This window comes from Sceloporus occidentalis, unplaced genomic scaffold (assembly GCF_023333645.1).
Source record: "Sceloporus occidentalis isolate IW3139 unplaced genomic scaffold, rSceOcc1.0.p SCAF_24, whole genome shotgun sequence".
Taxonomy (NCBI): Eukaryota; Metazoa; Chordata; class Lepidosauria; order Squamata; family Phrynosomatidae; genus Sceloporus; species Sceloporus occidentalis.
In genome coordinates, this window is record NW_028317004.1 from 2,072,055 (window position 1) to 2,144,143 (window position 72,089).

Sequence of the window (72,089 nt, forward strand, 5' to 3'; positions counted from 1 at the left end):
ACTGCGTATGTTCATGAAGCGTATGGATGTACTCTTCATGCTACATTGCTATCAGCTGAGCAACAAGGTGAAAAATAAGAAAACCTTTGTTATGCTTTAGAATCCTATAATGGTGCTCTTGGAAATTACACTATTCTGCAGCACTAAATGCAGCATTAGGAGCACAAAATGCCCAAGCTTTTCTCAAGAAAGTAATTTTTTTATTCTAGAAAATGATGCCTCATATATAATTGTTCAGGGGATACTTAATTGTCATGTGACACATGCAATACTATGGTATAAGAAACCTGCTGCTTGTAAAATCCCTGAGCTGGATATCAGAAACTCATCTGAAGGTGCTTTGTATCTAATGATGAGAGCGCATTTGTCGATTGGTGATCACCCCCAGGTATATCACCCACAGAGATAACAAGATTTGTAGATCTATATCAGGAACAAGAAGGCGAGGCTGTGCATGGAATTGTGGATCTCTACTCTACTGGTGACCATCCATGGACTTCAAGCTTATTTCATGGCATTGAACGTCACAACTGCATATACGGCAATTTAAATATGCATTGGGTAGGCATATGGTTGATCTAAGACTAGACCAAGAAATGATCAATGTCTAAGTCTTTACATCAGGGAAAACAGGTAGACCAGATGGGCTGAATGGTTCTTATCTGCTGATCAGATTCTATGTTCTAATTTGGTTAACATCTGCAAAAGAGAGTCTTCACCTTTAATGACATAAAATATCCTTCAGGGAACCCACAAAGTACCAGGATCCATTTATCTGTGACATTGTCGGCTGTGGACTTCCAGTAATTCAGTTTGTTTAGTAAAAAAAAAACACGCACCGAGCCCTTGAGGTTTCGTGTTGGGTGTAAGTATCGATGATTTTACTAACTTGCTAATTAACTCAGTTTTTCCTTGCCAGTGATAGCCAACAATATTTAGCACATACATCTGACCTTCTCATCTTGTTTGGTTACTTACTTTACTTTTATTGCAAAAGATTCTAGTATGTTTTCAAACATACTATCACAAACAAAACATCCGAATTCTATCCCACCCATACCTTGGCTGTAGTCTTTCTTCAAAGCTCCTCTCACACAGTGCTATTGCTACAGGATCATGCAAAATAGACACCAGAATATATTCTATGAGACAAATCATTGTTTGGTTTAACAACAGAGATGGTGGCAGATGGTGGAAATATCAGATGTGAGTATTCTGAGTATTTGTCAAGGTATTTATCTCAGATTCTCTGGCCACAGGCTCATTATACCTTTATATATATCAGAGGCGTCCTTGTTGATGGTACGCAATCCTGTTTACTTTTATGATAACAAAGCTGAGAACGCTTTTGTTAAAATCTGCTCTCCGTATAGATAGTCAACATGTTTAGGCAGGTTTTTTGACCGCCAGCCCATTTTATTTTTCAATGAAAAAATTATGTTATTAAACTCACAATGAGACAATATCAATTATGCTCAGGGCTGCAAGAACATAACGGTACCGGTCACATACATTGTAGTACAAACATCCCTACATTCAATGAAGTCAAATTTACCATAAGGCAAGTTAAGTTAACCTTTACATTTCCTGACAACGTGTATAATGCATGTTTTGATGGATTAAGAAGATACCTGGGAAGTAGGTGACTGGGGAACCCATGCACCAAGGAATTAAATATTACCATAAATGTAACAACTGTAACGCAAGGGACATTATGTGCCTCTATGTTCACTTATTTTTGTGAAGAAACCCTACCAGGTACGGTGGATTTTCTCAAATCTGTGTGATAGTTAATGTGTAATAACTGAAAAGCAGATGCTGCAGAGATTTTGTTTTGGTGTTAGCGTGATATCGCCATCGATGAGTTCAAGCTTTCACCATTCTCTTAATGTATTGCTGTTTCAGATTCTTTCCCTTCCTGTATTTTTCTTTTCATGGCAATCGAGTTTTTACAAGCCGAGCCACCATTGTTTTGTTACTGCTCACCCATCCTCCACTGACAAAACACACTCCACCACAAATGCGAATGTTTGTGAATTAGCCAAGGGACCAATGGGGAAAATGATTCTCTTCCATCCACACACACACACACACACACACACACACACACTGCTAATGTATTTGCTTGACAAAGAGCTGATGAATGTCACAGCCCTGGGATTATTTAATATTCACACTTATACCTTTATTTTCCTTTTCTGTAATTGTTCTTTGCTGGCTTCTATATTATGTAATTTTTTCAGTAGGCAAGAATAGTTTACGTTGTGTGGTGGGACTTGCGTTGTAGAAATAAACAGCGTTGTGTGCTTCATGTTGAGTGTGTCCTGTGTATTGTGCACACAACCCACTAACATTGTTAGAGCTTATGGTTCTAGTGTGCTTCGGAAACGCTAGGAGAAAGAAACACGTCATGTTCTCTCGATTGTAAGAGAGAGATCAAATCCTGGACTCTGTGTGGTTTCTGTAGAAAGCTTTATTGTCTGTGATGTGAGATGCCTATTAATGGGCCAAGGAAAATATACATGTTATGGTGGAAATGCCAGAAAGGATTCATAATCAATATTAAAAAAGCAAACAACAGGCCCAGACCAAGAGAGACAAACAAAAGGCGGAACAATATCAAACCCACAAATGTATTTTCAGGAAAGGTTTGACCCCTAAACGTTCACAGTCTCCCAGAGATTTAGGGGCTCCTGGAGAGCGGTTCCTCCCATTGTTTCATAATGTTTTGTTCAGTTCTGTGCTTTTGAGTTATTTTTGTGAACCCAGTGTGATTTACAAACCTCCATAAGGAGGGTAGCTTTTGTCTTAATGACAGCACAGCATTCTTCCGTGACGGTGGGGTCAGACCCAGAGCTATTGGAGGTCATTGAACGGTAAGAAGGGGGGTATTTTACAATTGCAGATGATCAGCTGCCTCATATGCTGATGGTATATAAACTAATAAATAAAAAGAATAATATATAAGGGTAAGAAATTATTGGTATAACACTGGTACCCCTGAAGGCTCTTTATGATCCTGTCTTTCTTCTGAAATCATTCCAAATCAGAGTTTTAGAAGATTATATGGTTGTTTTTACTATTTGTGAAATACACATAGCTTAGGGCAAGGTGGGGCCAGGTGCTTTCCTTAGATTTCCATACGAAGGGAGAAGAGGAGGAAATGCAAAGATTCCCAAAACATCTGCACAAGGAAGCAGGACATGGATGTGTCCCAACATCTGGGTGTTTACAAGGAGATGTCAAAATCCTGACTCCCGGGGGCGGAGTCTGCCAAGGCAATAAAAGGGCTGCCAGCGAATGGTTGAGACAGTGCTGAGCACGGAGGAGGGGAGGAGGGTGTTTACAGAGAGAGACCGGCGCAGGTGTACGGAGACACGGGGACACGGGGACGTCTCACAGCACCGGTAACGCTCCTATGTGCCGGTCATGACAGCTTCTCATCTGGGACACACAGTCGGGCGGATACACCCGGCATAGAACGCTCCCACCGCACAGGGCATGCACGGGAGACAGCCCTAACAGAACCCATCGAACCCAACAACGGGTGAGTACCGGCCGGCATACATCCGTCACACATAAGTGTATACCACACAGTGCTGACAACTCCGTTTATCCATCCATCATTACAGACCCACTGCTTGGAATACAGCTGTTTTATTAAACGCTCTGCTATCCATGATTTACTATTCATTTGAACCATCTCGTTTTATTTATTATTATTCTGTCCTACACAAGGGATTTTGCAAACTTTGGTTTTTTTAACCGTCATACTGAATTTATGTTGTTTTTTTGGTTTGTTTGCGAGAATTTTCACAGAGATCTCTCCGGTCATGTTATGGAATGAATGTATCTGTTGTGTTTTGCTATAAATAGTGTTATGCTATAAATAATGTTATCACCTGGTATTTATTATAACCATATGTTTTTGACCTATATGCAGTGCCTATGGAGAGAAATCAAATGGAAAGGGTTAAAAGATGCTATGACAGCTTTATCCCTTACCACTTGCATTAGGCTTTATATGTAGCCCCCACTGGGTTTTCTACGATTAATTTCTTCAGTCATCCAGTGGCTATGAAAAAAATGGACCACAACCCTCTAATGCGGTTGCATAAATAGGGCATCATTTAATTTCCGAGGCCATTTAAGGCAGAGGAGTTGGCATGATGACCAGACTAGACTTTGCCTGAGAATCCGTGTCATTGTCTTTGTTAACAGGTGACAAAAAGAGGATTAGCTCTGTTGTAACAACACAATCATATACACTTCTGTATTAAGATGTACCACCCCGATATATGGACATTATATGTTCAAGCTCCCACCATGTCACCCCTTTTTCTACCATGCCCTGTCGCCACAGTCAGCGAGCCAGTTGCAATAATTATAGTGGGGGAGGTATTTTGCTAAATTACTTGTGATGTCCCTACACTGACACCTCGTATTCAAGTTCCTGGAAGTTCCTGTACCAGTATGTCAGCAGTTTACTAAAGTGCCGGAGTCTGCCGGCAACAAATGAAAGAAGAGGGATATAGACAAGGTACTCTAGGTTTCTTCTTGTGATCATATACCCTCGGGTATAGTTTTTAACACCATTTTCCTGGCTCAGTAAGATTTGTTAGGTACTTGGTAAACTTATAATGATTTTGTATTTTTTTCCCCTCCTTCTACAGGTGTGGCAGATACGTTTTTAGTTTTTTGATTTCCATTGACTACCAAGATGGCAGAAGGTGCACGTCTGCGAAGCAGTGCTGAGAAAATCCCAGAAGAACAGGGGCAGGATCCTGGCTCTGGATCCAGTTCTGGAGGAGGAGTTGGTCTGAAGAAGGAGATTGGGTTGGTCAGCGCCTGTGGAATTATTGTGGGTAAGACTCTGAGCACTGTCATTTTTTATATTCAATTTTTGAAGTTTTTTATGTTTAATGTGCTGAATGCCATCCCTCACATGTTCCTTAATAAATAGCACAGGCGTTACGCAAAATTAACTAAGCTCTCACCTTCATAGTACGTTCCATTAAGGATCTGCTCTTGTTGCAGCATATTGCCACGCATACCAGGAATGTAATACACCATTTATACCACTACATTGATATTAACCTGCGAAAATCTACCTTGCATACCATGCCATGTTTCATTTGTTCAACATCTTTCCTCCGGGTCTGGCTTATCTGGAGGCATAGCCTTGTTTGAAGCTCAGTGACGCTACATGATGCACAAAACAAAGGATACCCCCGTGACCCAGATCTTTACATTTTATAGTTACATAGATTTTAATTTGCCCTCTTCTTATAATTCAGATATGTAGTCATTAGTCATGGATTGTGCCATAGTTTCTATGCAGTTCCACTAAACTATCAGTCTTAGCTACAGATTGTGACTGCCAGACTCCCACCCCCCCCAACTGCTGCTCCCTATTTCCTTTAAAAAAGTAGCTTTTCGTCTCCTATAGATTTTTTTTTAAGTTAATTTTATACAAATATTATTTCATATTATTTCATTCTCTTTGTGGTCCATGTTATTTATGTCTATGCTACTTCTACCACTGGTGCTTTGGGGTATTAATGGAATGCAATTAACTACAGGCAGCCACTACTAGGTGCCAACTTGGTATATTGAGGAGCCCATCAAAGATCAATATGAAACAGCATAAATGTTTGGCAACCGGCAGTAAAATATTAGGAGCCATGGTTACCTGGCTCCTGGGGTTTGTTCAGCGCTCGTGTTTGTGTTGAAATCTGAAGGGAGGGTGTTATTTTAGTGCGTGTGTAGTTGAATGGGAGAAATAGAGTTGTATGTTTAAGTGTGTGTGAAATGTTTCCATGGCTCCTTTGGCTGTGATTCATTAGTCTTTTAATGGTGCGTACACATCATATATCTGTTGTAGTCTGTTTCTCGGACAGGCAGCAAAGAAATATTACCAGTGCCTCTATTGTGTGGGCTCTATGTTGGCATGTGAAATGTTAATGTGTATGTGGGATTGTGTCACTGTGTCAAATGTTTTCAGGTTGGTATGTGGTTGTATGTTGAATTGTAACAGGTGAGATGTTACCAGGGTGGTACGTAAGGCAGTGTGATATTTGTGTATAGTTCCTGTATTGGTGGAAGCGATGTTGCCTTTTTAGAATGTTACTGTGAGATAGTACTTTGTCTGTATGACTTGTGTAATATGTGTGCTCCTGTAAGAGCTGTCTGTTCTTATATTGTGTGTGTAGTATAATGTCTAAATATTCAGTTTAGAATGTATCGGGCTGAGTGCATGTATAATAATATAAAGCATGGACATGCATGCCTCTGATCCCCCCCCAGATTACAGTTACCGGCCGTGCAAGGAATTCTAATCCGGCTGTATCCAACGTAAGATTAGAGCAGGCGGTCGCGATACTAATTCTACTGCATATGAAGGGGATTTAAAATGCTTCCAAAAGTGTGCATAAAATGATTTGCCATGTAGTCTTAACAGTGTAATCACCTTGATATACGGAACATACTATAATATTGATCCTTTGGGCTTGTTACAGTGTTATCCGGCTGCCCTTCACTTCTGCAGTATGGTAGTTAGTAGAGCATGAGGTACTGTAGTAAAGTGTATAGCTGTTGCTACACTGTACATGCTTGGTGGTGACTGGAAAGCATGGTGTAGAGAGCGTGAGTACGGTCTGTGATGTTCTGCTAAGTGCAAAGTACCCTCGCCCAGCGATAGCGAACAGGACTCAAAGTACACGATAAACATGGCGGTAAATGGAATGTGGGCAGGTTGTAGACCTGAAAGACCTGAATATAACATTCTGTGAAACATGCTTGCTATGGTTTCATGGCAAATTCCGAAACCACCCATTGCTAAATTATATACGACCTACCTCAGAACAAGAATGCAACTCTATCTTAGAGGTTTTTGTGGTCTTTATATCAGTTGTTACAGAAGGAAAGGGGTTGGTGGGACAGATACTGCAGGAACCAGGGTGAGGGGAAAGAAAGACACGTGTGTTTGAGGTCATGTGACCACACATATTAGGAAAGTGCAAAAGCCAAAGTGCTGAGTGTGCTCCCTACAATGGTTCTGTCAGCACGGTTACCACGTGAACAGCACAAAGTTGATGAGGGACGGCGGTGATGTGGTGTACAAAGGCCATTCTGTGATGTCAGTGAACCTTCATTCACCAAGTATAGCGATTAGAGAGAAATGTGCTGAGGGTGCAGTAAGACATGTACAATTTTAAATATATAATAATATATACAGCTAGAACCATATCGCGATGTACTACATCACTATCGCCTTCCAATCAACAGAATGTCCATTCCCAGACGAAGGGCTGAGTAACATGTAGTTTATAAATTGACCAGAGCTCTCCTTAACTATTGTTAAGTGATTGACTGTCAGTTATGTCCTCTTTACTGATTGTACAGCACTGCAGAATATGATGACACTTTAGAAATCGATTAAAAATAATAGATACACAGCCAGGTATGAGACACATTAGTAGCGTGATGGACCAGCTTCGTCAAATGCCTACTTATACATTTGCATTCAGATTATCACTGACATTGCTTCATAATTGAGAGATATATTAATTCTCTAATACAGTCATGCGTGTGTATTCTATCCTGAACCAGTGCAGTTGAGCTGCCTTATTTATTTTGCACGTGTGGTCTTTAACATCTAATGTAAGTGTAATGTACATGTAGGCACAGTTTAGTAAGTACTACCTGATTGTTACACTTCCTTGTATAGCAGCAATCGCCTAGCCATGTTAGTTTTACTGCAGGTAGGTGCTTTGCATGATGCACTCCCATCTCTACTGGGAAATGAGCACAAGTAGCCTGAAATCGTAAATGGTAAATTCTCGTGCAGAAAAAAACCCCCAGCAGAACATCACAGGGAACAGAATAACTCCTGTTATTCTATTTTTTCCCCCTTTTCTATATTTCTTCCTCCCCCCTCCAACCAACTTTATTTTTTTCTCAGCCCCCCCTCCCCCTCCATTTTCTTTCTGTGAATAATAGATGAGAGCTGTGACGTGTGCCTGCTATTTATAGAAAGATAGGGCAGTGATGCTGGCGACGTGGTAATGCTGCATGCGGATCGTTAAGTGATACAGAGAAAGGATGCTGTGAGATCTTGTTTCATATTGAATGTCCCTGTGACTCCCAACATATACAAATGGGGGGATATAGATTGTGAACATGGATACATTTCTATGCAAATTCCAGTAAAATTCCCTCTGTCTCTCTGCTTAACAATAATGCAATAACTAAGCTCTTCACTAGACTCTAATAAAAAGTTTGGATCTCAAACCGTGATAAGGTTTTCACAGGTAATGAAATCCAAGCACAAGATATAGAGGACAAAGGTTGGCAGAGTGCTAAGTCAGGCATATCCAGAGGGCAACAGCCTTATACCTAGGGCAAAGTCACCCTTTGTAATTAATGCTTTTTAACTCCTTGAATGCTAGGAAGATCAACATCATCACCACACTATAGTACTTTACATATCACATGTTACTTATTGCGGGTGGGAGGAAAGCGGGAAGGCGATATTGGTTGCAGACACTGGCGTCAAACCTGCTGGAGCCGTCAGAGCCTGAATGTTAGTGTTGTCCTGGCATTATAAGAGTCGCCTCCGACATGTAGATAAGGCAGCCTGTTATTACTATCCCCCCCCCCTCAGAATTCATGATATCTGGCCAAGATAATCCACCACATTGTATTTTTTTAATAAAAGAAAATGCCTGTAAAAAGGAATTTGACATGGCTGCTCACCGTCATCTTTCTGAATGTACATCATCCCCATCCCCCATGACAACAGTAGGAAAGCCTTATCTGTGAAAACCTACTCTCAGAGCCTTACTGAACCCTCCCTGTAAGTGCAGAATCTGAGCCCTCTCCCCTGCTTTGCCGTATTACCTACATCACCGTAACAGCCGTATGTTACTCATGACCCGGCTCATTTGCACAAATATATGATTAACAAATACTGTATGGTGCTGCTGGGGAAGACATGAGAAAAAAATATATATATTGATGTATAAGTATACTACTGACTGGGAACCACAACTCATGTAAATGTATCTGCAAACTCCCACTTAAGTGAATAAGCCCCTGCAATGGTCTTGTTGACCGTGTGAGCTAGTGACCTTGGTACTTCCCTCTCAAATCTTCATTTACCTTTCTCCTTCAGCAGGAGGAACAGGATTTAGCCTTTTTTGCCATCTGAGAAACCATATTTTGTATTTCTTCCTTCACAGTTAGAGTAAGACATTGTTTCCTTCCTTTCCTGTTGAGAAGCAGGATTTCGTCTCCTTCCTCCAGCAGAGAGAGTAAGAGCTCTCTTCCTACTCGCACATTAGTACCTTTTTTCCTTCTGTCCTACCCCGAGATTGTGCAGGAAGAAGACGTAAATAAATTAGCGGAATCCTGTTTTTTACATTTTATAGATATTTGTGCAGACCACCTAAGGTATCTATTTCCGTGCATGGACCTTACAGTCTACTTGGTATAGGTTCAAACTGGGACTTGCAGTCCTGTGCTCTAGTTGAAAGGTTCAGTCTCATGATGGCTAGAGCTGTGAGGCAGTAAATTCTTATCACAAGACTCGGTCTGGGTTTAGGTGTTATAAAGTGCTCAACTCTTAATAGGATTCATACTGTTCTCTAGAGCGCAATGTGGGGGATCATTAGTTTTTGCTTCAATGTGCCTGAAGAAGCAAGCTAAGTGAGTTTGAGAGAATCCATGCTAACCTACAAGCTATATGTAATATTTAAAATATTGAATAAAAACATGTTTCATTTGAAAATGCGGCAGATTGTTAACTCTTTTCCGCCTTACACCAGAATTAGTAATTGATCAAAGCAGTACCTTATGTAACTGCTATATATGAAAGATAGGCCATGACAAAACAGCTTAATTTTCTTGGGAACCATGAGCTGAAACCACCATGAATCCTAGTTTATTTTCACTGTCATGAGTGACATCCCTGGAGTCTGTTTGCACACAGGACAACCAAGGGTTATTCATTGAAGTGGGACTTGGCAGGAAAAATACAATTATAAATAGCCAACTTGGTTATTTCATGGAGGGTGAACCCCAATCAACTTCTCAAGTGTGTAACTTCACCAAACATAAACTGGTTTAATTATATAACCTTTTCTTTTTCTCCCAGGTAACATTATTGGATCTGGTATATTCGTGTCTCCTAAAGGAGTGTTGGAAAATGCTGGTTCCGTTGGAATGGCGCTCGTCGTGTGGATTGTCACAGGAATAATCACTGCTGTTGGGGCTCTTTGTTATGCTGAGCTTGGGGTCACCATTCCAAAATCCGGTGGAGATTACTCATATGTCAAGGACATATTTGGTGGACTTGCAGGGTGAGTATGACATTCATTATGCCCTTATTGTGGTCTCAACCAAAGAGTTGAGACTTTATTGTGGTTGGTAGCTGTAACTGACCAAATTATAGTCACTGGGACGTTTTGACCCACTTTAAAGACTGCTGTTTTTGTTGTAGGTTCCTCCGACTGTGGATTGCAGTACTGGTTATTTATCCTACCAACCAGGCGGTCATCGCACTCACCTTCTCAAACTATGTCCTGCAGCCTCTCTTCCCAACCTGCTTTGCACCTGAGTCTGGGCTTCGTCTGTTGGCAGCTGTCTGTCTCTGTAAGTACCCACCAGAGTTAGAAATGCAGATGCGTAAAGTCTGACCGCCTTAGTGAAGCACATAGTGTGATAAACATTTTTAGAGCTGATATCTCAGGATGGGTCAGAAGAGTCTGCTTTAAATACCAAAGAAATATTTACTTTTTAACTTTGGCTTGCTAGAAAATAATTCCTAAAACTATTTTACCCTCTCATATATTTGATGGTTGACCGTATGGACCAAGGTTGAAGAAGGTGTTTGATGAGGACATGTGATAAACCCTCAGGACTGACACTATGTTAGACATCAGAAAATCACTCTGTACAAACGGAACAGATTATGTTGCTTATATTATGAGATTGGTTGCATTGAGTCATTAGGTTAGGCGGCCATTAGTTAATGAAATCTAACCCTCTTGTAATTTGCCATGGTCTTTAATCAGTTAATATTAAGTGTTTATTGGACCTTGGTTCTGTCCCTGGATCCCGTCAAAGCAGATAGGGGGAAGGGTTGTTTTGCACTGTGCTCTTCGGACACCGTGCCAGGCTGCGGAGAGAAGATCCTGCTCAAACTGGTTCACTAGCAGAAGCTAAGAGAGTGGGAAGGGGGGGGGGGCTGGATTATGCAAGCACAGCTGGACCTGAAATGTCATTATTCAGGCAGTCTGATTACTCAGGGCTGAGTCAGCAAGAACAGAGCAAGAAGGGGAAATGATAGGATAATCCAGTGTTTGCGTGAGAGAGGCTAGAGTGTGTTTAAAGGGACTTGTGTTTGTCTGTGAAAGAAAAAGGTTAGCTCAACCCAGTCTTGGAAGCTGTGCTTAAGTATTCCGTGAAAGGGTTTTTTGTTTTTTTCCCCCTCCTCCTCCCTTCTTGTACCCATTGTACAGCACTGTGGAATATGACGGCACTATATAAATCAATACATAATAACAATAATGTTTTGTTAGGAAATGTGTTTAGCGACAAGCTGCTGACACATCTGGCATTTAGCTGGTCTATGTCTACAGATGGGTGCCCGCTTTGTCTCCTCTCTTCTCATTCTCCGTTCTGGAGGAGGTACCATATCTCTTACTCCTCTGGCTCTCCTTGACCTTAGGGCCACTGATAATCAGAGTGACGTGTAGCAGCTAAACCACAAAGGTTACTATGAGGCATTTCACATATATTTGTGCTACAAACCATTATATCAGTGCATTTATTGTTTGCTAGGCACACTTGACCAATGACACAAATGGGTTGCTGCTGCAGGCACAGAAAAAGCATATTAAACATTTCTGTGTTTTTATGATTAGAGGAAGAATAAAATTAGGTTTATTTTCTTAACACAAGAAAGTACAATTAATGTGTTGTCTTATTGGAACAGCACCTTTAACATGAGAACTAAGCATGTTGAACTGGTGGTAAATGTTTTACTAGCATTAAAGGCTTATGGACTATGGGGGAGGGGGTTCAGTCTGTTCTTTGTCCCCTGATCAATGCTCAGCGCTATACTTTGTGTACATCTTTCCCCATCCCTTGCTTGTACTCTTATCTCCTACGCTATTATCTTAAACTGTGATTTGCCTTTAGTTTTCCTGTTTTCCTCTTTCCCAGCCCTGGTTAAATCTGGTTTTCGTAGCCATGTGACTCGTTTCGCTTCCCTCCCATCTGTTTTCTAGTTTCCTTCTAAGCTTGAAAACAAATTCTCTGCTCTGGCAGGACGCCTTGATCTGTGCTAGGACATTGTATATGCGAATGATGAATAGCCTTCAAATATTGATTTAGGAGGGAATGAGGAGTGTGTGCATCTGCACAGCCAGAGAAGGGATATTATTGTCAGTATGCACAGTCTGCTCTGCACAATATCAGAAAGAAACATGTGAGCATATGTGTGAAGAGTATGCATTAAGGGCAATGTATGTGACAGAGCATTACAACCCTGTCTCCATGACAACAAAGGGGCAACATTTTGCAAGGGCATATGAAACATCACGATATATCATAAACAGCCAACCAAGCGACTTCTCCTGTAAGAAGGGCCAAAGCTGCCCTAAACAGTGTGTCATTGCAGGGTAAATTCACCTGAATTTGCCTTTTATAATTCATACAAAAAGTCAGAAAGTTGAAATACTTCATCATACGTCCAAATACTCGCTGGTTTGGTGAATGAACCAAAGAGAGAGGTGATTTACACAAAGATGCATATTTTGTTTGAGAAGACATGGTGTTTACAAGGACTAGGCAGACCCCAGAACCCAATTCACCGCTGTGCTGGGGCTAACTCGTTATCGTTAACACTGATCTTCATGCAAGCTTTTGTCCAGCCTCTGCACTAAACATTGCATTGCTTTCATCACGAAGGTTCTATGATGTCTCCTAAGCCACATGTGTGAAATGGAATTAGAAGGAACCCCTTTATGCGGGATGAGTTTATTTCCTTTATGCACCATGTTGCTTTTTTCCCATTCTCCGTGCGCTGCGTAAAGCGCTCTTAGTACTTAAATGTGCTCATAGCAATGTGCGTAGCTAGCGATGACTATGTCTGGGGTGGGGATGGGTAAGATTTGTGACCATGGTTTATCAACCCTCTCACACCTCACTGCTCTGCTTACACCCTCCCTGCAAGTGTTATCGCTAGTTTACCGATCTCTTTCTATTCATAAAGCACGTGCTCCTTATCTGGCAATGGGATGATGGAGCATGTTCCTTTTATCATATTTTAACAGGAAAGGATTTTGGGTGTTGGCGTTCTCATGTAGTAACTTGTTTTATACGAGTGATGCTTATGCATTTCTTGGGATAATTACATTGGGCAATCAATTTGGCATAATCAGTGCCAGATGTGCACGTGTATCATAACATATAAAGTGTGTCTGATGAATCTGTTTATTTCTTCATTGCTTATGTTAATACTTGGGATCATGTCCATTTGTGTGCCATTAGGCATAGCGGTCTAAAAAAAAAATAAATAGTTGATTGCAGCCATGAAATTCATGTGAGGGATTTGACGCTGCTGCAGGAAGACCTTGGCCATAGGTGTGGGCTTATTCACCTGTAGGCTCTAGAACATCTAAGATGGGATTTGTTGTGCTAGGACTGACTTTTTTTTTTAAATTTATTATAAATATACCAATATTTAATGGGCAGCAGCACAGATGTGATATCTAATCACCTATCTCTTTCCTACAGTGCTACTGACGTGGGTAAACTGTGCCAGTGTGCGATGGGCCACGCGTGTGCAAGACATTTTCACTGCTGGGAAGCTGCTAGCACTTGGATTGATCATCATCATGGGAATAGTTCAGATATGCAAAGGTAAACATCTATAATGGACACAAACCCTCAATCAATAGTGGACCTCACGGGTGCACAGAATATTAAAGTTGCAGTTCCACCTTAACAACTGTATTTGTCACTATTGTAAAAAAAATCATAGATCATGTAAAATATCACTGCCTGTGTAATCTTGCAGGCAACACTTAATTGTCATATAACACAAATATGTTGCTACAGAAAGTGGGTCTTCAGTATTTGTATTCTGCTATGAGGTTCCATTAATGATAACCATTCTACATATTACGTGGTATCCATGATACCAGTCTGCCTGCTCTTTGTTTCAAATGGTATGAAAGTTCAAAAATAAGATTTGTAAATTAGAAAACCAGCAATCCTGTTCATAATAACTTTTGCACTTTTCTTTTGTAACAAATGTTCACATGTTTTTTTGTACATTTGTTTTTAAAGGAGAGTACTTTTGGCTTGAACCTAAGAATGCATTTGAGAATTTTCAAGAGCCAGACATTGGATTGATTGCTCTGGCTTTCCTACAAGGATCCTTTGCATATGGTGGCTGGAACTTCCTGAACTATGTCACAGAGGAGTTGGTCAATCCCTACAAGTAAGATGATCATTGGGTGCAGAACACAATTGGTTCTTAAGTACCAGACTGACCTATTCCTCCTACAAGCTGCTGAATAATTTTGTTACGTCCGTGTCAGCAGTATAGTGGAGTATGTCGTAGGCTGGACCAATATTAGGAGCATAGAAATTGTCAATTAGTTGATAAAACCAAATGTTTAAATCTTTGCTATTAGAATAGATTTCCCTACATCATACCTCTAGATAATATTGTACAACCTGAGGTTTCATGAATTTGGAGTGTAATGAGTTTTGTGTTACTGAGTAATTTCAACCTGTGTAATGAATAATAATAGCATAAGAACACGCTGGCCAGTTTCGTTGCACCTCCAGTGTTCATTGAGTGCAGTAACAATATGGACCTTAGATGAACACATAGTAATACATCTCCCGCCCTCTAAACCGTAGTAAAATATATGAATCTTACATTATAGATTAATGTGACAGCATGTCAGCTTTTTGCTCTGCATGGTACTTGGATAGTAACTGTGCTGTCCATCTTTCTGCAGGAATCTTCCTCGTGCAATATTTATATCTATCCCTCTTGTCACATTTGTCTACGTTTTTGCAAATATTGCCTACGTGACAGCCATGTCCCCTCAGGAGCTGCTTGCATCCAATGCTGTGGCAGTAGTAAGTATTGAGTAGTCCCCCTTTGTAGTGTACTCCCATGCCCATTGTAACCCCCTTTTGTCTCTTTTCGTTGTATTTGTTTTTGTTATGAACCATCTTCCTCCCTTCACATCCTCGCCTCTCTCTTCCCTCAGACATTTGGTGAGAAGTTGCTAGGTGTGATGGCCTGGATCATGCCAATATCTGTGGCTCTCTCAACATTTGGGGGAGTAAATGGTTCTCTCTTTACCTCATCCAGGTCAGTGTGAGGAGTTGTTCATTGTGAGTGTGTATTATAGTGTGAGTGGCATTGTATGACACGGGTTTGGGATATTACTGTTTTGGATGTCTGCTTTAATAATTGGCAACTGAATATTGAAACTTTGGGTATTTTGCATCACCTCACATAGTATTAATCTCTCTCCTTACAGGTTATTCTTTGCTGGTGCCCGAGAAGGTCATCTTCCCAGTTTGCTGGCTATGATCCACATCAAACGCTGCACCCCTATCCCGGCTCTTCTCTTCACGGTAACAACAATCCTCCCATTCAGTCATGCTATCTACTTCACATTCACCAATCTCACCTTCTTCGTATTAATGTATGTTTCCTCTTCTGACATTCGTCCTATTCCTGTCACTATTTTAACGCTCACTCTCCCTCTCCGCAGTGCCTTTCCACTCTGTTGATGCTGGTCACAAGTGACATGTACACTCTGATCAATTATGTTGGCTTCATCAACTACTTATTTTATGGTGTGACCGTAGCTGGACAGATTGTCTTGAGATGGAAGAAGCCAGATATATTAAGGCCAATCAAGGTAAGAGGCGTGGAATGAATAGATGTGGATGCATGAAGCCAGATGGGGAAGGGTAACCATGAAAGAGTGTTATGAAAGGGCAGATAGAATTCTACTATAGAAATAATCTGTGGGGAGTAGACAAGCATTTATTAAGAAATATTACAGATATGTGCACTGGGATTTACTGATCTATGAAAATGAATAACTGCAGTGATTATGCTTCTTGTTAATCTGTCAATATCTTCCAGGTGAACCTCATCTTCCCAGTAATCTACCTCCTATTCTGGGCCTTCTTGCTTGTGTTCAGTTTATGGTCTGAACCTGTGGTGTGTGGAATCGGTCTAGCCATTATGCTCACTGGAGTACCGGTCTATTTCTTGGGGGTCCACTGGCAGAACAAGCCACAGTGCTTCAACAACTTTGTTGGTTAGTACTTCATATCCAACTCAAACTGATTCTGTGTATTCTACATTAAAGAGGGCTGTAATCATTCTGGGGGTTTCTCCGCCTCTTTACGCTCTTAGCTTAACTTGACGCTTTCTGTCTGTTTACCTTCGCAGATGCAATGACACGTGCTGGCCAAAAGCTGTGTGTAGTAGTCTACCCTCAAGTAGAGACTGAGGATGTTAGTGAGGAAACGAAGGAACAGAGAACACCCATTTACACGAAAGGTTCTGAAGCAGGAGATGATGGAGCACACAACTGATCCAACCCTTCCTCCCTACATTGAGCATTTCTCTCCACTCATACTGCCCTTTTTACACACAGTCAGGACTACAGTGTGCAGCCCTTCAGAAACACCTGGAAAGCAGTGTGTACATGCACACATCTATGTGTATTTGTGACTCTGTTCATGTGCGTGCAACCTTCAAATGCAGTGTTGGCTATTACACAATCGTTTCTCCTGTTTCTGTTGTCCTCAGGTAATATTTGGTCCCCAGGGTCAGTGCTGTATAATTGTCTATTTTACAATGGGTGTGTTTTTTTTAAACTCTTCTGTGTAATGTGAAAAGATCGTTGACACCCAGTGCCATTATTTAATGTACTAGCTCCCTCAGGTGACAGACGGAAGGAATTGCATATTAAATAGACATTCTGAACAGCTCCTTGCTCTGCCAATCTGCCTGTGTGACCTATGGATTCATGATCTGGCAAGAAAACTGACCATGTTTCGTCTACTGCATCTCATGTGGCTTCTCTGCTACATGAACTGCCAATAACTTATACGGAATTTGCACTGCTTAAAGAAGGACTTCCACCTGACAATCAAGAGCCCTGTACTGGACTGAGACTCCCTCTTCAAATGCAGGCCACGTGTGGAAGATAGGACTTCCTTGCACGTCTTGCTGCTTGAGTATGATGACGGCACACTCCAATGTGGTCTCAGGTCTTTCCCCAACGACTGTCACAGAACACGTATCAGGTTTCTCAATCCGTACTCCAAAACTGCGGTTACCAATAGCCCTCTGGGACAATTAAGACTCATGTCTACTGCTCACACTCCACGATTTCTGGGTATTTGTTTTCCAGAGTTTGTTTTCAATTCTCCAGAATTCTTTACATTTTATATATATTTTTATTTCAAATTTCATCTCTGAATGTAATAAACTGGATTTTGTGCCTTTTTGTTGAGATGATGGTGTATATGCTTGTGTCCAATTTGCCATATAAGCAGGGATGGGCAAAATTAGATTACAATTGAAGGTAAAGTAATAGTCTGGTTCACATGTCATTTCCCTGCAAAGGGATTTGGTCTGGACAGCCAAGTGCCAGATGTTGTTTAATGTTGACAATACAAAGTTATGCATTTGTTTGGGGGGGAAAGTGCAGATTATACCTTAATTGGGGGTTATTTTATGGAAATGATTAAATAAGAATCGGATAATGACCAGATAGCGATGACATGTTCATAAATCGGGGTGTACAAAGAAAATATACAGGGATCAAACTGGTTATAGGCACATTATTAGTTTTTGCTTGTTGATCCAGTGATCTTGAAGTGAAGATCACATTTTCCCCCTTTTTGCAGCATAATTTTCTTCAATTGAAATCTCTTCAATTTTTCTTTCTGCCTACGTGCAGATCAACAATTCAGTTGAACTTTGATGGGTTCCCTGCCCACCATTTTTTTTCTTCATTCTTTTAATCTACATTACTATGTAACAGGTTGTCTTGGACCAAACATCATTGTAGGTGATTCATTGCAACCATTTATAATGTCACTGTTTCATATATCAGTGTCAAATTGGGTTGCAAAATTGATGAATGCTTATATTTAAAAAAAAAAAATAAAAAAATCAACAATTGGGTCTGCTCCTCAAGTAAGAGGTGTATAATGGTGCAAAAGTCTGGGAGTTTGCTGCCTTGTCCATAGTCTACTTATGACAAGCACCATGCCCACCATGACCTCTTAATACTTTCCTTAGTCCCTGGCCTTATTTTATATCTAGCTTAGCCTTTTGCCTTTCCCATGGTTGCTTAAACTCCTTTACTGTATTAACATCTACCAGTTCTGGAAGGCAATTCCATGCATCCACTACTCTTCCAGTAAAGTATGATTTCCTGATGTTACTTTTAAACCTTTGCCCCTCTATCTTAAGACTGTCCCCTTGTTATGGTAGTATTTCTCCTTTAATATAAACTCTCTTCCTTTATTATGTTGACTCCCTTTATATATTTAAATGTTTCTATCATATCCCCCCTGTCACGTCTTTTTTCCAGGCTATATAGGTTAAGATCCTTTAACTTGTCCTGGTAAGGTTTATCCTGTAATCCATAAACCATTTTAGTAGCCCTTCTCTGAACTTTCTCCAACATATCTATATCCTTCTGGAGATACGGTCTCCAGTACTGTACACAATACTCCAAGTGAGGTCTCACCACTGATCTGTACAACGGCACTTCCCTCTTTCTACTGCTAATACCTCTCGCTATACAACCAAGCATTCTGCTAGCATTACCTGCTGCTCTACTGCATTGTCTGCCTACCTTTAAATCCTCACAAATAATTGCCCCTGATTCCATTTCCACACACATTGAGATTAGGACAGTATCAAATATTCTATACTCTGCCCTTGGGTTTTTATGCCCTAGATGCATTACTTAGCATTTATCCACATTAGACTTCACAGCCACAGCTCTGACCATTTTTCCAGTTTACCTAAATCATTTGGCATTTGGCTTATACCTCCAGGAACATCAACCCATATATACCCCATTGACCACAACCCTCTGTTGTCTGTCACTCAGCCACTGCCTATTCCATTCAACAATATTGGGACCTAAACTCAAAATTTGCAATTTATTGGGCCAGTGATGTGCGGAAATCATCCTCCCTTACTGAAAAGCGATCTAATGTCCAGGTGTGTCCACATTTTGGGACCCAATCTCATCATCACGTTGTGAGACAAGTGAAATGTATGGATTCTTTAGAATGCCAGGGCCCTGGAGCAATTGGTGCAGAGCCCCTCAGAAGGCCAGGAACCTTGAGAAATTGCTCTTCCGTTAATCTGGACAAAGTTTATTCATCAGAATATCGTAAGCACCAGCATTAACTCAGACCCTTTGGCAGCCACAGAGGTTCCATATACTGTGCCTGGCACCATGGCACGTAGATCGATAATGCCGACCAAACAATTACAATGATTGACAAAAAAACAAGCTGTAGGGACTTTTATTAAAAGAATTTGCTTTATATTTGTACGTGCACAGAGAATGTTATTACACAAGATAAAGAGCTGATTGTGTGAGTACGCATAAAATGTTATCATACAAAACAGATTAAAGTCTGGCTGCTATCGCAAACCAGATTACGTGCTGGATTGTACGCTCTTGAAGATGTTTTAAAATATTTTTATCACTTGCACACAAAAGCACTAACAATTACTGGAATTAAATCAACTTTAGCAAAGGGGTATTTAGCAAAATATTCAATATGACAGAATAAAAGTTTGAAGAATTCTAGGGGCTGCATTCTATCAGCTTTATGAAGATTTAATATAACAGAATTACATTTTAAGTATTTTAAGGGCTGCATTCTATCAGCTTTATAAAAATAATTCCTGTATTTCTTTATAATTTCCTCTCTTTTATATTCTTCGGAGTAATTTTAAGATAAAACCATTGTTTACAAATATGATCATCGTGTCAATGCTACATGTATTAACTGGTGTGACTAGTGTAACAAAGCAGTATTAACATGTTCTCATTTCTTCTAATTTTCTTCATTGGATTTATATTCATTCCCTTTCAGTTATGAGCCTAAGATTAGTGGTGTCTGGGTGCAGTATTTCTTCAGCACCCCTCTAACTAAACCATCCGTGCATACTAACACACAAACTCTCTTTAACATCTACTCAAACTAACACCATACACGTAAACATACATACACAATCTCACTCCAGACAAAACTTTACACTGACACACACACACACTCGTGATAACACCATACACTAAAACAAACACTCTATTGCCATACAGTAATAGGTATTTACTCTAAAGCCAAACATATACACTTTCTAACACCACACATTAAAACACACACTCTAACGTATACGTTTACACATACACTCTTTAATAGCATACACTAACATGCTCTCTCTATCACCATATACCACACACTCTCTGTGATCATCACTGCAGCTTGCACAGCTCTCCTAAATTGGGTAAATTCACCATCTTTCTGCACAGCGTGTCAATAAATTATGGGATTGCCACTGAGCTATGTAAAGTTTGATTTGCGCCATTTGATCGGTTGGAATCTTGAGTGAGGAAATGATGCAGAGGGGCAAGTAGTGTCACCAGAAACCTTAGCAGGGTCTGTACTGCACGGACATATCCTTACCATGGTGTCACAAGAGATGCTGGCCATACTAGTGTTGGCTGTGACCATTTTGTTTCGGGGTTTAACAATACATCCATAGGTACTTAAACGCCAATAAAAGTATTTACTAGACTTGTGCAGTCGTATCCGGAAGAACATGAAAACGAACACAAATGTTGCATTTGTGTTGTTCAAACTTCATAGCATAGCAGGGGTTAACCGAAATCTGTAGGATCATGTCTGGAGTTAAAGGTCCGTATAAAGACCAATAGAGTCGCCCAGGCCAAGTTGCTCAGATGTGTACCTTGCCCTGCCCTTTGTCAGGGGGCTAAAATCCCTGTTCCTCTCAAGCCAAGTTGCTCAGAGCGGTTGTCTCAGACTCAGACAACTATTGGTTGCAGCTTCATTGGTTGATGCCAGAGGAGTCCCCTGCTAGAAAACCGGCAGAAAACAAAGAACGTATATGAATATTCGCCCGAAAAAAATATTTTTTTTCCCGAAGATGAAAACTTGGTCGGCGCCCAAGTCTAGTATTTACCATTAACTATAGTAAATACTAGACTTGGGCGCCGACCAAGTCTTCGTCTTCGGGAAAAAAAAAATTTTTTTCGGGCGAATATTCATATACGTTCTTTGTTTTCTGCCGGCATTATAAACATTTATCAGACAGCACATTCAAAGAGAGTATCCCACGACTTTAATTCATATTATAGCTGAATGTCCCTTTTTTCATGTAACCCCTCTTGCAAATGCATTGAGGGATTCTACCTCTTTCCCAGTCCCTCAGCTACTTGGCTCCTCATCACCAGTCTTGAGCTCTGGTTCAGCAAGAGTTCTAGAGGAAATCTAAAGAGACTCCTGTGTGCAGAAAGTGTTCCCATTGAACACAAAGGGGGATAAATGACTTTATTTGTTTAATAGGCTGAATAATTCATGTACTTACAAAGCACATTAACATGTATTACTTGTGTCCCTTTAATTCAGCACTGCCCTTAAAAATAAAACCAGCAATTGTAAGTGGTATTATTTCTGATTACACTTCCCCTGTTAAGGATACATTTCTTTTTTTCCTTTTAACAAATTCTTCTTCTCATTTGCTGTAAATTGATGAAATCATATAAATAATGCTTTCGGAAAGAGTTAATTGTAAAAAAATAATAATCTTATTACCTTGAATAATGGTTGCAAAAGTTATTAGCAGCATATGCAATTAGTATCCACTTGTATGTCCATGGCCCCACAGGGCCAGCGGGTGCCTAGTTTATCCTGCTGTGTGACCTGCTGCTATAACTAGTAATAGCATGTGCTCCTCCAACCATGATCACAGTACTTTCCCCAACACATGTTCTTTCTTGTGCTGATATCGTCCACACACATAGCAATTCTCTTACACTATTGCACCACTATTAGTTTACGTATGTTGCCACAGTATCGTTAGTATTTTGCACCTGGTGCACCATGGCATGAAATGGTTAATATCTTGTTTGTGCAGTTACCCCCTGCATGGGAGCCGTTACTGGGTGCTGTTTGGGCCGGGTGTTGATAGCTGATAAACTCATAGCAGTGCCTGGATTGCACCAGCCCCGTTGGGAAATCTGTTGTCTTCCTGATGAGAGGTGGGGGGGCGGAATCTATGAGCTATAGGGAGGGGAAACACAGTGATATAGGAGCTGACCACCTCTCTCATGCACTGGTCCTTGAGTCATCAGGTGTGACCCCAAGCACTTTCTGGGTGCCGTGATCAAAGGGGCACACAGCAGAAAAAAAGAATCATCACCTTTAAGCCGAAAACAGTTCTCGGAGACAGGTAACACCCATTCACTAATTTACCCCATTTGCTTTGCACGCACAATTTACCAAGTCATTCAATGCATATTGTAAGTATGCGTGCGTTAAACAAATTGATCCATGGTTCATTTGTATTTAAAAATTACGGGTTCTCTCCTGAACCTTTGTTAAGGTTAAGCAGAATATAAATGGTCCTTCATAGCCGCAATGTTATAAGGTTACTTGGTCGTGTAAAATATATCTTTTAACACCAGAATTGGTAAGAATATTCTCTTGCACGACTAGAAATTGCTTTTCTCTTAAACTAAGACGGCACCAAATTTAAGGATGTATATATCCCCAAATGATTCATTGCTGTTGTATGTCCATCAAAGTTATGGTGTCACTGGGATACGTATCGTATGATAACTGTTTTAGTTCGGTAGTGTAGGTGTACTGCTTTTGACTAGACAAGAAATTTCATACTTAAAATGGTATGTTAGTCCAATAAAAAAAGGTATTATTTCACACTACAATGGTCATTTCTATTTCATAGGCGTAGAATTATCAAGAAAGACGCTAGTGGCAGCGACTGGTGTTCAAGGATGCATTTAGTTAAATATCTTCTACAAAACGTATTTCTGGTTACCTCTGATGATCCATATATCATAGAGTACTTCTATGGTCAGACGTGATACTACAGAAGTACACCATTTCAAGTTCATTTACTCTATTCTTCAAATAAGACAGATGTTCTCTAAATATGAGGGAAATACAATACCTCCTTCAGTTACCTGTTTGCTTTAATGTTTATGTGACACATGATTGTATACACCAGGACCCAATGAAGGCTTTCAGTGGGACATATATTATAGAAAGACAGACTGCGCACACAGACAGACATAATGGGGAGCATGGAGAAATCATTCAAAAGAACAGAAACATGATAAGGAAGTGTGTCGTGGGAACAAAGACCATAACTTAAAGTTGTGTGCACTTGGTGGGTGGAAAGAATGGCGTAATAGAACAAGAACATTCTAGCTGGGGAAGAGGAACACCATAATGTTATATTATCATTGACTTGATCCAAGGAGAGATCTGACTGCCACTCTGGGGTCAAGGAGGATTTTTTTCCCCTAGCTTGTGCAAAATTGGAAAGAGCCACAATTGGGTTTTTACAACTATGTAACTATATGTAACTTATAAAGATAAAATATGATGAGATATTATTATTTTTGGTTTATAAAATAAAGAAACAATTCTTTCCACAAAGTTATATGATGGCAAACTAACCATTGATGCCAAATGTAACCAAAATATTCATATACTGAGAGTCTAGCTTGCTGTGAGCAGAGGCTGAAATGTTGGGAAATCTGTAATGTGGTGAAATATTGGCCACCTACCCCAAAATGAGCTTTCCTAGTACAACGTGCGAGATTTCACCAGAATGATAAATAGTGCATGCAAAACAACTGTTGCAAACTATTGCAAACAGTTGCATGTACCAAAGTGCCATGTTGTGGCTGATATATATATATATATATATATTTGAATGTAATATTATATTACAGGTTTTCTTACCTGTAGCTAGTGGCATATTTAGGCCCTAATGCTGTAGAGTTAGAGGGATAAGAGGCCATTATCCTACAGTATCCTTCGCCTGACTACGGTGATGCATTCTGGTTGGGCTGCCATTGGCCTGACCCAGAACTGTGTCCCATCTACCCTTCAGCCCTTACCCCGACAGTGATCATCCTCTCTGCTCAGCGTTGGGAAGAAAATGTGGAGCTAGGTAAGGCATATAGAAGATATCTTATTTGATACCTGAGTTGGCCCCTTAAGAATAGGAGAGCCACTGGCATTGTGGCAAATTACCATACTCCACTCTATACTGCACTGAAATTGTATCTCAATGTAGAACCAGCACCAGCTGTGTATAGCAAATGTGGGAATTGTTACAGGAAGACTTGTTTTACCTTTTTTTCGCCTATTTTCATGTAGTAGATTTGTTTTTGGTAAGGCCTTTGTGCAGCGCTCCCTGTATACATCATTGCTTGCATGAACATTGAACATGGGGGTTTAACCTATATTCTGTTGTTTTCAGGTCCTATGGTGCCAGTGTGAACATAGGATCCTTGACAATCAGTGAAAGTCAGAAGATAAATTGTCCTATAAACCTGAAAAGACAATGTCTCAAAGCAGTTACTATGAGTGCGATAAGCGTGGTCACAGTTCAGGATATCCTTCTCGTTTGGGGGGGAACCAAACAGAGATTGTGGGGGGCAATCTCTGTGACCATGAGACCTCAGTGGATTTGTCAACCTACATTGAGACAGGAGAAGAACTCTTATCTGATCTATTTCCACTGAAACAGGAAAGACTGAAAGGGACATACTCATACCTGCCCCCTGAAGGGATGTCCTCAACAGCACTGTATGGATATCCACCCAGCATGGCCCCTGAGCGCAGGTTGGGGGGATATGAAACCGGAGTTATTGTGAAGGAAGAGACACGAGGACTTCACAGAGGTGTGTGTAACACTCTACAGTTTCAAGCAGCACAGTGTGCACAGTCAGCAGCGCACCTTCCTCCCCCTCTGGAGGGGGTACACCCTGCATTACGGGTGATCAAGGTGAGATAGCCTCCATACTCAATGTTTGTCTCCCAATCTTTTGTTCTTTACGTCTTCACTATACACTCTACTACAACCACACCATTTTATGATATCCACAATGGTGTAACATAGGTCCCTCCAGTGAAATGAAACCACAGGCCTTTTGTTTAAAGAATATATAGTATGCTGCTGACATGGCTGCTAATACATTCTATAATTATTTATTGCCAGTCATTAACAAGAAAGGCTTCAACGGGATATTGCAAAACATACCCATGCTGGCTCACCCAGGGTTCTACCTCTCCTGATCCTAATGTCAGTTTCGAGGCAGCTCTTTCGGGCAGGGTTAGCTGCATTAGAGACTGTCTAGCCAATATTACATCACAGATATTACACTCGTAGAAATAAGAGCTGTCTCAGAGGCCAAATAATAAGCTGAGATACCTGGCACATCTATGGCAAACAGCCAGACGTGGCACTTATCAAATCAGGGGTGTAGCCCGGTCTTGGGGCGTCTCATGGCTTCTTGGTGCAGAAGTAGGCCTTTTGAAACCGCCCTATTCTGCTGTTAATTATAATTACTATAATATCTTATTAGTGAGCAAACACAAGGTGTTTGGTGATGTGCTACTGGCTCATATTTTAAGCAAAATTGTTTTGCTCTATAATATAAGTGCAATTTTTAATATAACTTTCACAATGAAGCCATTTTTGTGTTACACAAAACACAAAATGTGTCAAAGTCACACATGTGTTCCATGACATTGCCATTTTAAATATTTAGCAGATATGGGACACAGTCATCAAAGTCTGGAGGAAGGCCCAGAACGTTGTGTTTAGTCACACTGGTACATGGAGCTTGGCAAAGAAAATCTGTCTTACACCAGAAATGATGGCAATATAATAGTTTCAATGGCACAACAGGTTCCATTATTGTTATACTGTGAAAGAAAACCTGTCTCTCAATCATCTTCTTCTTTCCCTTTACTATTAAAGAGGAAATATTGCCATTGATTAATACATTTATAGAGGTATGAGCTGTTACTGATAGCTCTAGATTACTCAGTACTATATATATATATATATATATATATATATATATATATATATAGTTTTGCACATGGCAGATGTTTTGTCCACGGAAGCCACAGCCATGCCATAGAGGCTGTAAGTCACTATGATAAAGATCCTCTAGCAAAAGAAGAATCTCATCTGATCATGGAAGCCTCAGCTACAATGAATACTCATTTCTTCCTTAATTGATATTTTTACTTTCACATAATAATGCATTCATGTTGTATTAAAGTTGTGGACAGCAGATAATGCGTACTCACTACACGTAAATTATAGCACAAATATCACGTTTACGTATCCAAAAACAATACACTTTAAAACGTATCCATTGAATAAAGTACCATCAATTTGGTGGACACTTTATTAACACAACCTTTTTCAAATGTGCCTCAAAAATAATATGTGATATATAGAATGTGGTAGGTGTCAGTTGTATGACTTTTTACATGCCTCATTGCACATATTCTCATTTCTCATTTTAATACTCATCCCATGAATTTTCCTTTTTTATGCACCTTATTTTCAGGGCTCTTTCTCGGGGATGATGTCTTCTCCTCCTTTAAAGGACCCAAACTCTAAAGGGAAGAAATGCATTAGTAAGGACAGCCTTGAGTACCGCCTGCGCCGTGAGAGGAATAACATTGCTGTGCGCAAGAGCCGAGACAAAGCCAAACGCAGGAACCTAGAAACTCAGCAGCGTGCGTTGGAATTCATGGCTGAGAATGAGAAACTGCGTAACCGTGTCCAGCAGCTGAGTCAGGAGCTAGATGCCTTGAGGGGTGTCTTTAGACAAATTCCTGAATCCGCCAGCCTAAGCAAGGGCTCTGGGGGATGCAGCTGAGCGCTAGAATTAGGAAGCAAAGAGTCAAACAGGACTGAGTTTTAATTTTGGGTGGCCCCAAAACAAAGGATTTGGTGAAAGTTGTTAATTGCCCTATCAGGTTTAGAGTGGCTGTCGTCAAAAATAAACTTGACATTATTCAGTAGACTATACGAAACTAAATACATGTTACGCTAACGTGTTGTAACACAGCATATGGCATAGAAATCGTAATAAAATGCTGCCCTTGCATTCAGTGACTCCTATGCTGATACAGTAATATAACCCATAATACAATTATTTTACCTTTTGGTTTTTTTAGTACACCAACAGGAAAAGGGAGAATAGTTAGATGGCTGCGTGCAGTGCCCAAAAGAAATTATTTTTTTCAAAATGTTCTTTTACAAATATCTTAATGACCACCATACACGACTTTGAGCAGTCTTTTATAGTCTGTTAATTAAAGTTGCACTTTAATTATCTACCATGTGAAACATTAGTAAACTGTAGTCATTTTATTCACATACAAAGGTCTAATCACATGCAAACAACACAAAGGCTTTAAAGAAGCCTTTTCAGTATATAACATTTTTACTAGATTATTTTACTTATTTTTTACTTATTGTTTTATTTTAAAACTAGGAATAGTTTCTGGAAATGGTTTAGGCATTCAACAATATTGTGAATGATGTTCAGAATGCTGTATTTAGTTATGAATTTTATACATAATATTAACAGTGGGAAGAAAAGAACCACTAATGCTGAGTTTTTTTTGAGAGTGATAGCCACGCTAAACAGTTCATGCACAGGACATAGTTTTAAGGGCAAATTACTATATATGTTAACAGAATACAAGAAACAAGCATGTATGCAGTAAGTGGAGGATACTCCACTATAATGAATTTAGGTTAGTAGAACAAATATATTGTTCTGGTGCCAGACAGAACTCCTTAATAAGATTTATAAAGAATGAGAGATTATGTAGTGTGCTTCAGTTCCTATTTTTATATTACAGACATTACTGTTCATTGTATATCATGTCATATTATTCTAGTTCAAAAGATGCCTACTGTTCATTTCAAGCCAAGTATATGAAAATTCAATCCTATTTTACTTAATAATTTTATATTAACACCAGGGCTTTTCCTATGCAGGCATGATTAAATAAAGTAGAAATAAAAGACACAAGAAAGAGACATTTATTGAGAGTCACTGTTTATATCACAGAGATTTGTTTTTAACAAAATAAAATACATCATAAACAATATGCAATCTAATTTGATATGTCAAACACAATACACAATTCGGTCTGTAAATAATTGGTTTTAAGGAAAAGAAAAAGATGTAATAAAGATTAATATGTAATAATGTTGATAGGATGGTCAAATGTGGATAACAAAAACATGGAGGTAGTGGTAAATAGGGTGGCTTTGTTAAGGTAGGATGAACTTTGTTGTAATTGAAGCTGTAGTGGACTATATAGGGTGACCACTATAGCCATTTTTTTTTTTACTGAGATACATGGTGCTAACCAACCCATATAAAGTGTTACCCTGTGGTATGTAGGATGTATGTGAGAATCAGTTAATCAATTAAAAGCAGATGGGATCATATATGAATCATCACGATTTAATAGCAAGTTCCCTTCTGGATTTACACATCTCCAATATTACATGGTAGCACTTATCAGGTGCTAGATATCAAGGTGTGAAATGTATATGTGTCCTGAAAAAACAGCCAATGTGGCAAAGTGAGACCAAGGTTTAGCACCTACCTCTTGATTAAATGGAAAAAAAACACATCATCATCATTAAGAGTTGATGGTCAATAAATATGGGTAAATTGATATAGTGTTACCAATAAGACATCTGAAGGTGTTGTGCATTGCGTTTGGGAGATCTATCTATATATCTATAGTATATTGTATATACCACAGGTGAGGTGAATACAAACTACAATCAGCCCCAGCATATTACTCCATATGCAGTATGTATATGCATATATCTATATATCTATATACAAAAATATGATACATCATTCTATATGTAAGACTGTGTATACATATAGAAATATTAATATATATATATATATATATATATATATATATATATATATAACTGTAATATTTCTATATTTATACACATAGTCTTACATACAGTCATATATATATAGAATGATGTGTACATATATAGGAAAGACAGGAAAAGGCACAAGAAGAAGTGAAACAAGTACGTGCCCTGGGACCTTTCTCTGGATATTTACAGAATATTTATATCTCTCTCTTGCTCACTCGCCACCCCTCTCATCTTGTTACTGGTTCCTTGGTTAGCCTGTTCCCTGGATTTCCTTTCCTTGACGAGATCTCTGCTTTACCTTTTCTGTGTCACATCATCACACATTCACACCTGCCCTCCTTTTCTCTCTTCGCTGTCACTCCTCATCCTCTACTGTTTTCTAAATGTCAAAGGAGATGCTATTATTTCAACATTATTTTTTGCATAAAATTTTGACCACAGAATTACTCCATCATCCTGTTAGCGGGAGGTGTAGATAGAAACGAGGGGGGTGGATAACGATGTTGCTACTGGGCATGTGATGAAGATGTTTGCTATTGTGTGTTTTGCGTGCAGTTCCAAGTACTTGATTTTTTTGGTTTGTTGAAGGAACACTAATGACAGCTTTATCATGTTTTATTTGACATTGATACTGTTTCCATGTAAAACACTGTACAGATACATCTGGCTACAAGAGCACATTAGAATATCTTAGGTGGTGGTACTACTAATAGCACGGTCAGCTGCTGGTTGGTTCCCTCTTGTTTAGTTCATCGATTTCTGGATAAAAACGAGCCCCCTTCATGGAAAAAATAGGGTTTTCATGTTCTAACATAACGCCGATACGTTGACTTACAATGGTAGCACTCATGAGCTCAGTAAGTTAGAGTCGCTCTAAATTACTTGACTAAAACCTTCTTCTACACCCAAAAATGTCTACTATAGCTTGACCATCTTTGTGCAGACTTTGGTCCAAAAGCATGGACTGAAGAACTTAGTTGTCTGGGTGTCCATGCTGAATTAATGACTTCATCAACTGTCCCATATTTGCTTGTTAGACACACCATTAAGAGTTTATTGATTGTTGAGGTAAGTATTGAAATGTCCTTTACGGCATTCAAATGTTTTGCAGGTGCTGATGTCACTTACACTGGAGTCAATTTTGTCCTATAATCCATGATGCATTTCCATTTAGTAGCAGATTACCCTAAACTCACTTATTTTTTATAATTAATTGAAAAGTAACTAAGTTTCATATGATACAAATGTGATGACACCAGTAGGTGTTGTTAGTAGCCAATTTAGTGATGTAATTGTATAAATGAAATCAACAGAAGAGCTTTGCTTCTCTAGCTCAGGGGCAAGGGGTTTTGCTAGACTGCAGCCAGTTCAATGAAAGCCGTAAAGGGCATTTCAATACTTACCTCAGCAATCAATAAACTTTTAATGGTGTGTCTAACAAGCAAATATGGGACAGTTGATGAAGTCATTAATTCAGCATGGACACCCAGACAACTAAGTTCTTCAGTCCATGCTTTTGGACCAAAGTCTGCACAACATAAAAACACATTTTTAAACTTTGCACCAGATCAGTTTTCATGGGCAGCCACATTTTTCAATGACATGACTCTACATAAACTGAAAAGAGTACACCAAGAGTGTCAAAAACCAAGCTGCATAGGTGGCAAGAAGACAGTGAACTATGCCACACACTTCAACTCTATGCATAACAGTGTACCTCTAATTGCGTGAGTGTGTTTCTCTGTATGCTACAATTTCTATCAGTGTCTGAATGTCAATTTTGCCGCTGTCTTGTAATCTGATGGAAGGAACAAGAAATAGATGCGGGGAGATAAAGGGAAAGAGTACATTTTGTCCATATAAGGAAAATGTCTATTTTACTTCTACTCTGCGTGATTTTAGTCTGAGTCAAACCAACAATCCCAACACCACACGTTAAAAATTGCACAACTTGTTTTAAAATGAAATACTATTTTCCAGGCTAAGAAGGGGAGAAGTGGTTTCCAGTTCTGGGTAAAATATGTTTATTGTATTAAACTCCACCAGTCCTGGGGGTAGATTGAATGCAGTATCTGCCTGGTGGGCAATGGCTATGGAATGTGTTTATTCATGTTTTCACAAGAGTAGAACATTTCATCTCCTTGAATCCAAGTGAGTGTCTTCTGCAAAAAAAAACAAAACAGCACTGAGCTAGCCATACACAATGTATTGCTAGTGAGTTGACTCCAAATTGACTCTGCCTTAGAGAGGACAGCTTAACAGTTCTTAAATAAAAAGCTCACTGGACCCTTTATAATAGGCACTGAAGTTGTGAAGATGAAATGTTAACTCTCATGCAAGCTAATGGGTTAATGAATAGAGCCACCTATATATCTCGATATAGATTATTCTCAACATATCAATGAAATTATGAGAGACTGCAAAATCATCAATCCAATGTTATCTCAGACTATTAAGTCTATCCTAAAAAGATTACTACCGGCTTCTAAATATTTTCCCAAGAAAGATAGAATTTTTCAGAATAACCGTCTGGTACTAAATAGTTAGTTTCTTAAATAGTTAGTTTCTTAAAGTACATTTTGAGCAGCATCTATAACATACTGCATTAATAGGTTATTGACTGTAGGCACAAAATGCATTGTCTTTGTGGGGAAAAAATATCTGCCCGTTCCTGTGTTGGGTTTCGGCGAATATAAGTGTACATTGTTCGTGTTAATTTTAATTTTAAAGTCCAAAAGAGCAACGCTATAGGTCGCCAGCAGGGGCCTCCTCTGCCATCAACAAATGAAGTGCAGGTGCTCCTCATTGGTTGATGTCAGACGAGTCCCCTGCTGGCGACCTATAGAGTTGCTCTTTTGGACTGGTCTTCCCGCTCCAGGAGTTAAAGGTCCGTACGAGTGACCAATAGAGTCGCTCGTACAGACGTTTAACTCCTGGCAGCGGAACTTGGGAGGTTCCAGGAATTTAAGGTCTGTGCGAGCGGCTCTATTGGTAGGCGGCAGGGAGCTCCTCTGGCATCAATCAATGAAGGAGCTTCCTGCCGGGGACCAATAGAGTTGCTCATACAGACGAACTCTATTGGTCGCCGGCAGGGAGCTCCGTTTATTGTGTCAAAGTGGTTTCAGTAACTATTGGCATATTTATAAAGATGCTTTTCCTAATATATGTGAGCTTTCTGTGCACAAATAACATATAGGTGGGACAAGACTATAAGTCATTATCTAGTAAGAGATACATTTGCATGTTTGTCTCATTTAATTCACTCATTAAAGGCAATACATTAAACCAACCAATGTCAGGAAAATGTCATGAAAAAAAAAATGATTACACCTGTAATTCTAATTTAGCGAAAACTACATCAAAATGAAGCATTATAGATCTATTGTTAGGATACCTGCACTTTTATTTCAAAAAAACCAATTAAAGGAACACTCCAGTCCTCATTTTCATTTTAATGCATATGATAGTTGTTTTTGTTGTGGCCCCCTTGAAAATGCATGGGGAGTCTGCAGAATCCCTCCATATTTATTTGTCCCTTTCCCCACTCCCCATGCTTTTTCCATGCAGGAGATGTTTTCTGGACGAAAACTTCTCCATGCGCATGATACTTACCACCACTAACCTCCAGCCCAGCAAACACTTTAGGTAAAGGTCTGTGAAGACCCCTGCGTGTAAGCACGGAAACCCCTTGATTTTTATGGGAGTGCATTCCTGCCACTGATTGGCTGTTTGCTGCCAATTTGTTGCAAGAATCGTCAGACCACAGAGTACCCACAGAATATTTTAACCCCTTTGTGATCCGCCGGTTTTTGAAAGTTTGTACCCTTAGTGACTATGGCTGTTTTAACATTTTCTGGGGGCTTTCATCAGATACCATTATTTTGATCATACCATATAATGTATTAAAAAAAAGTACCAAAATTAAAAAAAAAGTTCGATTTGAAAAATGTTTTACTCATCTAAAAAAAGCAAAATACTTGCTAAATAATATTTGTCCTGAGTTTAGAATACTAATGTTTGAATTTATTTTGCAAGTTATAATGCAATAGGTACAAGTAGCGTATTGCCTTTTTAATAACATGTGATAAATGCTCCCTTACATTCTACACTATTTTTTATCATTTTTTTTGAGAAAGGGTTTCTTATGTATATTTATAGCGGGGGGGGGCAGAAAGCGTTTCATATTTTTATATACACTTTTATTAATGTTTACATTTTTTACATTTTCTTTGAACTGGATGGTTCCCCTTATGATGTAACGGTGACATCAGTGGAGTCTTTATTATTTTAAAATTGTATTACATTTGTATTTATTCTTTAACATATATATATATATATACATATATATATATATATATACATATATATATATATATTAGCTGTACATGGCTCCATTGCCCTGCGTGTCACAGTACCTTTTTACTGTCATAGGCTCTGGCCAGCAGAAGTGTGCTGCCATTTTGGGAAAGGCATGCTGCCTTCCGGAGAGCAATCACACCGCGACCTGTTTTCTTTCTAGGTGCTGCTGAATGGATACTGCCTTTCAATATGACAAATGTGATTGTCAAACGATACCCCTACAAAATGTTTTGGTGTTGCCGAATGCCTCAATATGGAAGACGGTGCTTCAACTCAGGGACAATGCATTATCCCGGACTGAGGCTGCCCGGGACTTAAAGTTCCATTGCAGGCAATCGGGGATGTGTGGTCACCCTGAGGGCCTGTGTGGGCCTTGGGCAGGTTCTCTTTTTCTCATATGGTGAGGGTTGCCCTACTTATAACAGAGTCAAATATGTTTCTTTTTATTGGCCAACAATCTGTGTTTTTCTGGGCTTATGTTCTTGAGTGCATAAGTAGCCAAAAAAAGTTCAGATAAAAGTAATTTTTGAGGCATTTAAAATGGAAGGGTATTTAATTAATTACGTGAGTCCACAAATTTGACTTTCTTTAGGTTGCTGGTTAGTGGACAGCAGGCCTGGACTGGCTATCGGGCACACCGAGCATTTGCCCGGTGGGCCGGGCCGCGGCAGGGCTGGATTGACTTAGGGGCTGATGGAGCTGCAACTCCAAGTCCCTACTTCAAAATAGGCTCAGTCAGGACCGGACTGACTGGGCCCCTTAAGCCCGCCGCAACTGCGACTGGGTCCGCCACTCTAAGGGGCCGGGAAGCCCCCACCAGGGCCGGCTTTACGGGAGTGCGGCCGCACAGAGTTTAAATTAAAACATCAGGGGTTTGTTTTTTTTTACTTTATTTAATATCCTCCATGTTAAATAAAGTTTTTTTAACTTTATTTAACATGGAGGAAGTTAAATAAAGTTAAAAAAAAACCCCAGATGTTTTAATTTAAGCCCTGTGCGGCCGCAAACCCCTAAGGCCGGCCCTGGTGGGGGCTTCCCGGCCCCTTAGAGTGGCGGACCCGGTCGCAGTTGCGGCGGGATTAAAGGGCCCTGTGTTAATGCGGCCGTAGAGGCCGAATAGACCCAGTCAGTCCGGTCCTGACTGGGCCTGTTTTAAGGTAGGGGCCTGGAGCTGCAGCTCCATCAGCCCCTAAGTCAATCCGGCCCTGCCGCGGACCCGGTCGCAGTTGCTGCTTGCTCCGGCAACAAGGTAAGTAGGGTGAGGGTAAGTAGGGTGAGGGAGGGGGGTGCAGTGAGAAGGGGCAGAGGGGGGTTAGATAGTGAGAAAGGGGGAGAGGGGATAGATAGTGAGAGGGGGTACATATTGAGAAGTGGGGAAGGGGGTACATAGTGAAAAGGGAGAACATAGTGAGAAGGCGCAGATAAGATGGGGAGAGGGGGTAGTGTGAATGCGTATGGGAATGAATGAATGAATAAATGTGTGGATGAATTGTGTGAATGAGTATGACAATGAATGAATTCATGTGTGGATGAATTGCTTGAATGATTTGTGAGACTGCATTAATGAATGTGTTAATGATTTGTGTGAATGAGTGAGTAAATACAAAGATGGTACATGAAGGGTGGGCTTTAACAAAAAATAAATAAATAAAAATGGGCTGCTCAGGCTTAAATGCCCGGGCCTATTTTTTGTCCCTGTCCAGGCCTGGTGGACAGAGTCACCTTCTAGAAGAAATATTCTATGACATTCAGAATATGCTCTTAAGCAGTGAGTTGTTGCTCAACTTTTGGCCAGAAATTTCAGAACCTTATTTATTGAACTTGTTTGACCAAAGCAAAATTGTGGTAGCATGTATGTTCCTGGTATTTATCCATAGCTTTCTTGAAAGAGCAATGTGTAGAGAAGTTTCTGGTAATGTTAGAACTTGCCTCTAGAAAATGACTGACTGGAATCACAACTGCAATATTTAAATCTCATATTTTTATTAGGTTTAATCCTTTCAGAATAGTTAAGTGGGGCAAGCCTTCCTTCTGTCCTCTGGGTCACACTTGAGTTGGGTAATAAAGGGCGCATGTGAATTGTTTTTCTTTTCCTCTTACGAGGTTGTTAACTAATACGAGCGTGATAGTAATACGTAAAATATATCACAAATCATAAAGTACACAGTAACATAAATTATTTAAGATAGAATTCAATTTGGTTATAACATGGCCCCTATCTCACTCATGTCTATAAAGCGATTTTTTTAGTGTTTTGTCTTTCTTATTCTATGTATGTAAATTCATACTGTTTTTGTGTCTAAATAGCTTAATAAAGATATAACTTTAGAAAATTACCATTACATTAGGGTTTGTAAATGTGAAGTACTACATTTAGCAAATTTAAGTAAATGTGTGGCAGGACATTCCGGATTTGTTTTAAAAAAAAGAGCATTACTTGTCCACAAGATGACACTCTAGCCTAACAAAAGGACAAAAGAGCACATATTCAGCAGTAATTGGTGAAAACCTTGTATATAAACAGGGCCAATTTAGATTGGGGCATAACCCTTGTGCTACTCATTAGGGAGGTGATACCAGGCCAACATCCAGAAGCTGACTTTACTGTCCGCCACTGGAGGAGAAGACTCTGTCGGGGAGATCAACGATCTCCCCTTAAGCGGCTTAAAATCAATCAAGCAAGCATAAGGATCTGAGCAACTTTGACAAGGGTCAAATTGTGATCGCTAGATGACTAGGTCAGAGCTTCTACAAAACTGCAGTTTGTGTGGGGCATGTAAAGGATCAGCTGCTAACGTCTTGGTGCCAGATACCACAGCCCACCTTTAGAGGTCTGGTAGAGTTCATGCATCGACACGTCAGGGCTGTTTTGGCTGCAAAAGGGGGACCTACACAATATTAGGCAGGTAGTCATAATGTTATGGCTGATCTGTGTATATTACAAAAAGAAAACAGTCCCCAACTATAGCCAAAGCATCTAATCTAACTATGCTTCTATAATTCAACTAGTGGGGCATAAACAGCCCATAACTGTAGATACCCTAACTAATATTGCTATATAGGGCAATCATGTAAAAGGAGCGCCCCAAACTCCCTAAGCCCTAACAGAGCACTATTTCACCAACTGGAATACCCAATACTAAGTACACTGCATACACCTAAAAAAACCCCCAAACATACGGCTTCATCAGGGTTATGAATAAAAAACGAGGGAATTTCACACTGCTTTTTAAAGTGGTGGGAGCGACCAACTTCCACCCAATTAGTGAAAACACAGGATGCAATATTATAAATGAAGTACTGTACATTGTTGATAATATTGTACCACAGCCAGATGCAATGAACCAGAGGAGCCCTCTAGTGGTGACTAAATATAAAGACAGACTGAATTAGAATGATGAATGAAGAAGGAATAAACCAAGCAACTAGATACAATATAAGGTAACCTAACCAGACACCAACATTATACCTTAAAATTGTGTAGCTATGTATAAACATATAATTACAATAAATTACATTATCAGTATTTTATATGTTCCATTTTAATACATTTTCTAATTTTATAAATACGATGGATATTTGTTTGATTAATTAAAGTGGACAAAGTATAAATCTGGAATAATTATTTCTGAAGTAACTTAACTTTCAAATTTCCTTTACGAAGTCTTGCATCCAAATAATCAATTGCTATGAAAGAAAGTAATTCAGGGTCATCTGTATTTTACATTTTAACGTTAATGGTTGTATCCGTCAAGCCTTTTACTCAATTTATATGCCTCCGAATTCTGATTCTAAATGGTCGGAAAGTAAGTACATTTTATAGGATAAATTACTGAAGGTACTGAAATTCATAAAATGTTTAATCTGTTTTAATACTAAAAAAAATCTTAAAAGGCTTTACAGTGACTGAGCACATCTTGCAATAATAGAAGCATGATACCGCCAAGGCTTAAAATGGATCAGACTCACATTACGCCCTATTATATGCTCTCATTAACCACATATGGTGTAGCCCTTCGCTTGAAATCTTGCTCAAAACAAATTGAAACAAACAGAATGATAGCTGTCCCAACCTACAAGAATACTTGATGTATTTCCAGAAAAAAATATGAGTGAGAACAAATTCAAGTAGTTTTAGAACAAACTGAACATGTTTGAAAGTAAAGAGTCCAGAAGTGCCTAAAACATATTTGCATGCACACATTCTAACAGACTTACTCCAGCACTATACACATACACACACTGACTCTGACACTAAAGTAAACACACACTGACTCTAGCACCATATGAGACTACAGTAAACACATTCACATACACTACTCCCCCTCTCTCCTCGTGGAGACCTGCCGCTCCGATCCTACATTTTCTATCCTTTAATAAACATGTAAAGGTCTCTATGTTGTGGATAGTGTTTTATACAAATTGTGTGTTTAAGTAATTGGTGGAACAAAAAAATAACACTTGAATTACATTATATATATTATGTATTAGTAGGCACTGTGAGCTTTTAACACAGTAAAAAAAAAAGAATTAGCGGTAACACCATCCTAGGCTACTGCGGTGTTTCAGAAAAGCTACAAGAGGGGATGAGAGAGATGAATAAGAGAAAGGAAATTGTTAAAGTCATTGCTTTAGCAGGCCAGAAGTGGAGTGGGAATGTGCATTTGAAGGTAAAGAACAACAAGAAACAATGTCTCCAAAATACATATTTTGTGTATATATATATATATATATACAGAAAAACATGCATAATAAGACAAAATATAGATTCGCAAATTCGCTTGCAGGTCTACCAAAGTAGCACAAATGAGTTTGAATACCTTTTTCTTGTAAGATGGTGGTTTGGAGAGGATTTTCTTCAGGAAAGCTACTTCTAATGCGCCATCTACAGACACAGAACTAATAGGAACAGGAAGACACCTAGGAGTTTCAGACCGGGCAAACTGGGGAACTTGGCAGATAGCAACAGACTGGAAGATCATGCACAATAAGGCCAAACTATGAAACAATGGCATAAGACTGAGGCATAAACTAAACACTAAGTCCAAGGTCAATAAGAAGATGATAGTCAATCCAAATGGGGTGCCAATTCAGAAGACAGGAAAGTAATTGAAGTTCAGGGGTCAAAAACCAGTATACAAAGACCAGATGGACACACCAAGACAAAATCCGAAGCCAGGGCGGGCATTGTTCCAGCAAAGTTAAAGGGACTGGCGTCCACGCACCGCGCCGCCCAATGCCCGTGCCTCAGCTCTTCATCCCACCCAAGACGTGGGACGAAGTGCTGAGGCACGGGCATTGTGCGGCGCGGTGCGTGCACGGCGGCCCCTTTAACTTCATTAGGGGCCGGCAGCCGAAGAAGGCGCCCGGCTGCCACTTTCAATCCTGCTCGCAGACGCTCAGCGGCTGTTTTGAATGTTGGTCTGCTGGCCGCCAGGCCGACCGGTATCCTGGTGGGCCAGTCCGTCCCTGGGCACTTGATTATCTGATGTATCTGACAAATTTGATGGGGACATGGGGGAGAATCCCAGCAACCACAGAGGAAACACAGCCTCCTTTTAGTGATAACTGTAAGAGAATAGTAGCCCATGTTCAGGGTTATTGGTTAAATCAGAGGTGTCCAAGTTAAATCAGTGGGCCGCACTAATTTTTCACTGAGAGAAAATATGGCCTTTAATAAGGTATGCCAACTGAAATAAAGTAAATGACACAAAATCTTTACTTTCCCTCTGACTGATTTTTGGGCCTAGAAAGTTTTGTCATCTGAAGTGACTGAAAATGTAGGATTCTGGATAAGTAAAAATTAAATGGTTCTATTTATTCTAGGGATGCACTGAAATTAAACTTCTGGACTGAAAATGAAAATTCAGGATTCTCTCAGACCTACTCCAGCACTATACAGATAGACACACTGACACTACAGTAAACATACACTGACTCTAGCACCATACATATACGCACAGTTCTATTTATTCTAGGGATGCACCGAAATTAAACTTCTGGACTGTAAATTCAGGATTCTCTTAGCCGAAGCCGAAAATGACACCCCCACACCTTTAAAAAAACCCCCAAAAAACCAACCACACGGGCAGGCAGCAGGGTTAGGATCCAGATCCCCCGCACGTAGACAACCTCCGCTGCCAGCACTTCCGTCAGGCTTCTGTGGTGGAACACCTGCGTGATATAACCTTCTGGTGCTCCACCATAGAAGCCCCGGCAGAAGTGCTGACAGCGGAGGTGGTCTAAGCGCATCGCGCAGACATTCACCAGCTGCAACGATGCGCGTAGACAACCTTCGCTGCCAGCACTTCCGCCAGGCTTCTGTGGTGGAGCACCAGCGTGACATAACCTTTTGGTGCTCCACCATAGAAGCCCCGGCGGAAGTGCCGAGAGCGGAGTTGGTCTAAGCGCATTGCGCAGACATTCACCAGCTGCGGTGATCCGTGTAAACAACCTCCGCTGCCGGCACTTCCGCCGGGGTTTCTAAATCGGAAACGTCCACCGGCCTGCCGTGCTAGACACCAGAGAATCTGGGGGTGCATTGGTAAGTCTGGGGGGAGTGGCATATCTGGGGGCATAAAGCTTATCTGTGGGGGCAGAGTGGCATATCTGTGGGGGCAGAGTGGCATATCTGGGGGGCATGAAGCATATCAGTCGGGAAGAGTGGCATATCAGAGGGGCATTGCTGGGGAGAAGAGGGGCATATCAGAGGAGCAGTGTGGCATATCTGGGGGCATAAAGCATATCAGGAGGCAGAGGGGCATATCTATAAGTAAGGTGCATTATGAATTAAGGGGGGACCTTAAAATGGCTATTGGTTTTCCAAATTTCTGTTTATATATAACATATGCTGAGTAACTGCATAATAGATAAAATACTGTTTTACCATTTCAACAAACGTGTACTTTTTCTTTAAAAATATTTTTTCTTTAAAATAGCACCAAACTTTTAGGGTGTGGCCTATAATCGGGTGCGGCCTGTAATCGAGCCAATACGGTATATATGATTGTTAATAACAATCTCAGGCATACCCAGATTCCAGCATGTACTGGTTGCCTGGGCATGATAGGAATGTGATTTCTGTTAACATATAAAAATTTAGATTGTTATTGTATTTTTTGTCCAAATTGGACAAAAACTGCAATCACAATAATAATAATAATAATATATATGATTGTTTACAGCAATCACACTCCTATCGTGCCCAGGCAACAAGTAAATGCTGGAACCTGGGTATGATAGGACTGTGATTGCTGTTAGCAATCACACTCCTATCATGCCAAGTCAGCTGGTACATACTGAAACCTGGCTAGCTGCTCCCATTGTGTATTGATCTGCACATCATTTACAGCCTTCTGGTGTCATGCCCCCTCCACACCTACACATCCATGCTATCACACAAACACACTCATTCATATACTCATTCATTCACAGATTAATTCTCTCAATCATGCATACTCATTCATACAAGCCTACACCACTCCAGCTCTCTCGGTGCCGCTCTCAGACTTCCACAGGGGCCGCTGCTTCCCTCTGCGTTGTTCGTGTTCTGTGGAAGCAACTTCTTGTACTGCACAGAGGAAGCAGGAATGGAGCAGAGTAATGTGATGTGAAGTAAATTCATGGATACGGTACAAAAGACACTGCTCGCACAGTGTGTGAAAGCAACCCACAAGTAAGCAGCAGGATCAAAACAAGCCAAGTCAGGCATCAGGAGTGTAAAATGTCAAAGCCAAATCAGGATACAAGCACATTACCAAGGTGCAAGCAAGGTTGGGAATGTCAAAGCCAAATCTGGATGCAGGAGCAAATGGGATTACCAGAAATACTACAAATAGTAACAGAAAATATAAAGGCCAGGGCATGGTAAATGTGTTTAGTTATGTCATTTGTGCATCTGCCTTCCATGGAAATGGGCGAAATATTGAAGAGAGCTCTTATGGAACCAGGAATTATAAATATTTTAAATTTCAGATTCATCACCAACTTTGGTCTTCACTTGCCCTGGTTGTGGTGAAGTCTTTGTAAAGTGATTGCAAACAAAAGGTTTAAGGAGAGATACACTTGAAATATTCCAGGGATGTGGAGATTCCTATGTAGAGAAACTACTAGAGAAGTTACCAGGTTAATACATCTAGAAATGCAGAAAGGACCGATAACTATAGGCACAAGTTTAATGGAGGGGACTCGTAAACTGAGATGTTGGGCAGCCATACTCTTTTACCAGGCAAAAAAGCATATGGTGGTTTTTGCAGTCCACCCGGATCTTCTGCTTTCTGGAAGTTGTTTATAATTATTGTACCTAGGCATTGTAGGTGATGTAAATGTATTTAGGAACCAGAATCAGAGAATTTAGTAGAAAGAGGACAATGTGGTAACCTTAACCACAGTAAAATCGAGACACAAAAGTAGATTCCTGGAGTAAAAAGACCTGTAAATGTTGTTCCAGATTCTGGTTTTCTTGTTTTGCTGCTCTATTCAACTGGGGGTGGTACACAGTAGAGAAGGCCAGGATAATGCCCATGTTAGCTCTCTCCAAGATAATTTGAGTGCCACAATTGAAGACTATTTCCATGAGTAGGCCATGTAAACGTACCACTTCACCCGATGAAGATCGTAGCCAATTCTTCAACACAAGGTAATTTACAGGGAGGAACTAGATTAACCTGGAGAAGCAACTACTAGGGTGAGTATTGTAGTATTATGATAAGAGGATAACAGATGTACTATCAATTTAATGGCTAAATGGGACCATGGATATTCTGAAATCAGAAGAGGTTGTAAGATTCCATATGGCAACAAAGGATGTGTTTTGGTGGACACACAGACCTGACAAGCAAAAACAAAGTCTTTTCTCTAAGTGGGCCACCAGAACCGGTATTTAATTTTCCTAGGGTGACCAGCAGTCTTAGTATCACTTAGACATCTCTTTCCTTCTATGAGCGAGGGAAGAAACAATTTCCTGACCGAAGTGTTCCCTGGAGTTGTAGTCTGGGCTTCTCTCATACTGTCCAGAAGGGGAGAAAATAGAGCGGTAGCAATACTAGAAACAATGTGACAATGTGATCCTGAGGAATGATTGGCTCTTCTCTTGGAGGAGCCTCTTCCACGATACTAAGCATACGAGATAGGGCTTTAAAATTCTTGTAACCTTGGCGATAAGAGATGATATAGTTAAATAGTCGCTTGGCCTAAATAATATTATAAAGATTCTTGTAATGAGTAAGAAGAGTAAATGGAACATGGGATCCCTCCAACAGGTGTCTCCACTCCTTCCAGGATAGAATTACGTCTATTCCTGATGTCATAATTCCTCTCAGTAGGGGAGAATTTCTTGGAAAAGAAACCACAAGGATGTAATGGCTCATCATAACTTTTGCGCTGAGAGAGCACCACTCCTGCTCAAATGTCATTGATGTCTACTTCCAGAACAAAAGGTTGATACATATATCTGGATGCATGAGCACAGGAGCACACAAATAAGTGTTTTAGTTTATGGAAGGCATTCGTAGCCTCAGTAGTCCCATTATGCGGGATAGCTCCCTTCTTGGTCATTGCACTTAATGGTTCGACTACTTTAGAAAATTCCTTAATGCAACTACAATAGTAGTTAGTGAACTCTTTGTAAACGTTTAAGTCCCAGGGGCTGGGGCCATTGTAAAACTGATTTTTCTGGGTCCATCTCAAAGCCCTTGGCACTTATCACCTATCCTAGAAATCTTACATTAGAAACTTAAAATTTGCACTTTTCTAGCTTGGTGTAAGGTCTGTAATCTTCCAGATGCTGTAACAACTGTTTTACTTGTTCAAAGTGAGTAGAGTGCTCAAAGGAGTGGATAACAATATTTTCTAGATACAAAATAACTAATTGTTGTAAGTAGTCTCCAAAGCACTTATCAAATTCCAGAAAGACAGCAGGTTTGCAGAGTCCAAATGGTATCACATACACTCGTAGTGCTCTGAATGTAGTTTCCCATTGATTCTGTTGACGCATTCTAATCAAGCTGAAAGATCCTTCAAGGTCTAACTTAGTGAAGGCACAGCCTTGAAGCCTATCATGTAGCTCAGAGGTTAGTGGAATAGGGTAGGTTTTTTTTCATAGTGATGCAGTTTTAGTCCTGATAATCTTTACAAGGTCACAAAGTGACTTGAGTAGTAGTTAGAAAATACATATACACTGTATGCTGCCCGCGGAGGGAGGTGCGGGTGCCCAGCTGTGTCCCCGCCGGGTCGAAGACGGCGGGGACACAGCTGGGCACCCGCAACTCCCTCCGCGGGCAGCATGATCGAACACCAGGCTGCATCCCCGGCCTTTTTTATGGTGTGCGCCGCGCAGCACGAGTGCCGGGAAGTGATTCATAGCGTTGGGGCATGTCCTGTGGCCCGATGACGCAGGAGGACAGACCGGGGACAGGACAAGTGGTGACTGACAAGTCACCATTGACTGTGAGCTATAGGAGTAGGAGGGTTTCTGAGAGCTGTGGGTTTTTGGCAGACTATTTACACCCCCAGCAGTGATCCATCATTGCTTGATTGTTCAAGTCCCTTCCTGTATTTCCCATACCTCATTGCTGGATACTCGTTTTTTTGGATTATATGGACTTTGACCTTGGCTTGCTTACGGACTGATACTCTCCTTCCCCAGACAACGGATTGTTGTACGGTACTGTTTTTGCCTTTTTGTCTATGATTGCACAATGGAATAAACCATTGCTGTTATACCATTCCCTGGTTTTGCATCTGCTACTTATCTGGTGTCTCTCTTCGCTGTGCTCCAACCCCTACACACCTGACAGTGTGTGTGTGTGAGCATGGATGTGCATGTATGTGTAAGCAAGGATGTGTAAGTGTGTGAGCATGGATGTGTTGTAACCAGAGCTGGGTATTAATGGGAGGGGGCCCCAGTATTATATTTGTCAGGAACCAATTTTTCGCTGCCTGAACCATGGCTTTTTTAATACCTGTGGTGTTTACATCTGCAACCACTAGTGGCCACCCTCCACCCTCTGGAGCACTCAGAACTCAGGTGTGCCTTGTTACCTGGGTTGAGCCCTAGTCTACATCCAGCTGGGCCTTATTACCTGGATTACCCTGCCTTTATGAACCTGCCCTGCCCTTTAGTCAGGGCCTTTGTATTGAAGTCTATGGACCTTCCTGCTGTGGCTCTGCACCTGTACTGTTCCTGGGTCCCTGCTATTGTGTCCTTCCAAGTGGACTCCCTGCTATTGTGTCCTTCCAAGTGGACTCCCTGCTATTGTGTCCTTCCAAGTGGACTCCCTGCTATTGTGTCCTTCCAAGTGGACTCCCTGCTATTGTGTCCTTCCAAGTGGACTCCCTGCTATTGTGTCCTTCCAAGTGGACTCCCTGCTATTGTGTCCTTCCAAGTGGACTCCCTGCTATTGTGTCCTTCCAAGTGGACTCCCTGCTATTGTGTCCTTCCAAGTGGACTCCCTGCTATTGTGTCCTTCCAAGTGGACTCCCTGCTATTGTGTCCTTCCAAGTGGACTCCCTGCTTTGTGTCCTTCCAAGCGGGCTGTGTGCCTTTCGTACCCTTCCAAGCGGGCTGTGTGCCTTTCGTACCCTTCCAAGCGGGCTCTCTGTCTGTCGTGCCCTTCCAAGCGGGCTCTCTGTCTGTCGTGCCCTTCCAAGCGGGCTCTCTGTCTGTTGCGCCCTTCCAAGCGGGCTCTCTGTCTGTTGCGCCCTTCCAAGCGGGCTCTCTGTCTGTTGCGCCCTTCCAAGCGGGCTCCCTGCCAAAAGACTTATTACCTGTATTTTATTTTGCCATATGTCCGGTTACTTGCTTAGACTATATTACCCTTATTTGCTGGCCCTGTTATATACATGAAATACACTGCATTACCTGGATTTCTGTTTGTGGTGTCTTTGTTTGCATAATCATGCACCGTGGGTTACATACTGAACCCCAAGTATCCCCTGCGCATGGGCTCCTACCCGACCTGATCACCCGAGTCCTGACAATATTTTATACATCATTTTTTTATATTATATATGCCCAGGGCCCACCAGAACTTTACCATGTTGGTAAGGTTTATTTTTGCTTGACTGCGCATATGGAGCATGCTTAATGGGTTATTTTTTTTGGTGTTTTGGTGTCTACATTTAGTTTAGTCTGGTATAAAGTTATGGAAAAGATTTGATGCTCTAAAATGTACAGGCCAAAATGTATCCATTTTTGGTGCTCAATGTTGCATTTTCTGTTCGTTTGTATATCATCAAAAGATTGTTCTATGAGATTTAGCCTACCCACTGAATTACTTACTATATTTTTTCCACTGCTGCTAATTAAGGTTTAGTCAGGTCACTTAATCAACACCCATATTTATATGTATTTGTGTATATATTTATCTTGACATGTATTTGCATGAATGTATGTGGCTGTGCCTCTTACATGGCGTTTATGTGAAGTGTAGCACAGGGAATAAAACACTATATCTGCATTCCATGGTCATATCCTATATAAACCTTCTCTTCATTCTGTCTTCTTTGATAGCTACTTGGTTGTGTTTGGACATTCAGATAGCTGTTATAACTAGCATGGATGAAGTTTCACAACGGCAAAGGTGGCACCTATCACATTCACACGCTTGAATTCACTGAGCTCTTCAGAACTACCCATTCTTTCCCAAAATTTTTGTAAAGGCAAAAGTGCTACTTCTCCAGTTCTCTGGGTCAACACCCGAATCCTTTGGGACACGGGAGGGAAGTCCTGGTGCCTCATCCTCCCCTTGAGCTCCCAGGGCTGCCCTTAGGGGGTACAGGGGGTACTTACATACAGTAACATATTTACACATGCACAAACAGTAAAATACTTACACATACACACTAAGTACAAGAAATGACATCATATGCCATCACTCAGACTCAGTGTGCAGGGAGTACAGCCCAGGGGCCCTTCCTGTATAATTGCTCCAGGCAGCTTAAGGCAAGTGTGGGGACCTGACACAACATTCCCCTGCTGCCTGATCGCTCCATGGGAGCGCCAGTGCAGCATTAACCCCTTCAATGCTGCATTTTAGGGGTTAATACTCGTTTTGTACGGGGGCTGCTGCTGTGGCCTCCCTGTAATCACCAGTCTACGAGAGATTGTGTCCCAGCTGCCAGAGGCAGCTTCAGGGACAGGGAGACAGGGTTCTTCGGTCTTCACATGAGTTTAAAAATTGAAATGTGCACGTTCCAGTTTTGACTCCACAATGTCTGAGAAACATGACTTATCTATGCATGTAGGGTATCGTTGTACTCGGGTGGGTGTTACTGAACACAAATCAAGACCTATTTTGTTTTGTCACACATCTACTCGGAAAAATAATCATGGTGAAACCGCAAAGCGGATGTGAAAAATGTTTTTTGTTAGACTAAATTTGGAAGGTGCTGGTGTGAAATCAGCTGCATGGGACAGGCCAATTTGCCCCTTACTAGATTCCCTGAGCCGTCTCGTTTTAGGAAATATATAGTTTAAGGGGGTTAAAAGGAAAAATGGTACGTCTACCGTGTCCCAGATGAGACCTGGACCCAACAAACTGATCTATCAAAATGCCATGTTTGAAAACTGAAATGCGCATGTTCCAATTTTGAACCCTCAGTGCCAAAGAGACATGCCCTACCTATGTATATGGGACATTCCTGTACTCGGGAGGTGTTTCCGAATACAAATCACAAGTTGTTTCAGTCATTTTATGTACCAGGAAAAAAAAATACTGAAATACTGTGTTCGGATTGAATGGGTTTGTTAAAAATGAAAAAAAAATGAAATTTTACTGCAATGTTTAAGACAGACTGGCACTAAAATGGTTAAATAAAAAATGCCCCAAGTAAAACACTTTGGGATGTCAGCTTCCAAAAAAAATATACTTTTGTTTAGCAGTTTTTCTTTTTCCGGCCTCTATTGGGGCGCAACTCCCAGGATACCACATTTAAAAAAAATCTTGTTTAGAAACAGCAATGCGCGTCATTCATATTTAACCTTGTAAGTACCAAAATAAATGAAAATACCAGGACAAATACACAAATACACTTTTGGGAGGTTTTTTTTCCATTTGCACTGGTTATATTAAGTTTTTATAGGTGAAACTGTGAAAATATTTCCTTTTTTTCCTAATTTCCCCCACATTGTGTGGGTGCACTAACTGAGAAGAAAGAATTTACTGTTGAAGAAAGACATAGCAAAAACACAAAAACGGCTCCGGTCTTTTAGCGCCACCTTAGTAACAAAAACCTGGTCCTGAAGGGGTTAAAAAATGTCCTACTATCTATTTAGATAATATCTGAAACACTTATATTTTAGGTTTTATTTTTCTGTTGGAATTTTATTATGATTTTTTATTAAGATGATTTTATTTACTGCAAATGCTGCCTGAGGAATGTTTTAGGTGCAAGACCAAAAAATGGTTAACAACCTTTAGAAAAGCAATGCATGTAAACAAGTGATAAGGTGCTTTCAGGAACCAGAGAGACTTGCTGATCAACCGTAAACACTGCTTCGGATATCTGGGTTGTAGGTACTGCCTCAAGGCTGTCTGTGTAAAAAAAGAAGGCCTGGAAGGGAAAGAATGGGTAGGTAAGCATACGCTTGTAATGAATGATTTACATTTTCATCTAGAACATTTGAATACATGTTTTCACTGTGTTATCATATGACTGTTCTCTTGTAATCTCTATTTACTGTCATCCTGTCTCCTCTTTTTTTCTCTACTTTTTTCTATTTTCTCTATTAAAAATATTAATGATAATTGTACCTTGTAATCGCTGTAATGTTCAGAATTTCTAAATAAGTACTTTACAATAGAGCATAGTTATATATATAGAATGCATAAAATCTGGTGTCAGACCCAGGAGATTTACTTTATGTTGCTTGCCATCCTTTGTGGTTCAATCATGAGAAACAGTCGCAGGGGTCACAGGACAATTTACTGATGATTACTAGGAGTATTATTTTGATATTTCTAACCAAGAACAGGTCACATAGCAAAACATTATGCGTCTGTCACACTAATCCACTAATTACGTTTTTAGGTGTGGAACTGCTAAAGGTCTGACCAAAGGCACGGATTACCCTTCCCTTTTACCGCTTTGGGATTCTAAAATAGATATTTACTCGTGACGACTTACGAGTCCTTCTAACACAATCATGTGACATGTGATGTGGAGGGGTTATACTGCAGGATGAACACAGGATTTCATTTCAACGGTTGATGAATTTTAGGAAAATGTTTAGTGTAATGATACAGTAAAATCTCCTGACAATCCTTTCATTTGGAATAGCATTCAATGGTCCTTTGAAGAATTCAAGAAGCAGCAGGGAAACCATAAAAATGATGCTTCAAGGAGCCACGCTGCACATCCACTATTCTTCTAGGTGGTAGTTGGTGCCCTACCAGGCCTGTATTTTTCTCTCACCATGGATTTCTGTTGAGCTTCTCTAAAATTTAGATTGTTTTTGCTAAACTGATTTCTCTAGCATTTTCAGCAAATAAACTTTGAATGTTTAATCACAGAACAACACAAGAACCTTTAAGGCAAAGATCAGTTCTTGATTTTGTGGGGGAAAAAATATGAATGATGGAACGTTTGTTATGATTCATTCATTCTCGGTAGGGCTTGAGCATTGAACAATAAAAATTATTGTGTTTCTAATGGTGCTTTAAGTTATGAAAAATTCAGCAGAGTGATAGTAATAGCACCTGTAACTAGCATTTCAGCAAACATGCTATAAGGCAACCTTGTTGAGATGTAGTAATCTAGTTAGTAAGTGGAATCTGAGCAATGCCCACCAAATCGATAAATCAAACGACTAAAAAAGCCCTTTAGTAGTTCAAGTTATATAGATGAAGTAAAAAGCCACACATAGCATGCCAGGGTTAATTGTTTATTACTTGACTTCCTTGTGCTTATCTGTGTCACTATGTGCACTCTATACAAAACAGCCAATTTATTTTCTCTGTTCTGGCTTACCAAGCGGTATCAGGAAAAACATTATGCTGCCTCACAGACCCATAACTAATGGAAATAAACTGGCAGATATTAACCCAAACAAAGCATAAATGCAAACTCACTGATAAGCAATATATTTAACTATAATGAGCAATGGGCATTTGGCAAACCAACAAGTATACTAATAACCATAATCAGGGCTTGGGGATGACGAGGCAGCCCTGGCAAATTTAAGGCCAGTGGCTGTCTGATGACGTAAAATGACAGCTGGATATGCAAGGCGACACGTTACATTTATTCTCATGTGGCATGCAGCCGAACATAACCAGCTGGTGGTCACACACTGCTGCATCACACTGGGCTGAGTACGGGGCAACGGCCAGTCGGGGCCTGACTATGATTTACGGTAGCAGGATGGTTTGCATTTACTATTTATTTTTACTATTATTTTCCAAAAACTCAATATGGTGTAACTGGTAAGCTGCAGTTGTATTACCCAAATAAAATCTGTTCACATTTTAAACATCATAGAAACTTTTGCTATGTCTTTGTTCCTGCACATCTAATAATCTTAAAGTAGAAATGCAGGTAAGTAGCAAATCGGATACAGACATTTCCAACACATGAGGCTATGATTACAAGATGGATGGCAACATGAAAACAATGTCAGACAATCCATGACAGTAACGATACTGGAACATTTTATACATATATATATATATATATATATATATATATATATATATATATACATACATATATACATACAATATTTTCAGATGTAGATAGGCAAAATTATATATTTTTTTTGTTTCTCAGTTGCTAGTGCCAATTCATCATCTTTCTCTTGTTCACTGCTTTTGTTTCTACTCTGTTGTAATACACTTTCTGTAATTGTAGAAGTGTTAGCAGCTTACAAATATATTTCAAATTAGAAATCAGACACTATACATCGAATCCAAGTAGATAATTGGGATCTGCTCCCCCACACATTTCTGCCTTATAACAAAATGCCCCACTACCCGATCTATATGTTATTCCCATTCTATCATTATATACTGAGGCAGACATTGATGGTGGTACAGGATAACTGCTCTCATTATAAACAGACAGATATTGTTGAAGGTGGTACAGCATAACTTCTATCATCAGGGGCGTAACTAGAAGCCTCAGGGCCCCGGTGCGAGAATCTGTTAAGGGCCCCGCACCCAATCTACCCTCCTCTCACACCATCTACCCCCTTCTCAGGCTACATTTTTGTTTTTTGTTTTTATTTCCTTTTATTTGCCAACCTGCCCCACCAGTTATGCACATCTGCCCCAGGCTTGCCACTCTGCCCCCTGATATGCCTTTTAACCCCCTATATGCCCCTCTGCCTCCAGAAATGCCTTATACCCCTATAAGCCACTCTGCCATATAGGGGGTTAAAAGGCATATCAGGGGACAGAGTGGCATATAGGGGGGTATAAGGCATTTCTGGAGGCAGAGTGGCATATAGGGGGTTAAAAGGCATAGAGAGAGAGAGAGTGGTATATAGGGGGTTAAAAGGGCATTTATAGAGGCAGAGTGGCATATAGAGGGTTAAAAGGCATTTCTGGAGACAGAGTGGCATAAAGGGGGTTAAAAGGCATATCATGGGGCACTCTGCCTCCTGAATGGGAACAGAGGTGAAACTGGGCAGCTGAATGGGGACAGGGGTGACACTGGGAGGGGCTCATTGGGGACAGAGATTATATGGGGGGGCTGAAAGGGGACAGAGGTGGCACTGGGGAGCTGAACTTGTGAACACATACAGACACAGAGATTTCTTTTTTTTGTTTAATCATTTAAAAATAATAATTTAAAAAAGCATTATGTTGTTTGTCCCCCACGGACACACTTACCGATTGTTTTTGTTTTTAAAAATTAGTTTACTTACCTTCTACTTCTTCCACTTTTGGGCTTTTTCATCTTGGCCTCCGTCCTCTGGTAGCTGCAGACTGCCGTTCTCTATGCTGACAGGATGTCATTGAACCGACATCCGGTGCTCCGGCATTTTTCACCCCTCACCCTGCTCTCGGTCTCATCATCCCTAGGTGGCCATCAGATTGCTGGAAATTTAAATCTAAACGGCCGATGCGCGCTGATCCCGCCGGCCAGAGCGACTTTAATCCTTTTTTAATTTATTTAATATGCCGGATCGGCCTGCCATATTATAAATAAATAAATAAAGTATTAAAATAGCTCCGGCCGGCGGCATCAGCACGCATCGGCCATTTAGATTAGATTTCCAGCAATCTGATGGCAGCATAGTGATGGGAGCAGCGTGAGGGGTGAAAGGTGAGTGCGAGGGGGCGGACCTTTCACCCCTCACACTGCTCCCATCACTAGGCGGCCATCGCACACGGCCGCTGGGTGCTTATGCGGCCGGCCGGCGCTACTTTAATACTTTCTTTTTTTTAATATGGCAAGCCAATCCGGCTTGCCATATGAAATTTTAAAAAAAAGAATTAAAGTAGCGCCGGACGGCCGCATCAGCACTTAGCCACCATATAGATTAGGCAATTGTCCCCCTGCCCAGCCCGCCCCTTCCAATCCCGCTCCACCAGCCGCCCGGCCCACGAATCTGCGGGCCCACCGGGAAATTTCCCGGTATCCTGGTGGGCCAATCCGGCTTGCCATATGAAATTTAAAAAAAAAGAATTAAAGTAGCGCCGGATGGCCGCATTAGCACTTAGCCGCCATATAGATTAGGCAATTGTGCCCCTGCCCAGCCCGCCCCTTCCAGTCCCGCTCCACCAGCCGCCGGGCCCACGAATCTGCGGGCCCACCGGGAAATTTCCCGGTATCCTGGTGGGCCAGTCCGGCCCTGCTTGGGCCCCCCTGAGTGGCAGAACTCCAGGGCCCGGTCGCAGTCGCGACCCCTGCGACCCCGGTAGTTCCGCCACTGTCTATCATTATATACTGAGAAAGACATTGACAGTGGTACAGCATAACTTTTATCATCATATACTGAGAAAAACATTGATGGTGGTACAGCATAAATCCTATCACTATAAAATGATCCAGACATTACAGCGGAACAACATAACTACCATCACTATACACTGAGCCAGACAATGACGGCGGTATAACTTTAATGCTATCATTATATACAGAGGCAGACATTGACAGTGGTACAGGATAACTGCTATCGTTATGTAGTTAGACTAGGGTGACCACATCAGCCATGTTTTCCAGGACACAAATAATTTTTACATATTACTCACCAGACCAGATAAAGTGCTGCCCTGCAGTATGGATGATGTATAACTGACTAACCGGCAGTAGCGTACCTAGCGGGGGGCGGGGCGGACCGCACCGGGTGCCGCTCATCAGGGGGGTGCCAACTTGCGGGCACCCCTCCAGAGACAGACAGTAATGTCCGCTGTTGGAGGAGCAGGCTCGCAAGGCAGCGGTATCGGAGGTCTTTAACAGACCTCCGGCTCCCTTGAGTGATTTTAAGCCTGGTTCAACCCTTGAACCCGGCATAAAATCACTCAAGGGAGCCGGAGGTCTGTTAAAGACCTCCGATATCGCCCCCTTGCGATCCGTGCGGCAACAGCTGCTGTGCGCCGGGATTTGTTGTCAGATCCCGGCGCACAACACTGAAGCCGCGCCCACTGAACCGGAAGAAGACAGAAGAACTGAAGAAGAGGAGCGAAGAGGAAGAAAAGAAGCTGTAAGGAGAAAAGTGGAAGGGTAGGAAAGCATTCAGTGAGTGAGAGTGGATTGGTATATGTGTGGATTGGTATGTGTGGATTAGTATGTGTGGATTGGTATGTGTGGATTAGTATGTGTGGATTGGTATATGTGTGGATTGGTATGTGTGTGGATTGGTATGTGTGTGGATTGGTATGTGTGGATTGGAATGTGTGGATTAGTATATGTAGTATATGTGTGGATTGGTATGTGTGGATTGGTATATGTGTGGATTGGTATATGTGTGGATTGGTATGTGTGGATTGGTATATATGTGGATTGGTATGTGTGTGGATTGGTATATGTGTGGATTAGTATATGTGTGGATTGGTATATGTGTGGATTGGTATGTGTGTGGATTGGTATGTGTGTGGATTGGTATCTGTGTGGATTGGTATATGTGTGGATTGGTATGTGTGTGGATTGGTATGTGTGTGGATTGGTATGTGTGTGGATTAGTATGTGTGGATTGGTATATATGTGGATTGGTATATGTGTGGATTGGTATATGTGTGGATTGGTGTGTGTGTGGATTGGTATGTGTGTGGATTGGTATGTGTGTGGATTGGTATGTGTGTGGATTGGTATATGTGTGGATTGGTATATGTGCGGATTGGTAAGTGTGTGAGAGTGATGGGTGTTATGCTGTACCATTTCCAATGTATTTTTCATTATATAATTATGCTTTAGTACATCATAACTCCCATCACTCTATACTGTTCCATACAGTGGCAGAGCTGGAAGACAGAGGCCTTGCACCCCCACCGCAGGACTCCTGAAAGGTAAGTGAACTTCAAAGGGGGAGAGGGTAGATAGTTAGGAGGGGGTAGATAGGGAGAAGGGAGTGAGACGGGGGGATAGGGGGTAGATAGGGAGAAGGGAGTGAGAAGGGGTAGGTAGGACAAAAGGGAGTGAGAAGGGGTAAATAGGGCAATCATACTCCTATCATGCCAAGTCTGCGAGTACATCCTGGAATCTGGGCATTCCTGGGTATGATAGGATTGTGATTGCTGTTAACAATCATATATATATATATATATATATATATATATTAATATTGTTATTTAATTGTTTTGTCCTATTTTGGTGTGTTACTTACTTTAAATAAAAATCTTTTTTTTTATGGTGTGTGGGGGGGGGTCATATTCGGTTTCGGCCAGGTAAATGCTGCATTTTCGGTTTCAGTCCAGAATTCGTTTCGGTGCATCCCTGCTACTAATGAAGTGGTAGGCCTACACCACATCAATGTTTGGCTTAGTATATAGTGATAGGAGTTAAGCTGCACTATTGTCAATGTCTGGCTCAATGTATAGTGATAGGGATTACACTGTACCACCGTCAATGTGTGCCTCAGTATATAGTGATAGGTGTTATGTTGTACCACCGTCATTGTCTGCCTCAGTATATAGTGATAGGTGTTATGCTGTACAACCGTCAATGTCTGCCTCAGTATATAGTGATAGGTGTTATGCTGTACCGCCGTCAATTTCTGCCTCAGTATATAGTGATAAGTGTTTTGCTGTACCACCGTCAATGTCTGCCTCAGTATATAATGATAACAGTCAGTGTTATGCTGTACCACCTTCAGTGTCTGTGCCGGTATATAACGGTAGAAGCTATGCAGTTTTAAAGTGTGTGTGTGGGGGGGTGCCACATACAGGATCCGCCCCAGGTGTCAAATACTCTAGGTACGCCCCTGCTAACCGGTTCTCTTCCATGAATCTATACATCCCGCATACTGCATGGTAGTACTTTACCTGTGCTGGTCATCAATATGAAAAACGTATACATGTCCTGGAAAACATGGGCGATGTGATCACCCCGAGACAGATATTGACAGTGGTATATAGTGATAGGAGTCATTGTGTACCATCGTCAACTAAATTGTAAGCTTACAAGAGCAGGGCCCTCTTCTCTTTTTGTTTCTGTTTATTATGTGATTTTTACTGATTATGATTCTATTGATTGTAACAGCTCTATTGGATCTGCTGGCGCTATATACATTCGTCTAATGTAATGTCTGATTCAGTATAAAGTAATGGGAGTTATGATCTATTTTAGAGCATAACTCATCACTACATACTGAGCCATGCACTGATGGTAGTCCAGCATGATTCTCACACACTTACTAATGCTTTCTCGCTCCCTCTTCCTCTCTGAATTTCTCCCTACCTTTCTTCTGTCACTGTCACTTTTTCTACTCCACCTCCTCCTCTTTGTTTTTCCTCTAGGCTCTTCTTATTCTGTCTCCTTTCGGTGCAGTGCCTGCATCACCAGGGAGCAGGATCAGAGGTCTGTATTAACATGTCTCCTGCTCCCTTGATAAATGTTAAGTTGGTTAAAGGCCCAACTGAGCATGCTCCTCTAGCGGCGGACATTATAGTCTGTCTCTGTGGTGGTGCGCACACGATTGTCACAACAATGTCACATGAAGTAGAATACAGTTGGGCATCACACTGAATATACCAATATACCAAATATAAAAAGAAGAAGAAAGAGTAGAAGGATGTAGAAGAGAGAAGAAAGTGTTTTTTCTTTTTGTAATGTTACAAGACAAGTAATGACCCATGTATAAAACTCTATAAAATACATAAACAGACTTTTATACAGGAAACTCTTATTTCAGATTTCTTCGGGAGATGAGGCTACTTTTACCTGCCTGGTGAAGTAAACTGTAATGTTTTTTATCATGCTTTGGCTGCCAAAACCACATTTTTTATTTGCTTATTAGATGTTCATCTGAAATGTTTATCTGTTAAATAAAGTGTGTTATTCAAATGAGTTAGTGTCCTAGTCAGAAACATCAACAAAGAACTTAACATGGAAGTCCTATTCAGGCACTCAGCATGAAGTGCTGGCATCGCGACTGAGACAGAGACCTCGTGCCCCCACCACCTTGATCATGGCAGTGCTGTGGCAGGTGGCAGCAGGGAGCTGAGGAGAGGGGGGGGCGTCGAGCGGTTGCTGAAAACTTTTTCATGAGCGACCACTCGGCGCCCCTCTCCTTTGCTCCGGGCGCCTGAGTGCCGTGCACACAGTGCACTCGCTTTGGCACGGCCCTGCTCACTATGCTAGTGCTGGAGTTTACTGATGATGAATAAAACACATGGGCATATACAGCAAGAGATGAGTTTGGTTGAAGACATCTCCTTCATGTCAAGCTGAAAGTGAGAAAGGTAGCAAATGCATAGGACAGGATTCTGCACAATTAACCCATGCATTTTCAAAGGAGTCCTAATAAAAAGTAGTGTGTGGCCGCACTGACTTTATCAGTGTATATGTTTGGCCACACACTACTTTTTTTCTGCTTACATAGCTGGTTGCACGTTGTTAAATGAAGTGATGTTGGTCAGTGGCAAAAAATTCCAGAAGAGGACAAGATACATTAGCATTAGGTAAGACTAACCTGTTCACCACCTAGCTTTAACCCCATTTCTTCTCAAGTAATGCACTGCTGGGAGATTTTTTGGGCAGAGTATGAGTGTATCACAATGTTCTACAGTTCTGAAAGTAATAATAATAAATAGCTAAAAAAAATATAATACAGTGCAAATAAAAAATATTTTCGTCTGTCTTAGTCATAAATTAATATCCATTGGTCAGAAAAAGTCTGCTACTACTTACCCTAATACTAAAGAGTCCCTACGATCACACTTACTGGCCTTTTGAATAAGTAAACATTTTAGAGAATTTCCTTTAGTTTACAGATGTAAAATAAAAACAAGATATTAGCACCCAAGGGTGCTAGCCTACTACTTACGTGTGATGAACTGGTCACATCTGCTTTCTCATTTTTGATGAATGTTGGTGTTTTTTTTCCCAAAGACTAGCATACGTCAGAGGACAAGTCCCATTATACCCCCTTATGATTACACTACCTTGACTAACCCTGTCCACTGAAATAAACAATTCCTTTAGGAAACCTGTTTGACCTGCTTCCAAAGTTTAAAGGTCTGTTTTAGTGGAACACGTACATATTATATATGTGTATTTAGAGAAATAGTCCTAAATATAACATGGATTTGCCTGAACATTGTTAACTTTCCACCAGTTCCAGGTGAAATTTTGTTTTGACAAATTCTTATTTTATTGGTAGACAGTTTATTAGTTCTGAGAGTACATCACAAAGTTCACCTCACAACAAATAACTGATGTTTTAAATGGGATTTTGTGGCCTGGCTTAACACATGTTGTTCACAAGTACTTTGTGACTATAAAGTACAGGAACAATTTTAAGTGGAGAATAGCCCCAATGAGTTTGTTGAGCCAACTGTTCATCTCCTCTGTCTTCTATTGCTATTGTGCATGGGCAAAATAGTCCACAAGAAAGCACTATCACAGTAGGAATGAGAAGAAAAAATGTGATTCAGTGAGCCACTTTTCTCTCTGTGAATTTGTGTGACCCCTTAGGCTTGATGGTTCATACATATGACATCATATCCCAGCATATCCAGCAATTGCCCAGATTTACAGGACTAGTAGCTCTCATTGCTATATTCTACATAGTAGTATGAAGGCCATGGCGGAAGAACCACATGGAAGAAGGGCTGTGTGGATAGCATGTCTTTTTCCCCAAAATAGCACATATATACATCTTTTTTGATTAATCTTAGAATTACAGGCCTAAGTTTGACATCCCCTGGCAAAACCTGGGAAACCAAACCAAGAACAGGAATTCTGACATAAAGCCTATTCATGGTGAAAATCCAATACTGTGCTAATACTAATCCATGCTAATAAATATGATCTGTAAAGGCAGGCTTCCTCATATAAAAAAAAATCTACACAGCCTGGTGCAAAACAGGCTTCCACAGCCAAACCTGTAGACAAGTTAAGCAAAAACAGAGACCAATTCCGTGAAATGCCGTTTAATAATAGACCTTTGGCATACAGGTAAAGTGCTTGTTCTATTTAAATGTTTAACAGCTCTAATCTCTGACTGCTGACCTATACAGGTATAAAGTGTAAACAAGGAGTGCTCTGAAGACATGCTCTTCAATTGAGGCGATTCTAGGAATCTAGTTTTTAACTGGGTATGTTTGTCTGCCTATTTGACTGAGAAGGAATACAATTATTGGGAACAGGGCGTGGGTATTCACAAGATTACATATGATATTACCGGTGGGGTGGTAATGAGAGTTGTAGCATGATTGCTTAGGCCTATAGCATCCATATCTGCATCTGCATACCAGGATATCTGCCTGATATGCAGATATCAATAACATAACTTTACTCTTCCCCAATAAGACACCGGACACAAATATGTGGGCAAGGACTTAGCTGCATCTTTAATGAACAAATATTCACCGCCAGGCCAACTTGAGGACATTAACCACCTGCCAGCTGATTTAGGCCCCTGGGAATAGGCGAAGCTGAATGGACAGTGAGCATGTATAGGGGTGGGTAAGTGCTAGGTGATTGGCCTGTATAAATTTGGTGGTGGGGGTGGGGTTCCTGGAGCCATGGGCGTAGGAACCCCTTAAAAATCTGGGGGGATAGTACTTTATTAGTATTAGTCTTCTTGGCAATGAATTCCGGGTGGGAGGGTGGAAAAGTTCCAGATCTTTTCCCTGCCTTATCCTTGTTGAATAGGAAGTAAGAAAGTGCCACCTCTGTTTATATGCCTGCTTGATACAAAGTTGTAAACATGACCAATGAATGAGAGGGACACAAAGCAATCCTGCAAATAATTTTAAAAATCCAATGGAAAACCTGCTAAATAGACTCTAATATTTGTCGTGAGTTTAGAAATAACCAATGTTTTTTTTGCCAGTTATAGTATATTGCTATTTTAAGACCTTTTTTTCAAATCTGTCCTCATGCGCACTCTTTCGGTCATTTTTTAAGCCACGTAATTTAATTTACTCCATCAAACCATATATTTTAAAAATCTAGACACCCGGGGTATTTTAAATGGTGGTATTTTAACACTTTCCTTGGACAAAAGCTACCACCAGCATTTGTGGTACTATTTTTGTGTGTTTTTTCCCCACACACATTGGTTCACTCACAGTCCTACAACTTCTTGATCTAGTGATGGGCTGCCTGTATGCCTGTAATTGTATTTCGATTTAAACAAAGAGGTTAATGTTTTTGATGGAGGATATTGGTAATGGGGGGCATGAAGATAATGGGACAAAATACTGGTCATGAGGGGAGAAGGGTTATGAAGATGACGGGTAGAACACTGATGGTAAGGGAATACTGGTTGTAGGGCGCTGATGGAGATACTGGTGTGGTAAGAGGGCAATGAAGATGATGGAGGCAAAACTGGTGGTTGTTGGAACGCTGAAGGCTTTGAAGATTATGGGGGCAATAATGTTAGGCTGGATATGGAAGTGGTCTGAGGATCATGAGGTAAATTTATGTTTGAGGGTATGGAGATGATGTGTATGGAAGATGATATTGGGGTATGTAAAAATGATAGAGGGGAAGAAGGTGATTATGCATGATAGTCGTAGGGGTGGGGTATATATTATGATGGACTAACACATCATATGTATTTCATATGCGCACTATAATGACACTATGAAATATAGGGCATTTTGTATTCCCAGCCTGGTTCCAGGGAATCATTGAACTGATAAATGAACCCCTCTATATCTATTTTCGTAATATGATGGAGGTATGGACACAAAAGGAAAGGGAGGTAGAAGGGTATGGTGACTGGGGAGGGAAGCATAGGGGTGTGCAGACTGAGTTGGGGAGGGAGATGGACACTGAATGGAGGAGGTAGAAAAGTATAGATACTGTAGTGGTGAGGGCCCTGGTGCAAGATGGCATTTTTTTGCAATAAGCACAATTCTAAATAAATCAGATGAAACAAAAATATAATTGACTTTTTATCACATTTTTACAGTCATAAAGTTGAAAACATAAATCATGGACTAAGCAAAGAATTGGTGAGAACGTCAAAGGACGTGCAAAAGAATTACAATACTGAGGTTAAATTTGAGTTGTAATTTTTGAAATTCTCCTACAGTTATCTTGAAGTTCGTTGCCCATCTTTTAATTATTTTCCTGGTGTATATTTATTAACCCTCTCCTTGATGTATCATTGTACCTTTTTTATTAGTCCTCTCCTTTACCTCTCCCTTTTTTTTACCCTTCAAGACATGGTTTGATGTTTGGTGTGGAGGAACTTGACTGGCCAACACAGAGCCCTAACCTCAGGGAGGGAATCACTTATCCGACACCTGCCAAAATACCCATATGGTGCTCATTAAATCTATTTTTTTAATTGTATGGCATATATATGGCATATATATGGTTGTTCACACTCCCGATTGTACACTACAAAGCGACCGTTGCAATTGGTGAACTGGTCAACAGTAACAGAAACAGGATACACCCTTTGGGGTAATAACATTTGGCTTTGTTGTGTATGTACCTTTTAAGCGTAGATGACCGATAATGGGGAATTGGGGATTTTTTTATAGCATATTTGAAGAGGATCCTTCTATGTATCTTGTACTAAATTTGATACCTTGTATCAGAAGATCATCTTTTTTCTGCCTGGTGTTGTTAAGAATATGTTCCCTACTACCCTCTCTTTAGTCAACGAAACCACAGTAGCATTATAATGTTTTTTTCTTAAATCTATCCAGTGTAACGTCACGTTCTTATTGCAAATCCAAGCTACAGTTTTGTTTGAGCCTTCGCAGTTCGCCATATAGGATACGCAATATCCACAAAGGGTGATGCCCACTCCGTGCTACCGGCCTCAAAACTCCTGATGGCTGCCCTGTGTCTGACTAAATGAAAGTTGCAGACTCGGAAGACTATTGCTTAACACAGTTAAATATCTGACTGTCCTGAAATGCTGGCATGATAGCAGAGGTTGGCACATCATGAACTTTGGACACTCCTGTTGATGAAAATATGCTCGTCGTCTGTAAGCATTATTTGTTCCTCCAGCTAAAGTGGAAAATGCTAACCAGTAGTGGATAGGACAACAAAAAAAGACCCAGCATAAAAATATGCCCTCTAGGTCTGTCCCACTTGATGGTTGATACAATGTGTTAATGTACTTTAAGTCTATTACTCGCCCTCTTTTCACAACGGATGCTAATGGGGGCACCTGTTCTTGCTTCTTTTTCCCCACCCAAAATGGGCTTGACAGCAGCCAATGGCACACCAGGTGTTATTTCAAATGGTTTACTAGCTGTGCGAATTAAAGCTGTGGCAATGCCCTTATAGGTTGACCATGGGTACAGGCTGTGATTGTAGTCACAATTCAGAGCATTTATTTCTGTTTGCGTAACCAAAACTATCCCTATTATCTTTTAACATTACACATTAACATGAACTAATGTTTTGTAAGTATGTAGTACTTGCGACCTACCATTGTATTATTTATGTTCTCAAATGAATTAAACTGTAGTATCGTTCAAATTATTCTAGAACCTTATTTACCTCTACCTTTAACATAGCAAAAGATCAAAGAAACACACTGGACTTGTGGGTAGGCTGCAAAGTGCAAACATGTACCATTGTACCTTCTTTACTAAATGTATCATAAATGTGTATGTACATATATATATATATACACATAGCACGCAAACCCCACACAGGTGATAGTGCCTAATACAGGCAAGAACAAAGTAAATGAACCCGCAATTACCACAATTTATGTATTATGTCCTAAAATATGTGTGTTATTAGTCAAAATATTTAAACTAATAAAACACAAATTATTGTATTGTTCTTGTCTTTATTGAATACATTATTCAAACATTTAAATTGTGGTTTGGAAGAAGAATATGAGTGAACGCCTAGGCTGATCACTCCAACAAAAGCTAGATGGAGTCATTAGTTAACAAACATGTCGAATCAATGAAATGGGATTGTAGGTATGTTTTAGAGCTACTTTGACATAAAAAAAATACACTCAAACATTTTGCACTTCTCATCTGATGTGAACCATGAACTCACAAACCATAAATCCAGGAAGACCTACAATCAAGAATTGATGATTTGCATAAAGCTGGAAAAGGTTACAAAGTAATCTCAAAGAGTTTATAAATTCATCAGTCCACAGTTAGACAAATTGTTTATAAATGGCACCCAGCCAAGATTACTCAAAGGGCACAACATAGAATGCTCAATGAGGTAAAAAAAGAACCTTAGAGTAACAGCGAAAAGCTTAAAGGAATCATTTGAACTGGTTAACATCTCTGTTCATGCAAAATATTGAAAAGGCATGGAGTCATGGCAGGACACCATAGACCAAGCCGCTGCCCTCCAAGAATATTTTGCCTGCCTGAAATTTGCCAAATTTCACCTTGACCCTCCACTTGGAAAAACTTTTGTGGACTGAGGATTAAAAGTTGAGTTGTTCTGGAAGAATATGCAGCACTACATATGGAGTAAAAAGGGCACCGCATGCCTACATGAAAACATCATCCCAATGGTGAAGTACAGTGGAGGAAGCATCATGATTTAGGGCTGCTTTGGTGCTTCCAGGCCTGGACTGCTTGCCAACATCGAGAGAACAATGAATTCCCCAGTGTATTAAGGTATCATACAGGATGTCAGAGTGGCTGTCCTCCAACTGAAGCTCAGTAGAAGCTAGGTGATGCAGCAGGACAATGACAATAAACATCAAAATAAACCTACTATAGAATGACTTAAAAAAAAAAAATTCCGCTTTTTCGAGTCTCCCTATCAGAGCCTAAATAAAGAAGCAGAGGCTCAGCACTCAAAATGGTAAGGTGAGTTTATTTCACACAGGCAACGTTTCGACACACACAGGTCTTTCTCAAGCCTTAGCGAAACGTTGCCCGTGTGAAATAAACTCACCTTGCCATTTGAGTGCTGAGCCTCGGTTTCTTTACTTGGGATTTATTGAAGGACTGGGTGGTACCCTGGCTCGTGCACCATCTCACAACTGAGTGCTGTATTCCAACCTTTGTTTCTGTGTATGCTATCAGAGCCTAGACCGTAACCCATTAGATCATTCACACCAGACATCCTAAGCATATGGCTGAGCTTAGGCAGTTCTGTAAGAAAGAATAGTCTAAAATAGTTTCCTAACAGTTATGAAGGTCTGATCTGCACCTACCGGAAGCGCTTGTTTGAGGTTATTGCTGCCAAAGGTGGTTCGACCAGTTATTTAATCCAAGGGTTCACTTACTTTTTGATACCTGCCGACGATGTAGATCATGTCTGGAGACTGGGGAACGACTACAAATTAGAATTACAAAGAAGGAAGTTTCAAGATAACTGTTATTGCTCACTGTATATTTATTCTGGAGTGACACACCCTGGAAGGTTTAGTAAGCCACATTCACTGCTTTAAAAAAGCTAAAGAGGAACTTCTCTGACTTGATTGATTTCTCTGGGTGCTGGCGTACATACCTCCCAATACTTTAATGGGCCGTAAAGATTAAATGCCTTTAGGAGCTTAGATCACTGTGGACCCTTTAAAAATTAGCATACACCTCAATTCTGGTTTTAAAAGATTTTTGATAAGTGCATGTAAAGGGACAGTTTTAATAAGGAAGATTGTATATCAATGTACGTACCTTATATGACAAGTGCATTACTGCTGCTGCTGCAACTGCACTTCTCCTCCATGGTTCAATGATTCTTGGTCTTTGCCGAGCCAGCACCCAGCACTAGAGCTGACTTGTATTAAGAATATCACAGGCATGAGGGGAAGTAGGATTGGAGAAAGGGACAAATTCATTTGGGGGATTCTGTACTCAATACATTAGCAAAAGGGCCAAAAAGTAAATTTTAAGGAACCATGTAGTTATCATATGCATTAAGGTACATATGATGGCCAGCATATCGCATAAAAATATATTATGGACCACAGGCATAATATTGCACAAGTGTATAGGATGATAAATCCACAGTAATTAAGAGATTTTATGAAAGGATAAGCATAGACACATGGGAACATATAATTTGACATTAGCACTATGTCTAGAGCATGGTGGACATGTGTCGGTCCTAGACTACGTAGAAGTTAGGCGTATGTTGAAGTAAGAGAAATTCTCATTATCACTTCACAAAAATGACTATCCCAAGCAATGCATACAATGGGTATGTATGTTCCATAGGTGTGAGATCGTCTGCTGTCACTTGCATGGATGCCAGGTCATCTGCCAGACATGCACAGCAACTCAATTAGCAGGGTGGGGTTCAAAGTAGCCTTGGCACTGAAAGTGAAGAAGGTAATGATTAGTGGAATGGCCCTGGGTTCCTTTTTTAAAGAGATAGTATATTTCTATGTCTTCCCTTCTGTCTCAGAAGCATGGGTGTAATAATACCATGCATTCATTGAACTATAACCCTTTCAGGAAGGAGACCTTGTGTACATCTGCATGGTTTCAAAGCATTTTCCCAGTGCCTCTGTTGAAAATTAAACCTGATGGGGATCCTACATTCCCACAGCATGTGAAAGAGGTTTGGCTGCCACGGTAAGAAACTGGGCCAAGTTTAGAAATACTGCATCAGGGGCAGAACCTTTGCGACTTTTTGAAACAAACACTGATATTTTGAAACGGATTTTTAGGACTATGCCTGAAGAAGGGACATCCGTGTCCTTAAGGAAGGTTGCGTTACATACTATTCTGACAGTTAGCCATTACAGATATCATTAGCACTCCACTTTTGTAACTTTGTTACAAACATAACTTGACCCCTTTCTATTGTATGGTACCATTCTTTCTCTTTAAAAAGTTCTACAAGTAATGCGTTCATGGGGGGAGCAGCCAATTTCAAAGCCTAATAGAATAAGTCGATATTAATCCTTTTTCACCTGCTACCCTAAAGTTTTTATCAACATAGGACCCGATTAAATGAATTGCCACCACACACAGGGTTCGAAATAGAAACAATTTGTAATTTTAGTTACCTGGGTTAGTGATTCAATGAGAAAAAAACCCCAAAACATCAGCAATTAGCCATTCCCAGCTCATATGGGTATTGTGTTTACACTCAAAAATGATGTGTGCAGTATACAGTCAGAAAGAGCACATCTAATCAAATTATGAATATTATTTATTTTATATAGTGCCATCATATTCCACGGCATTGTACAAAGGCTAAACAGTACTTAACACTTCATTTCTACATGTGCTTGCTATTCCAGAGGAAAGGGAGAAGTTGGAAATTCTACACCATTGGCAGGGATCATACGGGGACAAACTTCAACCACCAATGGAATCTTGGCCTTATCATCCCTCTATGCATCTTGGCTGTACCCAATTTCAAGTAGGACCCACCACCACTGCTCTATCCCCTGGTCCCTGGCTGCCCTGGTATACTCTACATTCAGGGGACTCGCTCCACCAGCCAATGTTCCTGCTGCTTTTGAATCACTGCCACTAGTGAGTGCAGCTGCTACTCCAATATCACCATCAGATGGAGAGCAGTTGGATGTAGAATAACTCAGACCCTGCCTTGTTCTCCATCCTTTCTTGATCCTCCCACAATACCAGCTGTAGTAGTCAGTTGCCAATTGCTCCACCAGTGTCACCTGCATTAGGGAAGACATTCTCTCAACATCTGAAGCAGAGGTATCTGGATATACAACAGAGAAGGCCGAGGCGGGAGAACTATTAGAGACACATTAATGCTCCTATGTGGGACATGCAGGACACTCTGCCAGCATGTACAAGTACCAGGTTGCATGAATGTTATCCAGCAATGATAGCATCAGCACCTTGTCTTCTATCACAAGAGAGATGCAGGGGAGATACCCGAGACCAGTCACAGATCCAAATAGACACCTTAAACAGATTAACAGATCAGACCAGCTACTTGAGGGCTTCACGTCCTCAAAGAATGCAAAACCAGCCCAAACCTCAACATACAAGACAAAGGTCTTCCAGAGTTGAAACACATACTCTATATATACAAATGTATTTGACTTGCCTACTTGTGGTTTATTATTTTTATTCATTGGTTACTGTGTCCAACATCAAAGGCAATATTTTAGTATAGTCAGTTGGTGTGAACACATAATAATTGAGCCGTGATGTAAGGTTATCATCAAATACATTTTTAATTTAAATGCGTGGGGCTTCTTGTTATGTTGTAAGATTGGTCTATCCCTTAGGTGATAGATGGTAAGCGTTGGTTAGCAGGTCCATGACGCTTAGATGTTAATGTGGAAATTTCATGTTTTAGCATCTACATGTGAAGAATTCCCTTTAAATCACGTTCTTCTTTGTATATCCTGCTCCACATCCCTATCCATAGGTGTTAATGGCCGAGAGCTTCCACAGCACTGGGCTATGTGTTTGTATGGGCAATTAAAGAGGGCGTCAGTTGTGTCTTTTTTTGTTGAAGTGTGTCATGCAAATATATGTAAAAATATTGTGTGAGTGAGCTGCCTGTGGCCAAGGATCTTTTCAGGTGGTGTGTATTAGTGTAAAGTGTAAGGTTGTATAATACTCAGTTGATGTAGTGTGTGTTGATTTAGGTATTTGTGGCGAATTTAGTGCATTTTGAAATGTGTTTGAGAAATAAAAGGGTTAACATCTCGTTGGTTTTCTTTGTTTGGGGTAGTTGTGGGTATATGTGCACCTTCTGAAGTAATGGGCCTAGTTCTAAAGTTCATGTTAGTCTGAAACGTAGTGTCCATAATGTAACTATATATAATTACTATGTTACATTTTATTTACAGAACACCAGCAGATTCCATAGTGTCATAATATGTATAAGGTTGCCTTATTAGTTAATTTCTTAAATGTCCCTCTAAACATTTAAGACAAATCTAGCTCGTTGGCGCTATGCAAATATACGATAAAACTACAGAAGTAGGTTGTGATTTGTCGTGCTATATTGTGGGTTCTGATAATGACTGTTCAATAGCCTAGAACTTTGATACAGTCAGACTACACCTATTAGTGCCAACCCTGATTTATAGCCCTCCACTTCATACACTAATCATGAGATTATAACATATATATATATCTATATATACTGATTACATATATATACCGATTTTGTGACTGGATGCTATTGTAATGAGAAGCAGCCTCCAGAAGATGACCTTTCACCCATTTGCTGTTTTGCACGGTACATGATGTGTGTGGTACACTTGCATGTGTGCTTGGTATGTACACAGCGATGTGTCTGCATGTCCGAGGGGGGTAGAGGATGGGGGAAGGGCGGATTAAAAGAAGTATCTCTTAATAGTAATGTGTTCTTACATCAGCTAGGGAGGCATCTCAATTCGGAGCGCGTCATGGCTACGTGAGATGGTGATTCACTGGGCAGAAGGTGGTGCTAGCCCAAGGGGCTCGGTCATCAGCAGCCAATGGGCAAAGAGGAAAATACCGGCTATTCTAGGAAGTGAGAGGCATGCTGGGGGAGGGGCGGAAAAGGTGACACGGTGACACGGGGTGTGTGTGCGCGTCTTCATTCTGATACAGGATGTAATACACGTACAGACAAACAGGATCAGACCTTTGGTCCAATTCCACCCCCAGGCGGTCTCCCTCCTGCCCCGCTCCTCCCCGAGCCCCCCCTTCCGTCCCTGGACGCTGTATTTCTGCACCTCCCCCCCCCCTCAATCTCAGACTGCAGAGTCCTTCTGACCGGCTCTTGTCTGTCTGCTCCCGCCGCTGCTGTCATGCCGTCCTTCTACTTGCGTGCCGTGGGGTGAGTGTAACGTAGCGGTACACGAGTCAGGCGAGCGTGCGGGGTGCACGGCTGGGTGGTCACCGGATTAATATCCACGTGGTGTGCATAGGCACATGTTAAAGAGAAAGCATGGTCACAGGTTATCGGGATAGTCGCGACCTTCGCACGGCTGGACAGCCTCACATCGTGCTGGATTCTTTATGAGCTAATCGATCCTCCTGCTATCAGATTATCAAGCAGGATTATTACTATTCGATTTCAATTTACAGAATAAGAAACAATGATATTGTCCTAATAGCCCAAAAGGAAAATGTCTTTAAAGTTGATAACTTCTATTGGGCCAACGAAGAAATAGATGGGAAGTCACATAAGCTTTTTGGACCGCAGAAGTCTCTTATTCAGATCTGAAGTCCCAGAAGTTTCAGTAACTTCACAGCTATTTCATTAAAATGTATTGGACTAACCCACAGAACAAATGTATAAAGTCTGTAGCTGTGATTCAGTATCTTCTGGCTGCATATAGCAGGAGAGATCTGAACAGAGTATCAGTAAAGTCAGTGTGACCCCCTTTACTGCAGGGTAATAATGCAAACTACAGCCCTGGGTTTATATCTAAGGTGAACTTAACTGACTGCTATTGATTACAGACTTCCAGGGCATTCTAGATACCATAGTCTGTCCATCTGAAATTCTAATTAAAAAGAACCAGTGAGATGGACTTTGTTTATAGTGCAAAGTCTCATGCACTTATTTCTGGGTCTGTGTGGGGGTTTTTGTTTTCTATTTTTCATGGGATGTTTCCATTATAGTATTTATTTATTAAATGAATACAAAGTAGACGAAGCCACTCATTCAATCAAAATAAATTAACAAAAATATAGTTGATTGGGTAGTTCTTAAATGATGCTGGATGTTGCACATGCCAAAAAATATCACTGGTGCATCTAGATGAGAGATATATATATATATATATATATATATATATATATATATATTACTATAGGTAGATGTCCAGTTTAAGTATTATAAGGGAAGATCTGCTACAGATGCGCTGATCCTTTGCTAGAAATGAAAAGTTCCCCCTGCGTTAGGCAGCCAGTCCTTGTTTATAACTAGATCAGGTCATTCATCGCCTATATACTGCTTATGTCTTTTAGGAAAACCATTGTATTTCAGCCTCTTAGATTATTTATTTGAGCGGTCGGAGAAACTAAGCCTGCGGAGAAGTCAGTAAAATACTATTAAGAAAGTTTTCTGCAGAAGTATTTCCTATGCGTCTGCATCTTTTGCATGATCCTAGCTGTGGATACGTGCTGGTTTGCCAGAACTGGGGTTAAAGGTCACGAAACTGGAGGTGTAATTGGAGACTTCAGCAGAGCAAGATATACTGGTGACTTGCACGATACCTATTCATTTATTGTCTTGTTTACGGGTAGAGATGTATGAACTTGTTCATACTTCAAAGTTGAACTCCCAGGACCTGTGGGGTGAATTATGACCTTTACAAATCCTATAAATTATATTTGATCTGAAAACTGTTTTTTTGTATGTGTCAGAGATATACACATTATATATATATATATGTGTGTGTGTGTGTTTTATCATACAAGTCTTGATATTTCAGACCCTCCCCAGGTAATACACCAAACACGTATAATGCACTCTTTATTGAACTAAACTCTATGTATATGAGAGTTTCCCCATCTCTAATACTGCCGGCTTGTGGGTTAACCTGGGCAACAGAGATTCTGAAAAGGTGTGTGTGCGTGTGTGTAATTTAATGTGTGTGTGCTCTTCGTCATTGAAATGACGTTGGCACGTGTGTAAGGATCTTGGCTGGAGGAGTCTGTCGGTGGAGACCCCTCGAGTGAGGGCGCTGGCCACGGACTCCATCCCAACCCAACCTGGAAGTAAAAGGTTAAAGCTTAAGGTTAATGGCCTAAATTGGCATATTGCCTTAGGCCCCTTGGAGTGGCTCTGTAGTTTATTCTGCTATGTGCCCTCAAGGCAATTGCTTAACAGACTTTGGTGGTACTTTATGAATTAAATGAAGGTATGATGGTCCCAGTGATGGAGTGCCATTGTCCCTGTTATATGTATTGGTGGTTTCTCTCTTTTCTTCTGTATCTATGCTATATATATGTGTGCTTTTCCATAGCTTCTCACTTAATTGTGTGTTGCGTGGCAGTTACCTGAAGAGTATATTGCTATGTGTATATATTTGTGTGTGCAGGTTATCATATCAGCGTTGCTTTCTGCATTTCAACAATGCTTGCAGTGTCTGGGTGGGGGTGGCCAACATGTATCCCTAAACAAAAGACTAGCTTTTCATTGACATTGTAGTTCAACAACTGGCAGAAACTGCCATAGGCGTCTTAGCAGGATGACTGTGCTTATGAGTGGAAATGATCCTAGAAGCTGTGTGTTTGTGAATGTACACCTCAAATTATACAATTTTCTACTGCTTTCACTCTGAATTGCTCATATACCGTGTTTCCCCGAAAGTAAGACAGCGTCTTACTTTCTTTTTATCCCTAAAAGCCCCACTATGTCTTACTTTCGGGGTATGTCTTATATTGGGAAAAATTTTTCGAATTTAATGCTTTCCTACCTTTCCTTTCTTCTTTCAGCTTCTTTTCCTCCTCTTCGCCAGTTCTTGTCTCCTTCCGGGTCAGAGGGCACGGACAGCGGTGGGCGCGGCTTCAGTGTTGTGCGCCGGGATCTGACAAGAAACCCCGGCGCACAACAGCTGTTGCCGCGCAGATCACAAGGGAGCGGTATCGGAGGTCATTAACAGACCTCCGGCTCCCTTGAGTGATTTTAAGCCGGGTTGAACCCGGCTTAAAATCACTCAAGGGAGCCGGAGGTCTGTTAAAGACCTCCGATACCGCTCCCTTGCGAGCCTGCTCCTCCAGCGGCGGACATTACTGTCCGTCTCTGGAGGGGTGCCGGGTGCCGCAGGTTGGCACCCCCTGGAGTGTGGCGCCCTGTGCGGTCGCACACCCCAAAGGTCGGCCCTGCTCTAAGGGGCCGGCCTTAGGGGTCTGCGGCCGCACAGGGTTTAAATAAAAACATCGGGGTTTTTTTTCAACTTTATTTAACATCCTCCATGTTAAATAAAGTTAAAAAAACTTTATTTAACATCCTCCATGTTAAATAAAGTTTTTTTTAACTTTATTTAACATGGAGGATGTTAAATAAAGTTAAAAAAAAAACCCCGATGTTTTAATTTAAATCCTGTGCGGCCGCAGACACGTAAGGCCGGCCTTGGTGGGGACTTCCCGGCCCCTTAGAGTGGCGGACCCGGTCGCAGGTGCGGCGGGCCTAAGGGGCAGGCGCCCCTTATGCCCTGCGTTAATGCTGCCGTAGGCCGTAGGCAAATCCCCCGTGTTTCCCCGAAAGTAAGACATATGTCTTACTTTCGGGGTACGGCTTATATTAGCTGACCCCTCTGAAACTCCCGATACGTCTTACTATCGGGGGTGTCTTACTATCGGGGAAACACGGTATACATCAGAAATCACTTTGGGGCCGTATTGCAGGGTTTTTTTTTTTTTGGAAGTGTGTGTCTCAATGATCACTCTTTATGGAGACTCAAGCAGCATGGCTGTATGTGTATGATTGACAGGCCTAGACTGTCCATGTGGCTCGCTTGTTGTCGCAGATTGGGTGCTGAAGTGTGCGGGTGCTGACTGGATATACCCAGCCGCACGCTACATGCCATGCATATACAGCCAGACAACGCTTATATCTTTAGGCTGCTGCTGGTTGGAAAGTACCTGGGCTGCCCTTCTCATCCCCAGCCCTGATGTGTAATGGGCCAGCATAGTGTTTGAGTGTGTGTCTGGTTGTATAACTGTATTTCCATGTACATGTAAAATTATTTTGCATCTGGGTATTTGTATTTATGAGTTATAGGGCCTTTGCTCCCAAACTTTCATTTTTCCTAAAAGTTAAATGGCTGTATCAATTGGTAGACATGGGGTTAGAAGGAAGGTATATAATTAAAAAAAAATAAAAAAAAAAAAATGGGCACATGCACAGTCGTTACAATCTTTAACATATACGTTGTAAAAACCTTAAATAGGAGGTACCTTGGAGTATTCTATCACCCCAAAGTGGTATTGTGATTTTCATAGGCATCCTCCATACATTTCTGCCCTCGTAAGCAAATACTCTCCTACTCGATCCCTACGTTCTTCCCATGGGCTAAAGTTCTTCCTCACTTATCACCTCTTCCTTTTCCCGTCTACAAGATTTCACTCGGGGTGCCCCATATCTCTGGAATCTACTTTCACTGAACCTTCAGCATTCACCATCCCTCCCGACATTCAAGAAACCT

The 72,089-nt window shown here is 40.8% G+C and overlaps 3 protein-coding genes across 3 annotated transcripts in view; all 3 read left to right on the forward strand.

Moving 5' to 3' along the window:
* The first annotated feature begins 4,720 nt into the window (after window positions 1-4,720).
* LOC149300494 (large neutral amino acids transporter small subunit 2) lies at window positions 4,721-16,650 on the forward strand. The gene is made up of 11 exons (XM_089485005.1): window positions 4,721-4,865; window positions 10,157-10,361; window positions 10,502-10,653; window positions 13,804-13,929; window positions 14,359-14,512; window positions 15,042-15,165; window positions 15,300-15,403; window positions 15,576-15,672; window positions 15,813-15,962; window positions 16,193-16,370; window positions 16,505-16,650. Exons 1-11 carry the CDS (start codon window positions 4,721-4,723, stop codon window positions 16,648-16,650), a joined length of 1,581 nt encoding a protein of 526 aa, XP_089341131.1.
* Window positions 16,651-24,721: 8,071 nt separating this feature from the next.
* On the forward strand, window positions 24,722-27,062 carry LOC149300495 (CCAAT/enhancer-binding protein epsilon-like). The gene is made up of 2 exons (XM_089485006.1): window positions 24,722-25,165; window positions 26,748-27,062. The coding sequence occupies exons 1-2, from the start codon at window positions 24,722-24,724 to the stop codon at window positions 27,060-27,062; spliced, it is 759 nt and encodes a 252-aa protein (XP_089341132.1).
* A 40,674-nt stretch (window positions 27,063-67,736) lies between these two features.
* LOC149300496 (phosphoenolpyruvate carboxykinase [GTP], mitochondrial-like) overlaps window positions 67,737-72,089 on the forward strand; it is a 13,729-nt gene continuing 9,376 nt past the window's right edge. The window contains exon 1 of the mRNA XM_089485131.1: window positions 67,737-67,765. Coding sequence (XP_089341257.1) covers window positions 67,737-67,765 — 29 coding nt within the window. The remainder of the gene's footprint in view (window positions 67,766-72,089) is intronic.

Coding starts and splice junctions, on each gene's coding strand:
- LOC149300494 (XM_089485005.1), top strand. CDS start 4,721: ATGGCAGAAGGTGCACGTCTGCGAAGCAGTGCTGAGAAAATCCCAGAA. Junction 10,362..10,501: donor ATATTTGGTGGACTTGCAGG/GTGAGTATGACA, acceptor TTTTTGTTGTAG/GTTCCTCCGACTGTGGATTG. Junction 10,654..13,803: donor GTTGGCAGCTGTCTGTCTCT/GTAAGTACCCAC, acceptor TCTTTCCTACAG/TGCTACTGACGTGGGTAAAC.
- LOC149300495 (XM_089485006.1), top strand. CDS start 24,722: ATGTCTCAAAGCAGTTACTATGAGTGCGATAAGCGTGGTCACAGTTCA. Junction 25,166..26,747: donor CTGCATTACGGGTGATCAAG/GTGAGATAGCCT, acceptor CCTTATTTTCAG/GGCTCTTTCTCGGGGATGAT.